Source organism: Prosopis cineraria, unplaced genomic scaffold (genome assembly GCF_029017545.1).
Source record: "Prosopis cineraria cultivar Desert tree isolate PC_DT_omini unplaced genomic scaffold, ASM2901754v1 PC2, whole genome shotgun sequence".
NCBI lineage: Eukaryota > Viridiplantae > Streptophyta > Magnoliopsida > Fabales > Fabaceae > Prosopis > Prosopis cineraria.
In genome coordinates this window covers 25,212,539-25,284,627 of record NW_026555333.1, presented here as the reverse complement: position 1 = coordinate 25,284,627, position 72,089 = coordinate 25,212,539, and the positions used below count along the sequence as shown (strand labels likewise).

Here is a 72,089-nt window from a genome sequence, read left to right as displayed (position 1 = left end):
CGAGCAAGGATTAGTATATTTGCTACATCACAAATAGTAATGCCTAATTTTAGTTTGAGTGGTGTAAATAAACTTATATGGATGATATTATATGTTGCCAACTAGGAATGCATATCATTTTGATCGGTTACACTTGTTTCATACTATGTTATTTTGTATTTTAGTTCAATATTATACATTATGTGAATATGTGGCAATTTTTATAGTGATCGGCTAAAATACTAGTACAAGTACAAGAAATGTTTTATCTATGTGGTGACAATGTATATGTAGTGTATTATGTGGCAATAGAGGCCAAATAGTGTATGTGGTATTAATTTGGTATTTTGGCCATATTAGGTGAAATGGCCATTAAGTGGCCAAATTTTGTGTTTGATATATTTTTGTGTATTTGAATGCCCAATCAAGTGTATTTTGGTCCATTTGAACTTAGTTCAAGCCTCACAATGGGTTAATGGTATAAGTTATGAGTTTTAAGTACTTAGATGATTAAAAATTGCTTTAAAAATTGACTTTTACATCCAAGTTTCTAAAATTCTCATACAGTGTCAGATCGTAATGAAACTTATACCATTAATTAGCTTATTGAATAAGCTTTGCATGGGCCCTCAAATCACCCCAAGACATCAGATGTGAAAATGGCACGCATTTGAAGTTCGTCTAGAAAAGCTATCATGACAACATTGTTGTTATGGATACGTGCGCCACAGCACATTTCACACAAGCCGCGGCGTATGATACAGTAAGAAAACTTGTCTTTTTATGCCACATGCCGCGGTGCATGGACCAAAATACTTAAAAATGACATTTTTAGCCCTATTTTAACGTGTTTTGCTTCCCAAAACTTTTCCATGCTTTCAATACCTTTATAAATCATTAAGTTTGAGCTCAAACTATAAATTTAAAGGGTTTTTATGGGATCCCAGATATTTGACAATTATTTCTAAAAGATTATTAGTTTTAACCCTTATATCTATAATGTGAGCTTATGAGCAATCCTTGCTCCTAATTATGTTTGTTTGTTGTGATTGTGTGGTGAATTTTGATAATGTCAATGCGGACATTACATGAGTCCTTTTCAAGCGAGCATGCTTATGAAGTTACTGAAAAAATTATAAGTATAGCAATTGTCATCTTTATATTTATTTTAAACATGACATATTACTAATTGTTTGTTATTTATATGCTAAAGAATGAACTTAAATAGAAAGAATATGGTGGTTCATTCATCCTAGAAGGAAGGAATGATACCCTGATCATTGCTACAGGGAAAGCAGAGCATCCTGGATGTGTTAGGGGATTTGGATCATGGATGAGTATACGAGATGTGTTTGGATCACCTCATCATTTTCATTCTTCAAGACTCATGACTAAGGAGGAGATCAATGCGATATTAGCCACTATGAAAGTGGAGACAAGGGTTGAAGCTGAGGCTACCTTAAAGCCAAGTTGCAAAAGATGAAGGAGGAAATGATGATAATGATGAGCTCAAACAAGAAGTCAAGTGCCTTGTAGAGCCACTCTCCTACTAGTCATCTGAGCACTAAAGGGAATAACATCATTTTGCTTCCTTCAGAAGATGACCTAGGCCCAAAGCTTGAGTTTTGCTTGTTTTATGTGGAGGACTGAGAGAAACGTTTAATAGCACATGGTTGCATCCACTAAGGGTCAAAATGTCACTTCCAAGAAGTTCAAAAAGATATTGTCAAGATCACCATTGAAGAGGTCGGAATTGGAAATTTTCTTGCCCTATTTCTCATCGATAAGATCAAGACAGTATAAGATGCCAAGGCACTTTTAGCTTGTGGTCTAAGAGATTTGTTGGGAAGCTTCAAGATCTGGTAAGGAAATTTATTGATTGTAATGAGTTCTTTATATTTAAGCATATTTTACTAACTTTTTTTATTTAACTTTTGACCTGGTTGTTTGAGTTAAGTCCGTGCGACCAATTTGTCCTAATAGCATATGGTGGATCATTTCCCACTAGAGTTTTTAAAGTTATTTCTTTGTTGGTATAAAAAATTATGAAATATTTATTGAGAATGAGGATCTAGCTCAGATTCTCATTGATGGTGACCTAACCATAATGAACATTCAAATTGAAATGATGTAAGTATCTTCTTATAAGTGTAAATTTAAAAGAAAGTAAACAATTCAGCTCTTGGAACTACCTTATTTGCATTATCGTAGGTTTTTTATCAATTGTTGGCTTACTCAGACAAAGGCAAAAGATACAGATTTCTTTGCCCCTATTTCATTAATAACAAGGAGACCACCAAGAGGCAAAGGAGCAATGCATGAATTAAAAGCTCAATGAAGGCAATAAGTAGTGTTATTTTTTCATATTTTTCAACCTATAAGTAAAATTGTTTGAATTTGTTCAAAATGGTGTTGAATATTTGTTGAAGTCACTTTATTTTTTTTGCAATACAATTGGCAATTGATAGTTTTTCCAATAAAGAGAAATCATAACCTCTTTTTTATGCTCTTTGAATTGTAAACTCAATCTAGTAATGAAGAAATCCCACGAGCAATAACTGTGTTTCCATAATACATTATTCTCCATGTTTAAGTTATTAGCTATGTGATATTGATGATAGAGTTATGAGGATTGGCTACCAAGTTGAGTTGCACAAGGTCCTACATGATGTCAAGGATCATACATGGATAACACCAAAAGTAAGTACATGTTCTTATTCTATGTAATTTTGATGATAGAGCTTCCTTTGAATATAATTTTAACAATTTTGTGTTATTTTATAGAGCCATCATAAACCTCCTTCTAGTTTGTATGGTTTTATGTGTTGAGATATGTATATAATGCCATCATGACCGACTTCATTGAAGAAATAAATCTAATTTTAAAAGTATTATCTATTTTTTTTACTTGAAATTGCTGAGTTAATTTAATATATACTAATTCATATATTTATATGTGTTTGTGTGTGTGTGTGTAAATTAATATATATTATCAACATATTTAAATAATAATATATTAAATATATTAAAAAATATATTAAGTTAAATATATATTTAATTAAATAATATATATATATATATATATTAAATTTTGCGTATTGAAAAGGAAAAGATATTACAGCTCAACTAGCAAAAGATGTGGATAAAAAGATAAAGGTCTTGGATTCAAGACGAGATAATGTCACATGCAAATAGAATTAAAATAAATTGTTGATGTGGTGATGATGTGGCGGGTGGTGGGGGTGATGTGCACTTGAAGCATGGCATAGGGAAGTGACATGATAGTGTTTGGACCTGCAAAAAATTTTTATTTATAAAATACATTAGTGATGAATATTTATTAATTAGTGAAAGATATTTTCCTTTACTAAATTAGTGATGCCATATTTGTGACGGAAATTAGTGATGGACATTCCATCACTAAAGCTAAAATTAGTGACGGATTTTGCTTATTGGTGATAAATTTGTCTGTCACTAATTTCATTTTTTTTTTAGTAGTGTTTCTTTGTCTTTAATCTTTTTTAGATGATCAATGATCTATCTCCATTTTCTCAATCAAAAGTTAAATAAATTGGACAATATTGGGGATTGTTCATGTTAGACATCCACAACAATAATCCATCAAAAGGGTGAGTTTAGCATAAGTGTAATTGAATTGCAGGAAAGATTAAACTAATTTGGATATTAAATGCTAAATGAAATTGTAAATATTTTATAATTTATTTGATTTCAATTTGATTGAATTAGATTGTATTCTGACTAGTTGGATGTATAAATTTTAAGTTGCAGGTATTAAATTGCAACTTTTCATGGCTGAGGTAAACGCAAAGAAGAATATATTTTTTAGAATACAATTTCTAAACTTGTTATGGCCATAGCGATATAATATGTATAACTGCCATGACTAGTTTAGAAATGAATTTTTTTAAGAAAAAAATTAATAAATTCTTTTCTAAACTTTTATCTAAACCAATTTAATGATCAATTTAGAATAAGTATACCTCACATGTCTAAACTAGTTTTAACTGGTTTAGATAATCATTTTTAATTGATTTAAATATGTGCACGCGCATTTTTGCACTAGTGATGTAAGCCTCTAAGCCACAATTAGATGAAAGAAACTAAGTGCAGTAACAAATGAAATAGAAGCAAAAAGAAATTTACATTGTAATTAAGAATATTCAAGACTAAAGATTTTTATTGAAGAGCATGACAAGTTTTTTATTATAGCAAATTTTATAAAGAGGGCAAGATCCAGAAGAAATTGATATATTGCCGTTGATAATCCATGAATGCACTTATAGAAGTACTTATGAGTAAAAACGCTCCTAAAAATAGAAATGAAACATATCAAAATGTTTATATAAGAAAGCACTTCGAAGGTTAAATATATCTATGCGCTTATGTTGTCCTTCTTTTTTGAAAAAACTGTGGCACTTGAAATATTATGAATTGCTAATGAGCACCGGGTGCTTATCAGCTTGATGAGATATAGATTGTAAATCTTGACAGTCTGAATTTAAAATTTTTAATTTTAATTTTATATTTATTAAAATATACATATAAATATAAATTTTTTTAATAAATTTGTTTTATTATTAATATAAACAGTTTGGATTTAATTTAAATGGTCTAATTTTAATGTTAAATTTTTCATAATTGTTATAAATGAACTATCCAAATTTACTTTAAATGATTCGAATTTAAAATTTTAACTTGTAATTTTTATCATAATTATTTCTTAAAAATGCTCATCAGAAGATTATCTTTATTTTAATTAGTAAAGTACCCATGCATCACACTGGTTTTATACTATAGTTTTTATAAGTAGATTTGAAATAATAGCTTGTAGAAGATATTTTATCAATATATATATCATCATATATATAGGGAAGCTGTATAATTATAATCATTAATATTTTATATATATATATATATATATATATTAAAGTAAATCAAATGGTAAAAACTAAATGTATATCGTGTAAATAGATGCAATGGGAGGTAAATTAACAAAATGTCATATATTTGAATTAAATTACTGAAGACATCTTTATAAACAATATTAAAAGTTACATCTCTATAGTGACTATCCTCATCAAAAACTAATATTTTAAACTCTCCATACTTTGAACACGAAAAATAACAACATATAATTGACCATTAGTGAAAAATAGGATGAGTTATGTACAAACTAATATGTCACAGGATCAAATCCCATCTCTTATTAATGGGCATTGCAAAGACTAACATAATGATAAACTGTTTTTTTCTCATAATAAATGACAACTTTAAATCAGATAGACACATAACAATACTTGGTATATATACATTCATCTTTATAGTTGATCCAGACATTTATTGGGCTTTAATAACATGTTTTCTAGCTTGTGTAACTACAAGATGTGTACCATTGTACAACCCATAAACTTATGAATGTTTTGGTTTACATTAAAATTGAGACACCCACTTTAAACCTTATTTCATAATTCAGGAGGCTTGACATTGTAATTTGATTTAGAAAACATATAGAGCACAAGTCATTAAGTAAATTCATATCTCCAACATGTTTAATAACACTATCAAAGCTCATGTGTACAACTTTCTCTCAGAAAGCAAGGATAACATGCACTTTTTTACTTCTTCAATTACAACTTACATAAGAACTAATATAGCCTTATCTCTGAAATATAAAGAATTATATATATTGGTAAGGAAATTTAAAAAAGTTGAATTAACAATAAATTTTACGATTATCTTAACCATGTTGTAACAAATTGGCTAGGATCTTAACATCCACAAATCCTTTATTAGCTCCAGTAGCAGTTTCATCACTAATTGAGATTATCCAATCAACAAAATTCTAAAGAGCACTAGTAGATACTCCATTATTTGTTTCTAGAATTCTCATGTCTATTGTTAATGTCAAAAGTTGACAAATATCCAAAACAAAAAGTAAATGGTTACAAAAACAATATCTTCTCTTGACCCACCTAGAATAACAGGAAGGCAAAATTTACTTAAAGTCTCCACCAAACATGGCAACTTTTTCTTCAAAAGAAAGATCACCAGCTAATAAGCTACTTAACTTTAGAATATCCTTTAGGCATCTATCAAGAGCTTCAAGACAAAACTTGTGTGCCATTAAAGCCTCATCTCATATGATCAATGATATGTGAACTAATAATTCAACTAAGTTGCTCTCATGTTTCATGCTATGTATAGTGTCTTTAATCATAGAAAGAGGAATGTAAAATTTGAGTGAGTTGTATGTCCTCCTATTAAGCTATCCCGCTTGATGCTATATTGAGAATTAGTTTATCTCTAAATCTTAATAAAGCAAAAAGTGTCCTCCAAACATATGTCTTCCCAACACCATCATATACATACATGAAAAAAAGCATCTCCTTTATCAAGTTCAATGGCGTCATGATAAATCTTCTTTTTTTCGAAAGTTAGTCTCTAAAGCAATCTTATCAATTCATCATATAATGGAACCATATCACAATTTAGTTCATTTCTTATTAATTTATTTTCATTTGCATCCAAACTTGACATGTCACGTAAAAGTATGAGCTCATAATCTCTAGGGTTTTTCCCATTAAATTGTAGTATTTTCTTGATTTCAATTATAGATGGTAATATGAGTCAACCTGTGGGTCGAACTTTGCCAAAGAGTGGTAGGTTGGGTTGCATAATCTGAAGCTCGATTAGATGTTGACTAATTTTGGCTCGCACTATTTAACTCATGCCCACCAACCTGTAAGCTAATCCGCTTATAATTTTTTATTTTTAAAATTTTTTATTGTTTAATTATTCAATCCTTCCTCTTCCAATCTTTATCATTTTATTCCAACACCTAATTAAAGTAATATTCCTTATTTAATTAGTATAATATATAGCTAGAATGAAATGGTGGCCAATATCATTTATTTTAATTAGAGTAAAATACAATCTTCTCCTTCTATTTTGCTAAAATTACACAAACTTTTGTTTTGATTTTAAAACCTACACTTTAGTCTAATTTTTAGCCCCACTAGAAATATTCAATTAAAGATTTTAAAATACTTTAATTTTTAATTTTAATTCTATTAAAAACATAAAAGTTTTACTTTTCCTTGTAATTTATTTGTATATTCTCCCCCCTCCTCAAGTTAAGGAACTTTAAATAATTAAATGTGAAAATTTTAAAATAATTAATTTAGAAATTTTGTGACCAAACTAATAAAATTTTAAAAAAATAAGCATAAATTATACTGACTAATTTATTCTCATTATGCATTACTTCCTTGTTTCATTAAGATTTTTGTATATACATGTTTAAAATATTATTTTAGACAACTTGTGTACTTATATTTTAAAAAATATTTAAATAAATGAGTTTTCAAAACCAAAAATTTTAAAATATGATTAAAATGTTTAAAAATTATGTGCATTGAACTTTTTTAGATATGTTGAATAATTGCTAGATAGAATCTACATTTAAATAGACTATTTTGACTCAATATATAATTTAACAGTCAACTAACAATTGGGTGAATGGAAATAAAAATTTTAAAATAGAAAATAAGTTTTTGTTTTAAAACTATTAATTCTAGGGAAAGTTTGTGTATGTTTAAAAAAATAAAAAGGATGTATATTTAATTAAAGTAAATTAAAAGAGAAATCAATGTATTCTACTTTTTTAATTATTATAATATATACATGGATGAAAATTCAAATTAAAATTGGAAATATTTTCTAATCATCATATAATGAAGTTTTAATTTATCTAGCTTAAAATTCAAAATTTAATCTTAAATACTTTTTTATTAAGAATTTAAAGTCTTTTTATTATTAACTTTATTATATTGGCAATCCAAAATATTTGAATATATTGACCAATATTATTAACTTATCCTACTCAAATTATAGCATTGCCAAAATTTTAAATACTCCTCAAAGTTATGATTAATTTGGGAGAATTATTTTATCAAAGATATGTTTTAGACATAATTTTTTGTACATTCAATTGGTTGATATGTTTTGCACTTTTAACTTATTTTGATAACATATTTAAGTTTCAAATCTCAATATTTAATAATTAAATAAAATGATTAGTTAATTAAAAATATCATTAAATTAATTAATACTATTTTTAATAAGCAAATATAAATAACATTATTTAATTGAAAAATATGAGTATTTTTAGATTTCAAACTTTACACCAGAAACAATCAATATCTTAGCCTTACGAGAATATTAAATTTTATGAAAATTCATCAAATTTCAATATTTCACAATAATTTGAGTTTTAAAGATTTAAATATAGATGAAGATGGATTAAAAATTATATTTTTAAAAGATATACTATAACCATCATCTTTTTGTTTTGTATACATAAATACTTGAAAATTGGGTTCAAACATATTCACAAATTAACAATCAAATTTGATTTTTAAAATACAAAATTAATAAAAGAATATCAAAATAAAATCTTACGTTTATATAAATGAGTCATGCAAAAAAGACTCGAGAATTTTATAAAATTAATTAAAGGGTTAAATGATAAATTTTTCATTAAACTATAGGTTCAAAAATATCTTATACTTTAAATTTATTTTTCATGGAATGTCCTCATTCAATTTTGAAAAACAATATAATATTGCACTAACAGTTAACTGATGATAACTTTGATTGTTTGTTGACTAAAAATTACCAAAAAGAACCTTTAAAATTATAGAAAAGAGACAAAGAAAATTTTCTAGGTCCTTTTGTGTATTTTTGGTCCATGTCTATATTTTGAATTTTTTACAATAATTTCTTATTCAACAAAAATTCAAAATTAATTTTTATTAACGTTTAGAGTAATATTGTCCTTTAACCTTTAATGAAAAGTGTGCAAAAAAAATAGCGGGCAATACCACTTACTTGAAATTGGTATAATATCTAAATGGGAGGGAAATTTGATTTGAATTTGATAATTTTTATCTAAATTATAGATCTTCATTATTATATTAGTTGAAATTTTGAAATTCAAGTAAAAATTTTTGAGATCTATGAAATTATGTTAAATATTGTCAACCATATATTTTTTTTGAGCTTAGATAGATCTAAAAAAAGAATACATTAATTTAGAGTACTCGAAAAGGGACATGTGTCACAATTTAAAATATTCACAAAATAACATATGACATTCAAATAACTAAATATTAAAATAATTATTGCTTAGTTAATTTAATAACTTTCTCACAACCTCTCACTAAAATATTTTATACATAAGATCAATTTAAATAATTGAAACAACTTTCGAAATTTGAATTATATTTAGTATAAATAATTATTATGAGTAACTTTAAATTTAAAAATTTAAAATTGAATCCATCTTTAAAATTCAAGTCAATACATCTTCAAATTAAATAAATTAAAATTTGATTATATAAAATAAGATGTTAATCCATCAATGTAAATATTTTAAATCATATTTTAAAGTAAATTTAGATATATATATATATATATATGTTTTATATATATATATATAGTGACCACCCTTCTAGTTTATTCATAAATTATAAATATTTAAAAATTTAGTCCAAACCCATTTACAAACTAACAACAAAGCCTAACTTCCTAAACATAAAATCGTGTAAGATATGCACATAAAGCTATTAATATGAGTTGATTTAACTCTTATAAGCTTGGCTTTTAAGGATTTAAGCTTCTAAATTAACTTTTCTTGAAATAAGCATTTCTTTTTAAGTTTGACCTTTATTGATAGGATTTAGGGCTAAGCTCAAAAGTTCGTATAGTTTTTATATTTTTAAAAAATTAAAAATTTTAATTATACTAATATATATTACAAAATACCTTAATTAAAAATCTAAAAGACAATAATAAAATTTGAAGTATAATCAAAATAACACAAACCCTAGAATATAATATAAGCTGTATAAATTCTAACTTTTCATCATCCAAAATGTAAATATAATATTAAAATACTTTGATAGAAATGTATTTATAACTAAACATGGTTTGAAATTAAGTAGTTGTAATTTAACATGTATTCAAAATTTAACTGAAAATATTTTTTATTTTGATATGAACCATAGAATTACATCCAAAAACTGTTATTAGTGACTTAAAAAAACAATATAATATTGCATACATAAAATAAAAATATATAAATTAAAAAATCTCTTTATATATATAATAAAAATAAATAAATTCAATTATTAAAAATATATGGTAATATGATATTTTTTCAAAAAATTTATTTTTTTAAAAAAGTCATGTTTAAAAATAAAATAAAACAAATTAAATTGAAAATAATTTTGAAAAGCATGGTTAAAATAATTAAATTTAAAAATACTATACTGTAATATCTAAAACAACAAATTTAAATCATATACATAAAAAAAATTAAAAAAATCTTAATTGATTAGAATTAGTATTTATATTTAAGTTGATTAGAAATATATAATATACTTTTATTTTATAAAAAATCCAAATTTATATAATTTATGTATCCATTTATATTTATTAAAATAAATATATTTATACATTTTATTATTTTATTTTTCAAACCACACCAATCAAAATATAACTAAAATTCAATTTTATTATTGTATGAAAATCAAAAAATTTAATTACTTCATTTTAAATTGTCCAATTTGAAATTCAAATAGTTAAATATAGTTAAAATAAAATAAAAAATATTTAAAAATAATATGTCATCCCAAACATAACTTTATACTTTGAACCTATCAAATAAATTAGTTTGAAAGGATAAATATTTCTGTCAGAATTCTTAATTTTATTTGATAAGCAAGTCACACATATTAAATAAATAATTTATTATTTTTAAAAACTTGACATATTAAATAAAATTTCTGTTACTTTACTTTCTAATTATCTTAAACTAATTCCATATCTTATATTAAATAATCGAGAACTTATTATATAAAACAAGATTATTTAATATATATATATATATACAATCTTTATATATAAAGTAATATTAGACAGTCCATAATTAAAGTTTTTGAATTGATAATAAAGAATTAAGATAGCATATTATTTTAAATGTGCTAAATAGAGTTTTCAAAGAACAAATTTAGAAATTTTAAATACATACCAATTAAATAATTATCATTTGTTGCATCTCTATCTATAAGTTCTAGAATATTAACAAATTAAATTCAAAATAATAGATAGATGAAATCCATCTAAGAATACAACTTCACATAAAGAATATGAAGCAAAACTTGTAAGGATGATCTATTATCTGATATGATCCAAAGCACTGGGAGACAAGTAACATATCTCCAAAAGATCTCAAAAAAACTTCTAAATGATTGCAGAGATCTGACCACCTTGTAATAATATTGTCCTATAGATAGGATAAGGATTATATATTGGATGAAATTGATGGGATCCAAATTATAAAAAACAAATAAAAAAACATATATACTTACTCAAACATCTTGGAAGATTGATTCAACATCATTGAATTTTTTATATATATTTCTACCTGATAGTCTCTAAACATGAATCACCCTAACCACAATGTGCCAATTCTTTTTTGTTGTATTAATAATATGAATTGCATGCATCTTAAATGTATAAGCCATTGATAGTATGAATAATAGTCAAAAGGAGAATAAATGAAATGTAATTAGAGAAGTGAGATAGACATGAAGGTGTGAAATGTGCTATTGACCTAATCTATTAATTTATAATTGAATAAGGATGAATTGGAGGGAAAATTAAGGGTTTATTTATAAAAAATCAAAATGATATATATTAAATATTTATTTTTGTAAGTATAGATATTTAATGCATTTGAATTTTAACAAACTTTATGAGGGCCTTTTCAACATATTAGTATTATTTAAAATTTAGCATCTCAATATTCTTCATAAATAACAAATGGTAGTTCTAAATACTTTATTATTATATAAATTAATATCTATATTATGAAATTTATAATATGTGAAATTTAACCTTACGAGATCCAAATTATTAAATAGATTAATATCTATACTTTATCATATTTAAAATTCTCTAAAATCATGAGGATAGGTGTAAATATTCAGACACATATTCTTTTTCTAAATATTTAAATAGATAAATATTAGTTTAAATTTGAATTTCAATATATTTGTATATATATACTCAATCATATGAACATAGATTCTCGACATATATTTATTGTGGATGAAAACTTTAAATAAATATATATTAACTTGAATTCAAATATGATGAGATTTGACTTTCAAATAGAAAAAAATAATTTTTATATACATCTAAAAATTAATAAGTCATCCCACACCTAACTCCAAACCTAAATAACATATTTTATATACATTAAAAAATAATAATTAGCTCAAATCTAACTCCAAACCTAACTTTGAAGCACAAAATTACAGAAAAAATATCCTGAAAAATAGAATTGCAACAAACTTAAAAATGAACACGTGACATTCTCTCGTAGTCTTTAACCTTAATTTTGTATATATAATGATGTTGTGTTTATCAAGATAAAATTTTAAAAAATTATAAAATTAGTTATGGCTATCTAGAATACATACCCTTAAAATAGTATTTGGAAACCTAATGTTGTTTTGTAATTTTTGTTTCTGAACATTTAAAACGTCGCAATTTACCTCCCTCTAATTATAAAAATACTGGCCATCAAGTCAAATGAGAGTAAAATGGAAATCCCACACTACAAAAAAGTAACGAATATTACCTTGCAATTAAAAGAAGAAAGTATGTTGCGATATTTTTAAATTTTGAGGGATAAAATAGTACCCAAAAAAATTAAAGGGTTTCAAATACTTTTAAACCATATCTAGAGGAAAAAAAATTTTACCCAAAATTGTTCGATTAAACTTCAAGTCAAAAAAATAATATATTAATTTAAAAAATTAACGTGGTTCGTGTTTTTATTTATGTTATGTCTTCTGGAATAATGGGATAAGGACCAGACAAAAATGATGTGACATTGCAATTCAACTTCATTGGAACTGGAACTGGTCAAATCCTCGTAAGATGCTTTTTTTTTCCCCCTTTCTGAAAGGATAATGAAAGTTAAATTCTAAAATTTTAAATTAATGACTTTTAGATCCTGATATGTTTTTTAAAAAATAAATTAAAAATATCGAATTAAATAATTACAAAATCATGAATTTTAATTATACATAAATATTTAAATATTAAATATAAATTTTATATTATAATAATAATTTTTATTTATAACTATTTGAATTGATATTTATAATTTATTTAAAAAAATTATCAAAAATATAATTGTTATTAATTTATCCTTTTAAAACCTAATTATCATATTTTTAAATTTTTTTAAATCAGTTTCACAAATTGAAATTTGATTTGAATGATATAATTTAAAAGCAAGTTTAGATATATAATAATTGAAAAGGCATAAATTTTATGATACACACACATATTTGTATCTCATTTAATTTTTTTAAGAAAAAAATCTTCAAATTATAATTTAAAAATAAAAATTCCATATATAATTAAGTAAGATTTTAAGTTTCTAAAAATTTAAAATAAAATGATAAATTATAAAATATTAAATTATAAAAAGCTAAACTGAAATGTAAAACATTAAATTCTAAGAAGATAAAACATGCAAGGCAATGAAATTTTTTAAGGAATTTTGGAGAATGACAGGTTTTATGATCATATATATATATATATATAAAGGTTAATATACAATTTAAATTTTAAACTATAGGTTCAGAGGTGATCTAAACCTTAAACTTTTAAAAGATACATTCTAAATTTTAAATAATTAAAGTTGGGATAATTTTGCCTCTATTACTAAATTTTAACAAACATTCGTTAAAATTGGGCTGAATGTATAATTTTACTCAAATAATTATAGGAGAGAGGGAGAAAAATTTGGTGAAAATCACATATTAAATTTTAATTTTAAAAAAAAAACTAACGAGCGCTTGTTGAAACTTAACGATGGAATGAAATTATCTCAATTTTAATTATTTAGATTTTGAAATATTACTGTAAATTATTCTTAAACTTATAGTTTAAAATTTAAATTACATATTAATTCATTATATAAAATCCAATAATAGCGTCATTTTCAAGTTTCCGTTAACCAGTGAACGTGCGTATAGCAAACGTTCCTTCCAACCAATGGCATAATGCGGCTAAGTATTGGCATATATCTGCCAAGTAAAATGGTCCATGGATGAGACAAATTAAGCCCAATGAGTTCTCAAATCTCACTACGGGACTAGGATACTAAATGGAAACTATATTTTCATAACAAATTATTCAAATGTGCTTTATTTTTTGGTCAAAAAATAATCTTTTATTTATTTTTAAAATATTGAATATTCTAGTCACGGTTACCATAGGCCCACCACTACTCGCCGTCAGACCGTTTGGCAAGACATTATTGCCTATGAAAATATATTTTTTTCAATATATAAATTTTTATTTTGCTACATAAAATATTAAAAATACTTAAAAATCAATTTTAATATAAGATGAGTGGCTCAGATGAGCCAAAAGTTGTTATGCCTAAACTACTTGTTAAAATTAACTTGTTATGCCTAAACTACTTCCTTCTTATGACATAAAATTAACTTGTTAAAATCCAAACCTTACTTGTTAAAGCATTTACTCAACTTGTTACTTTCATTACTACCAAAAAAAAAAACATTTTCACATTATTATTAGAGGATATAATAAGAAGAGATTTAAAGGTGACTTATCCATATCACTTAATGTAGTGATGTGAATAAAAGAAAACATGTCACTTTTTCAATACAGGTGATGTGGTTTCAAGACAAATCATGTCACCTGTAATAAAAAAGTGACATGACATGATTTCTTGATCTATCAAATCTTTCAATGGTAAAAAGTGATGTGGTATGTGACATTTTTTTAATCTATAGTTTGCATTTTTTTTATAATCAAAATAGAACTTGCAAATTATCACAACAACAACAATTCATATATAAAACTAAAGTCCAACAAATAGCAACACTAGCACGATAAAAAATACCAAGGTTAGTAATATGAAACACCAAAACCATTATCATCCATTCAAGTATTTAATATTTATGGCCAAAGTCCAACAACCATAATACACTAGAGTTTATATCCTTTTAATTAACTTTTCTATAAATTTAGCTAAAATCATAACTTAATGAACAAACTATAAATTTACTAATGATGTAAATAGTTCTTAAAAGATAACTTGTCAAATTATTTCAAATCTCACTTATGTCTTCACTGGTGTAAGGGTACTCATTGTCAAAAAAACTGTAAATTTTGATTAGATTTTCATTTAAGTAGCCAAATTCCAAATCCTTGAAAAACTAATATTATTGAGATTAAATAACAACTTACCAGGTGTAAATTTTCATTAGATCCAAATTTAATAATCTCTTACATATAACACATAATATAATATCTGCACTCTGTACTCCCTAGCTATAGGTGGCATTAGAAATTAAAAATTAAATAATAAGCATAAACAAAAACACATATGAAGTGATTGTGAATGATAAGCTTTAAATTCAAATTATTTACCTTTGAAAAGATCCAAGTCAGTGGGAGAAGTTTTTTAGTTATATTTTTTGGTGGGCGGCACTTTTCTCATCATATATTATATTTTCAGTGCTTTATTATGAAATTTAAATAAAAAATAAGGTATTAAAGCAATGAAAATATATGAAAAAATAATGTTTATAAAAATAATCTTACTAAAATTTAAGCATAAAATTATTTAGCTTACTTGAGCTTGAACAAGCATGTTACTACTAGAAAGAAAATTCGGTAGAATTGCACCTTTAAAAATAAAACCTCTTCAAATTTCAACAACTCAATTAAGCACTTTAACTAGTCCAAATAATCAAATATCAAAATTTAAACATAAAATTATATAGCTTATTTAAGCTTGAACAAACATGTTAATATTAGGGGGGAAAATTCAGTAGAGTTTCCCCTTAAAAATAAAACCTCTCCAAATTTCAACAATTAAATTAAGCACTTTTACTAGCCCAATCTATCAAATATCAAATTTAAACATAAATGAAAATAATATACTAACATAAACTATCCGTGCCCTTCAATTTATCAAGGATGAACTATGCTGCAGGTCAAGAGAATTACTACAAGATTTTTTAAAAGAATGATGATGTTTACTATTCCAACTGCTAAGATTAGTTTTCTACGGTTTTCCTAAAAAAAAAAAAAACACAAATCCTGAAATTTGAGTTTACATCTTCAAATATTTCTATATAAATTTCTAGTTTTATTACAAGTATTATCGAACAAGCTAAGTTTGAAGGAGAAAAACGGGGGGAAAAATCTACAGGGCGATGAAATCAAACGCAAAATGATTTATTTGAGGCCTCAATGTTTGTGTTATGCACTTATGCTCAACCAAAAACATCAATGACTTTGAAGGGACAAGAAAACTCTGGACAAAAATTATTTTGTTCTGCGTTTTTGTGCTTGTTTCAGAGCTTCTAATTTTAGTTTTTGGGCTATCCAAGAATAATATATCAGACATCAAAACACCAAAAATTCCTAAGTCAACAGTAATGGAAGAGGAACTTACAAGTTAGAAGGAACCAAACAGCAACAAGGGAGGTCACCAACAAAGGTGAACTTGGAGACGAGAGGCAAGTGTGACGCTAAGAGATGGAGAGGCATATCTGAAGGGGGCATGTGGTTCTAAGAGCGATCGACGGGGAAAGGAGAGGTAGTCTCAGCTTTGGGTTTGGAAACGGTGGTGCAACGAGGAGAGAAGGGGTGGCTACAAGTTTGAGGAGGTTCGACTGGGGAGAGAAGGTTTGAAGTTTCAGAGGTTGAAAGGGAAAGTTAAAATTTCATTTAAGAGGGAGGAGAATCCACATCATTTGCCTTGGATTGATATGGATTCTAAATTTTCTAACAAAGCCACATCGCCTTCTTCTGAAAGAGTGACATGGTCTCATTTAAAAATTATAAAAAATTAAATTTAATTTTTTTAAAAAATAATATTTATCCACGTCGTGTGCCTGGCATGTGACATGGATAAACAAAACCACGTCATGTAGTTGCTACACCACACCACGTGGTTTATTTAAAATTAAAAAAAAAAGATAATATAACTTTTAATCTTTTACATTGTGATAAAGCAACTTTTGTTTAGTTACGTTTTGAGATTCTATCAATTTGCTCTCTTAACTTTAATTTCTGTCATTTTAATCCTTAATATTTGTTTTAGTTATCAAGTTACTCTTCTAAGTTTTGTAAGAAAAAATGATTTTAAAAAAAATCATGTAAAAATTAAATTGCTAATGTGAAAATATACACACAGATTAAATAACATACATTAGTCAGCTTCAGCAAGTCATAATTACTTATCTATTATTTATTTTAAATATGCCCTAATAAAAGTGTATAATGTTAAATTATAAAATATAAAATAATAAAATAAATAAAAAATAAGAAATTAGGACTTGACAAATTTGGCTGATGTGTTTTATTTAATCAACATGCATATTCCCACATCAGCAATTTAATTTTCACATAAGTTTTTTCAAAGTTATTTTGTTTTACAAAACTTAAAGGAGTAATTTGATAACAAAAGCAGATGTTAAGAATTAAAATGATATAAATTAAAGTTGAAAAACTAGATCAATAATACTCTCAAATGTAAGGGACTAAAAGTTACTTTATTCCTTTTGCATTTGTATGAGTTATCAATTTAATCCCTTAATTTTAATTTTTATTATTTCAGTCCTTAACATTTGCACCTGTTATCAAGTTAGTCCTCAAAGTTTTTTAAAATAAATTAGCCCTCTTAAATGTAAATTAAGTTGGTGATGTGGAATATGCACTTAATTAGATAAATTAAAACACATAAGTAAATTTTCATTTTCTATTTGCTAATGTATATTTTTTTTCGTTATTTCCTATTTTCTAAATTGTAATTTATACTTTATAATTTTTAATTAGGGCAATTAAAAACGTTCCAAAGGGGTAGAATAATTTTGCACGATGCTATGGTGAAAAACCCATGAAGGACACTTGCACACGGTGGCACAACTCTACATTATCTAGGATCAACGACGACGTACAGCAACCTAATTAGATGTGGGACGATGACAATGAACACTGAATATTGGCAAGGCGAGACGGTGGCGAGAGCTTTTCGTGCAAACACTCTTCTTCCTTCTTTTACTTCAAGTCCTAAAAGTATCTGTTTAAATTTCAATCAAATATAATAAATTATAAAAATAATTAATTAAATAATAAATTTTAATTATAATTAATTATATTATAACGTAATCTAGTTAAATATTATGTTTTTAAAATTAATATTAATAGAATTAAAAGTTTTTAAATAATTTATTTAGAATCAATTTTAGCTGTATAAATTATCATAAAAGATATTACCTTTCAAAATTAAATTATTGATAAATTTGTATATAATATTATTAAAGTTGTTATATTTTATTTAAGAAGTAAAATATATTATTTAAATTATATATCTAATTAATTAAAAAATTTAAGTTACATTAATAATAACATTTAAATTTATGTAAATAAGTAACTCAATGGCGTATACCTTAGTTAAAATAAATTTAATAAAAGAGAAAGATTCAATTATTAAATACCAAATATCAATTTACAAATTGATCTCTAATAACATCATGGATATAAGCCATATCTAATGAAAATCTTAAGCATTACTTTGAAATTTTGGCAACATAAAAAATATAGTAATGTAACAAATAATGCAAAATATATCTCTCTCTGAACTTTTGTAATAATCTTTATAATGACCCTCAATTTTAAATTAAATTAAATTAATTTTTCTTTACCAATTAATATTTTATTTGAATTAATTTTATAATAAATGCTAAGTGGAGGGTGGTGGTTGATAAAAACTTTTGTTAGTAACTTTTTTAAGAATCTAAAATTTGAATTTTATTAAAAAAAAGAGAGAAGAGAAGAGAAGAGAGTTTGGTTTTATTTTTATTAAATTTTGTACCTTTCTTATAATTTTTTCTTGGATTTTTCTTTGTAATTTTTTCCAATGTTGTTGTAAATTTAAACGCAGAAGCTGACTCTCCCAGCTTTGGCCAAAAATCAATTTTTTGAAAAAAAATTGATTTTTTGAAAAAATTGGTGTTTGGATAATTGACACCAAAATCGATTTTTTCAGGGAAAAAATCGATTAAATTGGCTTTCCAAACCCACTGGAAGACGATGGGCATAGAGATTAGCGACGCAGCGTTTGGTTTTGTAATTTTTAAAACACTGAGGATGTTGCTTTTTTTATTGCCTTATCCAAGGTAACATTCTTGCTCTACACAATATTAATCTACATGACTGCTATATCATCATTTCGTTAGCCATGTCAGTGAAATGTAACAGTGTTAGTTTCTCACATAACATCTTGGATAATTATAAAAATACTAAAGATCGAAATTTTAGAAATTAAACTTAAGGAATTAAATTAATAACTCATACAAATATAAAAAAAATTAAAAGTTATATTATCTATAAAATAATAATTAATTTTTTCAATAAAGCCATGTCGCGTCCTGATGAATCAACGTGGCTTCACATGAATAATAAGAAAAAACAACTAATTTTTTTTTAACGAAGCCATGTCGCATGCTTGGCACAAGACTTGGCTAACCTAAACCACATCGTTTTATTATTAAACAACGTGGATTTGTTAGTTTCTACGTCACTCTTTGGTAACATGACATGGATGGCCTTCTTGTGTCACCACTTGATTACAAAATTGCTATTGTAATGACTTTTTACCATACGTTGTTAAAAACTGATGTGAATTGGGATAGTAAAACTTATATTTTATAGTAGTGTTTATTTATCTCGATATCTTTGTACTTAGATGCAAAATGTGAGGTTTGAAAATGCACAAGAGAATTTGTTATGTAGTATCAAATGAACTTGTTAAAACCTAAAATGAGCCTTAAATGAATTTCTTATATAAATATAAAAGGGACTTGTTAAAACTCTATTATAAAAAAATATCATTTAACTTGTCATTTTAATAATACATACTTGTTAATTCACTAACCAGACTTGTTAATAATATATTTTACATATTCAATAAATCTTGTTGACCTTGTTACCATATGAAGTGAACTTTGTTAAAACCATAATCGAACTTGTTAATTCATTAATAAGTATTCTCTCAATTAAAAATGTAAAGTATTTTTAATTAAATTTCACCCTTAAAAAATTGGTTAATTGTCTTCAAACTAATACTTTTTTTATATTTACTCTTATTTAATAGGACGTTTAATTTCACTTAAAAATAAATATAAATTAATTTATTTATTAAGGACATTTTTAAAAAAATCAATTAATAATACCTTAAAATACTAAAAATATCTTATATTTTTTAATATCTAATATCTTAAAAAATACTTTATATATTTTAACAGAGATAGTACTTATTAATTCATTAATGAAATTTGTTAACTTGTTCTTTTAAATGTTCAATTTTGTTGACTTGTTACTTTATGAAGTGGACTTGTCAAAACCCTAATTTAACTTGTTATTTCACCAATATATGCTTTATTAATTTACTAACAAAGCTTTTTAACAATAACTCCTGCATATGCTTAAGTTACAAATAAACATCACAAAACTAAGGAGAAAAACTAAACATAGTGTTGGGTTATAAGGTCATCCACCCTTAGCAGATCGGGTCTAATGATAAAAACACATATTAAGAAATGGGGGCCTTATCAGAAAATTGAGAAATTTTGAGTTTTTGTATGCAATATATTTGAGCTCTTAAATGTATTTTTCTCTTAGTGCTTGAAAATTAGTGGGAACAATTAATATGACAATTGCCTCATTCTCCTTCATGTGTGATGGACATTTGAGATGGGAGAACTAGTTTTTATTGATATAGTATGTGAGACACTCAGAGAAAAATTATTTTTCTTAAGTACTCTTCTCTCTCTTCACTTTCTGTCGATATATTTGCTGTGAACAAAAAATCAAGTTCATGTAACTCCGTTCACACAAAGAGCCATTATCTACTGCAATTCAAGGTACGCTTTTGAACTTCATAAAACTATACATAGAAAAGGAAAAAAAAATCCTCCTAAACTTGAAGGGTTATATGTTGAAACGAGGCAAATAGCACAAGTAGATCATCAATCACCACATCCTCATTTTCCTTACTTGAGAATACATTCTTAGAGTAATTTCTTTTGAAGCAATAGATCTTCAAGCTTGAACTGAATGGTCCATAATTTGAGCGTAAATTACAAACCCACCATATGGCAGTACAGAGACATAGAGGAAGAAAAAGATGTGAATTGTGATTCTGCTTCCTAACCATATAAACCCATGCAAGAATTGATAATGAAGGAAGATCCCAATCTAGCAAAGAACAAATCCAGGAGATTTGGATTTTTGTAATCCTAATAATCCATCCTAAATAACCATCATCGATAGAGGTAAAAGACTCAGGCTGAGGACTTGTCCCAAAGTGAGAACTAACTTTCCATGAGAAAACATTTTCTAACACAAAACATTGATTGTTGAAAAATCTAATGAAATTGGCAGAGCATTGACGAATTCTCTGGTGGATAAGCTAACTCTCCTACATATTAATTCTTTTTAACATCAAAAGTACACATTAGAAAATTAACAAGTTAGATATTAAAAATTAGTGATTGAAAATATCAAATGAAGCACTTCCACAATACTTTAACTTACCTCAATACTTCAGAGAAATAGAAACTTCCATAGCCCACAAAAATTCGGATCTCCTGCTGCCATGTCACCAAACGCCATAAACAATCATTTTTCATTGATTAAATTGAAGAGAAAGGGTAGAAATCTCAATCCCTTATCCTATATTGATGTTTGATAGCCTTAAACCTCTTGTTTTCACCCCAAATATCTTAGAGGATCGCCCTACTTTGCTGCCATCAGACCTCAATCTCAAAACCCCCTAACTTTTGTAGTTTTGTTCGATTTTATTTTGAACTTAAAAACGTCAGTTGTGAATCATATGTCCGACACCAGATTAACCATGTTGAACTTGTGTCCGGCGATGGACGCCTTGTGTTTGCTTATTGGTCAATGAAGGTTAGAATCGAAAATGAGAGTCATTTTTATAAGAATTTGAATTTGAAAAAAATAATAATTTTTTAAGAAAATTGGGTTTGAAAAAAAGGTCTCAAACTCAAGCAACTCTTTTAAGCTATTTTTTGTTCAACCTTTAGAAAATAAAATATTTTTAATTTTAAAATTAAATTTAAACTTTAAAATATATATTTACACTTTAAAATTAGAACTTTTTATTTTTTATTTTTGAACATTATCATTTGTATTTTTTAAAAATATAAAATATTATAATTGTTTGAAAAAAAAGCAAAAAATAATAAAAATGAGTTTATAGACCTAACCCTAAACTCTTTAAATAAAGTCAAAAATAATTAATTTTGAAGTAACTGAATTTGTGGGCTTGAGTTTTTAAGGATGGAGCCCAAAGCCCAGACTTATGTTCGGTGTTAAATACTCTTTTTATTAAAAAAATATAAGATATTTTTAATCAAATCTCACTCCTCAATAAAGTAATTACTTAATTTTCAACTAACCCTATTTTTTTTTATTTATCCCTATTAAATATCCTACAATAAATGTAAAGTCATTAATCAATAAGTACACTTTTGAAAAAAGATAATAATTATACTTCAAAAGATTAAAAATACCTTATATTTTTTAACATTTAACTCTTTAAAAAATATTTTATATTTTTAACCTGAGAGTGTATGTTTTATACTATCCACATCCGGTGCTGGAGTACAGCAACAGAGGCAATAACAGTCCTCTCTGTCGATGTCTACGATCGAATGTATTTGGCAATCTTGTCTGTGAACAGACATGGCCAAAGGCCTTGACAAATTTGCTCACTGCTTTTGGCTGCACGTGGTTCATCATCCAAGGTATCCCTCCACCTTTTTCCCTTATTCTCTTAAGAGACTGGGTTCCCGCCAATCTGACATGTATTTCAATGTGGCATTTTTGGAAATGGAGAAATAACTCCACCTTTGACTCAAACCTTCATAAACCGCACGACCCTGTGGCTTCCTCCACCAGGAGACTGGATTACAATTAATATCGATGGTGCTTTCTCTCAGGTTAACTCAAGAAAAAGGGGAAATGACAGATAGGCATAAAGATCAATTAATTTAAATTAAGTTTAAAATTTAAAATTTAACTCTCAATTTTATAATTTTATTGAAATGAATTTATAATTTATTTTTAAAAATTTTAACATAGTTGAAGAATAAATAAATTTATTTTTATTTTAAAATTTGAAATACGAGTTGCAAATTAATCATGATGAAATTATAAAATTGAGAATCAAACTTATAAATTCATAAATTTTAAAATTTAAAAATTAAATTATATTAATTGATCATTTTTTAAAAAAAAAATTAACGTTCTCCCAAGAGGAAATTTGGGGGTGCTCTGGGAGACCATTTGGGACACTTTGGATTGCTGGATTTTCTTTTAATGTGGGTCAATGGACTCCACCGGAAGCTAAAGCTTGGGCTTTTTTGAGAAGCCAGCAACTTGAATGGGGTATGGGCTTTTGAAGAGTAACAAACGGGGAAGTCAAGACTACATATATCACTATCACAAAATATAAGTGTATCTACATTTTTTGACAATGTTCCTTCCTTTTTGAAGGACTTTCTCTTAATAATTGTATGGGATTTCAATATATTTTAGCTAATTAATATATCGGCTCTCCCCCCCCCTAAAAAAAAAACAAATTTGAAATGTGCTTGAAAGTCTATTTAACCAACATAATAGATACTTGCTTTTAGCTTTGATCAACTAGACATCTACTTTGCTAGTTGACAAGACTAGACATCGTTTTATCTTAAAGCCCAAGCCACCAACTCAATTAATTCTTTGGTTAAAAAGTAAAAATACCCATTTAATTTTTCTCCAGGGATATACAATATCTTTAAGTAAAAGATAGTATAAGAGTACTCATAATGTTAATAAAGTGGGTACAAAATTATGCAAATTATTAAATTTGACTAATATTTATTGACATTGATTGTTAAAAAAAAAAAAGTAAATATAAGATGCAAAAATATTTATAAATTATTTTATCTATGAGCTTCTAGTGTTTTTAAATTAATAATGGTGCACGGGTACCTGTTAATTTTATAAAATAGGTTGTATAGCTAACCTCGACCTAACAACTTAGATTTTTGGACTTATTTGAGCTATCTCAAATATCCAAATTATAAAAATTTATTTTATTTTTTATATTTTTTAGTCTATTTCAATTTTTATATTAAAAAAATTAAGAATCTTCAATTTTAATTTTATTTTATTAATAATAAAATGAACTTAGGTATTTAAGCTAACCATATTTAGGTTTGGGCTTGATCCAAATTTTTTCAAGCTTATTCAAATGGCTTGAATAAGCTTAAAGCAAAAATAATTTTCTAAACTCCTAAGCCCAATATTAAGATTTTTTGTACTTATTTAAACTAACACATTGAGCTTAACCCAAATTATTAAATATAAAATTTTTCAATTCATTAAAATAACTTAATGCTGATTGTGCAAAGTTCTAAAAATAGAATTCAATAGGTTGGAAAAAATTGGTCTATTTTATAAAATTAAGGAAAACCTAAACATCATTGTTGATTTTAAGATATCAAAAGCTCCAAAAGAAAAGGTTTATAGTTATTTTTGCATCTTATGTTTGCTTTCTTTTTTTTTTCCACAGTCAATATTAATAGACATTAGTCAAATTTAATAGTTTGAACACTTTTCTACCCAATTCATCAATATTATGAGCACTTTTGCACCATCCTTCATTTTAAGATACTAGATATTCTTGGAAAAAAATTTATGAATATTTTTGTTTTTTTAACTCTAGATGTTTAGCAATTTTTTTCCTTGGAAGACAGTATTTTGATCTAAGTTCTAATGTTTCTTTTACGGGAAAATATCATTTTTTTAATGATTTGATTTTTATCATAAAAATAATTTAATTTCTATTAATTATAATTATTTTGTTATAAATATTTTCCCAAAATTTTTAATTTTACATATTCTATAAATTTTTAATTATACATATTATTCAAAAAAATTAATTTTGTCAAATTGACTTTTAAAAAGTTTATCAAAATATAAATTTTATTATAATAATTAATTTTTACTAAATAAAATTTTGATAAATAAACTTTTAGCAAACCAAAAAAATTGAATAAGACCCTAAGGGCCTATTCAATTACTTGTTTTTAAAATATTTTTTTGTAAAAAAATAAGAAAAGAAGAAAAAACCTGTTTAAAAATGTGTTTTTTGTTATTTTATCTGAGAAAAGAAAAGTTAAAAGCTGTTATGAAGAGCTAAAAGATTTTAGACGTTTTGTTACTTTTATTAAGCAAAATTAGAAAAAAATGCATAAAATATAATGCTTTTGTTAATGACAATTATGTTAATAAAATAAATTATTCTTTCATCCTTTATTTCACTAATTTAGATATGTTTCTTAAAATAATGATCCAAACAGATTCTTTTCCTTATTGATTCTAAAACTTATTCTAGAAAACTATTCTTCAAAATTGTTTTGACATCATAAAAAAAAAAACAAGCCTTTAGTTTCTCATTCCTTGAATATGTACTGTAGTTACTGCCAAAAAAAAAAAAACAAAGAAAGAAAGAATGTGTACCGTAGTCACGTTGGGCTAAATATAAGTAGTTCTGTTTTGGATGATGGCAGAAATGGGTTGTGACTTGTGAGAGGTGGGCATTATTGAAAGACTCAGCCTCTATTGGCGCTTGGGTTTGAAAAATACGAACATATTACAGTAATGAAATCTAAATTATTCAGATTTAAAATATTATTATGTATTTTCATTTTATATTTATTAAAATAAAAATTATAAAATAATTTTAATAAATATTTTTTTAATATGATCTTGATTTAATTTGAAAATTTTAATTTAATATTAAAATTTTTATAATCAATGTATATTGACTATTTAAATTGTACAAGATATATCTAGATAATCAATATATATCAATTATAAAAATTTTAATTCAATATTAAATTAAACCCTTCAAATTAAATTTAAATTATATTAATAAATTTTTATTTTAAATAAATATAAAATATAATAATATTTTAAATTTAAATCATTTAAATTAAAATTTAAATCATTCATATTTTACTACAAAGAGGAGTTCACGCTAACTCTCCTTTCAGTAATATCATCAAAATTGCTGGGCTTTTTCTCGGGGATTGACGTATCTCTCTATTTACTTTATGTGAAAGGAAGCTAGTCAATATGCTCATCTGCTTGTGGAGTTATGGCATAAAATTCATAGTGATCCATATTTTTTTTTTAGCAGGTATAAGAAATATATTCTACCTGACCAAAAAAAAAATCTCTCTCCTAAGTACTACGAGGAAAGCAATGATTTGTTTTTTAAAAAATTATATTTAAGTTTCACATAAAAAAATTAATTATTACAAAGTTTATTGATAATTGAACTAAAAAAATTGACAACTAATTGAGTTATCTATCTCCTTAATTCAATTGTCATTAAATCTTTAATTTTTTTATGTAAGACTTCAATATAATTTTTTTTTTTAATCAACTGGTACTCATTGTAGGGAGCTTGTGGATGATGAATGGAAAAAAAAGAAAAAAAAAAAAAAAACAACCAATTGTAATGAGTTGCTGTAGACTCGTTTTTAGAGTGGAAATGGACATGTGGACTTGGCTCTTTTGGGCTTAAGCCCATTAGGCCGGTTATCCCACGTTCGATTATTTTCCGAAGCATCACCCTACTCATTTCATAAGCCCATTTTCATTATTTTTATTTTTTAAATTAAAATTTTTAATTATAATATTTCATATTCTTTTTTAAAATAAAAATTATAATATCTAAATATTAAAAATAAATAATAAAAAAACTAATTTTAAAGTATAAATATATATTCTAATGTTTAAAAGAAGAATAACAAAAAGGTCTCAAAAGAATTAATTAATTAATTTAAGTTAGGTTTCAAATGTTAAATTTTAAAAATTTATAACTTAATCTCTCAATTTTATAACTACATTGTGATAAATTTGTAACTTATTTTTTAAACTTTAACATGGTTAAAGAATAAAAATATTTATTTTTCTATTAAAATTTGAAATACAAGTTATGAATTTATCATAATGGAGTTTTAAAATTGAAAGATTAAGTTGTAAATTTATGAAATTTGAAATTTTGGACCTAAATTAAATTAATTGATCATTTTAAGATTTCTTTATCATTCTCCCAAGTTTAAATTCAATTTAAAACTTAAAAATATTTTATTTTTTAGGGGTAAAATAAAATGGGCTACTTGAGTTCCTTTTTCACAACCGTCAAGTTTTAAAACTTGATTTTTAAAAAAAATATTAATATTTTTAGTCAAAAATACAAGATATTTTTTAAGTAATTAAATGTTAAAAAATATAAAATATTTTTACCTGTTTTTTAAAAGTGCTCTTGTTAAATAAATTATTTTATATTTATTTTAAACTGAAATATTTTATTAAATTAAAATAAATATAAAAAAAATAAGATTAGTTAAAAGATAATTAATTATTTTATTGAAAATAAAATTTAATTAAAAATATTTTATATTTATTTTTAAACGAAAGTATTTTTGAAGCCCAAACCTGCCTTGTTTGGACTCCAATCTTGTGTGTGGAAAAAGTTTCAGTTCAGTTTCAGATTCAGAAAGGCCACGATGCGAGGATGGAATTGACTTTTCCTTTAGAAATCGAACTAGTGGGATTTGACCTTGCAGCCCATGGTTAAGGGAAAACAAAAGATCAGCGGAAGTTAGATGTGACCAAGTTTACACGTGGCAAACTTTTATTGGTTGAACTAACGTGGCTGCAGCTTTCCAAGCGGGAGCATGATGTGCTGGCGAGTACCGGAGTCTGTTCCTCCGTTTTCCACTTCTCGTCTAACGACGACTTCATTTCTTTTTCGCTCCTTCGTTTCGACATGTTCTCTGTTTGGAAGCAAAGAACAATAGATGATGACGAAGAAGAATTCTTTCGCTTCGCATTATCGACGGTTCGTGTTTTGCATTCTTTGTGTCTCTTTAGTTCTGCTGCCTCCGAGGGTTTCTTCAAGCTCGCCACCCACTCCACGCTCTGATCATGTATGTAGAAGTTATTGTTTCTGTCTTCTTTTCTGGCCCTTTTTGCAATTGGAAATTAAACCCATTTGTGGTCTTTGTTTACTGTTCAGACCATTACTGAACTTACTTAAGTGTTATTTGAGCGTTGGAGCATCCTCAAATTAGACCCATTTAGTTTATGAGGTGGAACATTGCTTATGATTAAGTTATCTCCATATTAATAGAGGATTTTCTGCTTTGAGAATTTAATGCATATAATTTTTAACTGGTTTCATCTTATAAGCTAGTTAAATGATTTCATGTGCTTTTCTTGATTTACTTCGGCTGGTTTCATTTTGCTCATTATTCTATCAGGCTTCTGTATTTCCTGAGTTTCTTCACCTATCAAAATAAACCTTAAAATTGCTTTTGTTTTTGTTTTTGGTTTATTACAGGGTAGTACAGATTCAACCGGTGGAAGGTGAGTGGTTTTTCTGTTTCTTGGACAGAAATTTTTGGATTAACATAGGGAAGTTTAAGCGTCCATTTCTGACTTCATCCCTACTGTCCTACATATCTATGTATGGGATTTTGAAATGAAGGCAAAATGATAAATAATTTATATGAGGTGTTGCTGACAAGCCTGCATCATTTGTTTCATATCTGTACAACAACAACAACAACAACAACAAGCCTTTATCCCACTAGGTGGGGTCGGCTACATGGATTGCAAGACGCCATTGTGCTCTATCATTTATTAAGCTTTTAGAAATATTGTTAATTAAGAGATCACGTTCAACAACTTCCAAGAGTGTTCTCTTAGGCCTTCCTCTACCTCTCTTAATCGGACTCAAAGTTATATGTTCCACTCTTCTCACTGGTGCCTCCCTTGGTCTTCTTTGTACATGCCCAAACCATCTCAACCGATTTTCTACCATTTTTTCCTCAATAGGTGCCACCCTCACTTTTTCACGTATGTGCTCATTTCGAATTTTATCTTTACGTGTATGTCCGCACATCCATCGTAACATTCTCATCTCTGCTACTCCAACTTTATGCTCTTGCTGTCCCGTTAGAGCCCAGCATTCATTACTATATAACATTGCCGGTCTGATAGCAGTACGATAAAACTTTCCTTTAAGTTTATTAGGCACCTTACGGTCACAAATAACTCCTTTAGCTTTTCTCCAATTAAACCACCCAGCTTGAATTCTATGTGAAATATCTCCACTGATTTCGCCATCATTTTGAATAATGGCTCCCAAATATCTAAACTTTTCCACTTGAGGTATAATTTGATCTCCCAATTTCACTTCCAAATTATTTTCGAATAGTCATTTACTAAATTTATAATATAAATATTCCGTCTTACTTCTACTCATACGAAAACCTTTCGACTCCAATGTCCTCCTCCATAACTCAAGTTTGCAATTAACCTCTTCTCTTGTCTCTGCTATAAGAACTATATCATCCGCGAAGAGCATACATTTGTTTCATATCTGTAGAATAGATAATTTCTTTATTTGCTCCCTTTTCTCTTTATTTTTTGTCAATGTTTGTGCATTTCTTTTTTTCTTATTTCCAGGCATTGGTGCCATGCCTAATATTTAGTGTCAATGTTAAGAACTTTGAGGCAGGAGCAGGATGGCAATCATGAAATACATTGCTCTAGGGAAAGAAGTAGAGCAGCTTGGAAGATCGTTCAGGAGGTATTGGGATATTTTGAAATCTTTGACTTACTTAATGGTATCATGTAAACTACTAGTATCATTATGATACTAATAAGGACTGTTGCTTGATGCATGATTTTCGTTCCAGTATTTGATGCCATTTGTGGAGAAGGAAAAATATCAAATCACAAAAAGATGCAGGCTTCACCCTGATAATGATCTATATAGAGATCAGGAGCAACATAAATTTCATATAGATATCAATGAATGGCAGTGTGGATATTGCAAAAAAAGTTTCTATGAAGAGAAAAATCTTGATCTGCATTTTGACAACAGACACTCCAATTTACTTGACCTGGTAAGTTGCATCTAGTTTATTACATTCTGTCTTACTGTATCTGTTGTGAAATAATTTTTTGAGTTAGAGAATTGTTCTTCTCTTCCACCAAAAGATACAAATTAGATTTAAACACAATTAGAAATCAAGCCATCAGAAATAATGGATCCAAAGTTATTGTTGTAGTCATTCATGAGGAATATGGGGATGTAAAACTGCCAGGCATCAGTAATACTTTTGCCTTTGGTCAAGCTGGGCAAGAAGCTTGTCTGGTTGTCTAAAGCCCAGTTGGACTTCAAGCTTGGGCTATAGTCTGAGCTCTAACTGATATAATGATTGAAGTAATAAAACGTACATTCTGTAATAAGTTTTAGCGGTTTTTGCTAAGCATTGCCCTAGTGTCAAGTAAACTTTTCTTCCAAATATAGTGGAGAAAAAGATATATCAGATGAAAATATGAAAGATTGTGAGTTGCTTCAAAAGGCAGATAGTTCATTGAGTGAGCAAACTACCAATCTTTGCTTTTTTTCTGACCATTATTGTTCAACCTCTTAAGCACAAATAATTCAATTTGTGAGCCAAATGCATTAAATTATGTGTTCTCAGCAGAATAATTACTTTACATCCCTGTTCTATTTTGATAGACACGTACATCAAAAGTAGGAAAAGAAGCTGTTAGCTGTTATGACTACATTGTTTTTCCAAGACCCTTTTGCTACCCCCAGGCCACATTCCTGACGTCAGGAAGGAATGGAATAAGGCCTTGCCCGCTCCTCCTACCTACTACCCTAAAGAAAAAAGATGGTCCCATTTTCCCCTTTCTAAATGCTTTTATCAATAACTAATCCTTTCAAAGTGGTGCATCGAATGCTGAAATGGGATGCTTTTTTTTTTTTTTAGAGTCAACGAAAGTGTTTAGCAGATGTATGTGGAGCACTGCACTGTGACCAAATAATGAATTCTGGGTCAAAAAAGTCGAAGTGCAATCCTGCTGCTGCTGCAAGGAATAAACATCTATGTGAGGTGTGCTCTTTGTTGATCCTTTCCTTGCTTTAACCAATTCTCTGTTGCTAATTTGTCTATTCTGTACAGAGCTTAGCTGATAATTGCTTTCCAGTTAGCGAGGGCCCTGCTGCAAGCCGACTTCATGGTATTACAATCTTTTCTACATTGTAATTAGAGCATATGTGTTCTTTCTGCTTTCTCATATTGATAATTTCTCAGAATTCTTCTTGCGTCAATTCTGTGATGCACATACCTGCGCTGGAAGTGAAAAACCTTTCTCTAGAGGCCGTAGGGTAAGTTAATTGACACTTGTGATTAAACTATCATTTCATCTGTGTATTTTTATGCGTGAGGATTACTGTATGACATTGTACTGTATGTATTTACTAGTGTCAGCTATATTGAATTTCCAGAAACCATTACTTGTGGTTTAAAAAAATTATTAGTAAACATTGACAAATTGTTTGATAACGCTATATTGTCAAAACCTCCACTATTTATTTATGGCCTTCTTTTCATGGTCACCAAGAATGAGTTCAGGGTACGTATGCACTCTGAATGAGTAAAAATTGGAGGAAAAAAAAACTGGAAAGTAATGTGTCTAATACAAATTTTTGGTGGAAGTGCCGTTGCAGCAAGCATGAAGCAACTGTTTCAATTACTTGCGCTTGGCTGCTAGTGTGTGCCTAGTCACCAAAAGTAGTTTCTTTTGCTGAAATAAATAGTGAAGTTTCTATTAATTGCTGATTTGCTGCCTTTATTTGTACAGAAGAAGATGAATGCGTTATACCTTGTTGTCTCCATTTTAGTAGTTATGGCGCTCATACTTTTCTATCTCTACATTTTCTTATATCAGAGGTATGTCTTTTGAGACTTATCAGTTACCATATGTCAGGTAGCTTGTGAATAACAGGATTGAATAATTTCTGGATTTTGTGTTGCAGAGGGATGAAAAGGGGCACACAAGTGCTGCGACGCATCTCACAGACCAACCGAAAGAAAAAGCCCTCTTAATCGGGAGCTCCTTCCCTAATTGAACATTTCAACTTGCCTTCCGAACAGATAGAGAGGGAACTAATGGGCAGCTATTGAAAATTTGTTACACCCCATCGATGGCTATTTTATGTATGGAAATTTGAGAAAGATCCAAATTCATATAAAGTCTCTCTCTTTAGCTGATTGTAAACCAAATTCTGACTAAACTTGGAGACTTCACACAAAAAAGGGTGCTTCATGGCTGAATCCAACCTCTTTAATTTTTTGCTTTCAATTTTGTTCTGCATGGGCAAGAGCAAGATGAAACCTTTACACTGTAGTCTCTAATCTTGTTTATTAACTTGATCAGGATTGTTTGTAAATATGTCCATGACCTGCACTTGTATTTTCCATCTGCAAGGATTTGCTCAAATCTCTCTAAATGCCTGTTCAGTTGTACCTGTAATTTCCCCATTTTTAATGAATAGAGTCATTTTGTCTCTACTTTCCAAGTTCGATGGCATGACACGAATTGGATAGTGAAAAGAAAAGGGGAGAAACGATATCAGGCTCTGAACAAGATTGAAATGTGAAGCACAACTTTACTATATCTTGCTTTTCCTGTACAACTCTGCCAATTACCTACCCGCAAGTGTTGTTTATGGGAATTGTAACGTAGATGACACCATTTCGGGTCAGCGCCTTCGTCTTCTCAGAGTCGTGTTTCCCCCCTTTCTTTTAACAAAGTTCTCATGCTCATGTTTTCAAACAAGGCTATTCCTAGCTCTTGGGAGGCCGTTCATTACTTTCCAGAGCTCCAATCCTCACTGCCATGGTGCCATTGATGTTGTCTACTGATTAAATACATAAAAGTGTTTGTTTATCCATTTTGCAGTCTCCAAACACACGTTTGCTCATTTGCCTCCCACTCGCTTTTTTATTTGCGTTGAGCAAACAGAAAAACAAACACGTAAATAATTGCTTGTATTGATCATTGATTATAGTAGAGTTAACAAGAAATAAGTAAATTAAACTAAGTTTTTTTTTTTTTTTACTCCTTTCTTTAAGAATAATCAATAACACCATTTAGCAATCTCTTCCAACAATTATAAGGAATCCTCAAAATCTTCTCTATTGCATCCTTCATGATTCTTTTTCTAACCTAATGATGAATCTTGCAATCCCTTAATCTTCGGCGGCCATTTATGCTCCCTTGCCCTCTCCAAGCTTGGTCCACCTGCCATGACCAGAAAAAGCCCAGTTCTTTGTCATTGAAAATAGTGGAGAGAATTTATAACTGGAAAATGTTCGGACTCTTCAAAATGAAATTGGGGCATAGAAAAGCAAATTTGATAGATATCAGGCCATTTTGTTTTTTAATCAAAAGGGCGGTGGTTTTTGCCAGTTGCAGCCTGATACAGAGTGCAGCAAAGAATATTTGTGATTTATAGGACATTTCTGAATTCAGAAAGCTTTAGATTATCCATCTGGTCATTGGTGGCCTTCTTTGAAGAACAATCTCGGTCTGCCTACTGTTACTTACATCCATCTCCCCACACCGCCCCAAAAATAAATTTTAGGGGAAATTCTGTCAGTTGCTTATGCTTAAATACATGACAGCTTTTCATACTGATATTATACAAGACTTGATATTAATCAACCCCTCTCTATCGTATTATACAAACACTACAAAACAATTATTGACGACAAATATTAAAAAATGAAATAAACATGTGAGTTAAATTTTTTTTCACCGAAAAAAATCCCCCATAAAGAAAGCCAATATTCTATTCTGGATCATAGCCCTAAACTTCCCAAACCCTAGCCTCCGGCAGCTTAATTCCATTCTAACATCACATATCTAATTATATGCTGATCCAAATCCTAGAAACAATTGACAACGTACCGATTTGGAGAAAAGCACCAACTTTGACCAGAGGATAAAAAACAAACGCCACAAAGGGGAAAAAGAAAGAAAAATAGAAGCACGAATCTTGACCTCACTCGATCTAATCTCTTAACTAGATTGTAAAAGATGAATAAGCCCGAAAAAGGGCGATCTGTCTCAATCTTTCTGGGCATAGTACTTCAGTCATTCTGCAAATCATCAGAATGCCTCAATCATTCGAAACAGAGTATAGCAGACATACCACGCCAGCCAAACTGCAGAGCATCGGGATGTCTCAAACTTTCGGTGCTTATGAGGAATTAAACGAAACTTGCTTGCCTGTATATAATGAAAAAAAGATTGGAACTTGTCAGACAACCAAGTGACCATCCCACACAGTTGAACTGCCTGGGAACGATCCTCTGCGGCCCGGCTGAACCCAACACTGGGCAGCCCAGACCAATAATCACGCTCTAGTCACCTGGTCATAAGTCATCAACCAAGCTGTGGTTCTTGTCTCCTTGAGTTAGAACAGATCCTGTTCAAGTAAGGTCGTGCCCGGTTGCGTTGGTTTCGTACCTTTTATAGTCCAATTTGGATTGTGTTGTATACGATGTGGGACTTAGTTACCTTTAGTCGCAAAAATGCCCATAAGCTTATCTTCATGACCCCTGCAAACTTGAGGGCACTTATGGTATTTGGCTCTACAAAACTGCTGTCACGTGCTTTTTATTTGAGAATTTGTGCTTCTAGTCTGCAATAGTGTAGCCATCGTCAATAGAACAAATATTGAAAAGAAACGAAACACTTTACTCAGGGATCAAAGCTATAATAATAATACATTATAGAAAGGTGTTCGACTTTGGATTCAACAATCTTGCGAGAACAGAAACATACGACTAAATTACACATTAAATCAAATTCTAATAAACGTCCCAGTTAACTAACATTATGCAGAAAAGAATGTTATGGTAACCAGAGCTCTAAAACAAAATCAGTAAGTGAACACATAGCCAGTAAACCCTTTCAATACATTACATTATTAATTATTATTTTTAACATAATCACATTTCAATATTTCCAAATGGATGTATCGGAAGTCATTTAGTTTAAAAGAAAAATACAAGAAGATTTCATTTGGACTAATCTGATACAAAATCTTTCACATCCATAATAAATGAATTTATATGTATTGATGAATAGTTTTTCTCTAATATTAATATTTTTTTTGGGTATGGGTATGATGATTGGACGTATGCTGCATGTGATTCATTTAGAGAGACTTTAATTAAGAGGGGGATGGGGAAAAAACAGAGCTAATAAATATAACGATGAGATGTTAACCCCCACGTACAATCTTTTTTTTTTTTTTTTTCCTTTGTTTCATCCTGCCTCTCCTTATATACATGTTTATGTTTATAAGAGATCCAATTTAAGATGACTAAACTCCTCACCTGTAGTGGCTTAATTTCATTCTAGTACACTGTGAGTGCGTGTCCACTGATCAAAATCCTAGCAACAATTAAGGCAATAGTATTTAGATTTTTGAACTACAATACAAACACTGATAACAAGAACCAACACCGCGAAACAAAGCAGAAGATATTTCAGAAGGAGGATCTTTACCGACTTGGTGTATTCTCTTCAAAAGATTTAGATGACATCCAAGACAAATGCCTAAAAGTAGGCGATTCTTCCAAATATATGAATGAATATAGTGCTTCAGCCATCCTGCAAAACATAGCACACATGGGAGGAAAAGTTTGCTTCCAAGCTCTGAATGTTTGAAAAAAGAATAACAATTTAAACATAAAGGATGCGAAGAAGGGCGATCCTACCAAACATATGAACATGGTGCTTCCAGCCGTCCTGCAAAATAAAGCATACTTCTTGTTTTTTTTTTCCCGGGGGGGGGGGGGGAGGGAGTAAAAATTTAACCATAAAAGATACTGAGTAGAAATTTTTGCTAAATAAAAAGAATACTGGAGCTTGTCAGACAACCAAGTGACCATCCCACACAGTTGAACTGCCTGGGAACGATCCTCTGCAGCCAGGTTGAACATCAGTCTGGGCAACCAGACCAGTAATCACGCTCTGATCACGTGGTCATGAGTCATCAACCAAGCTGTGGTTCTTGTCTCCTTGAAACTCAAGGACACAGAGGTACGAACCTATAGAACAGATCCTGTTCAAGTAAGGTCGTGCCCATCTGTGCTGGTTTCCTATCTTTTATACTCTAATTTTTATTGTGTTGTATTCGATGCGGGACTTAGTTCCCTCAGTCAAATATGCCTCATAAGCTTATCTTCATGAACCTAATAAACTTGATGGCCCTTTAGCCATAGAAAGGTGATGTGTCACGTGATTTCTGCCTCAGAATTTGTGCTTCTTGCCTGTATTGTAGTTTTTACAGTATACTTATAAATAAAATATGCATTGCACATACAAAAACTGATCCAATTATCTTATGCTTCAAGGCATGATAATCTGGCTGTAGATCATATTGGACTCAAGTTTACGTTTATCCTGAATTCTAATGAAAGATAATTACAATCAAATAAACATGCAACCACAAAAAAAAAAAAACGGAACTAATTAATTTCTAGTGATTTTATTTATATAGTTTCAACTCCAACCATGTAGATTCACTTATCATGCAGAGACCAAAAGCACATTATTACGCTATCAGCTTTACTTTGCACAAAGTTTCAAATATAGGTGAAGTTTATTTAAAGAATAGTTTGTTATCTTGATTCATAATGTGTTTACATTTTTATTTCTCTTGATCCGTTATGTCTTTGAGCCTACAAATTTTAAACATCATCGTTCTCATACTTTTAACCAGCAACTTTTTGAGCATTATGCAAAAGGAGATCCGCATAGGGGACCAAGAACAACTAGCTTATTTAGCCAACATTATGTGAAGTTGTGCACAGAGACCCCTCCCGTGAGATTCTATCTTTGTGAAAATCACAGCTCATCCTTTATAAGTTCCCATCAATGTGACACACTCTTTCAACATTTACTAACTTAGGCATTGGAGTGTTGTCAAGAAACCTGCTTCGATTAATTCGTAAAACAATAAAAATATGAAATGTATAACAGGTAGCACTACTCACAAACCATAAATAAACAATGCAAGTCACTTCTCAAACTTCATATGATATATAGGGACCCACCTAAGCAATAAGTAATTGAAATAAAAAAAGATTGCACAACAGTTCACTTATGGATCACTTGTCAAAGAGTTGCTAATGAGATAATTCATTGCCTATCAGAAATTTTAATTCGCAAACGGAACAGTTGATTTAAGCCAAGCATTCAATAGGGTCCAAGAGAAACAAATTAAATAATATAGAATCTATTTTAAAAAAAAAAAAAGACTAAGCTATTTAAATGGTTTTATAAAATATTTTTGCTTCTCAACAGCTGCCAAAAAAAATTCACAGCTTCTTATTCATGCATGGCAAAGCAGAAGTTTGAACTTAACATAGGAGCGCAAACAAGCTTTAACCAATTTTCAAATAATTCATGCGGATCAAATTTCACAGACAACATAAAGATAGTGTGTGAAAACACTGCATTTGAAGCATTTGAAGCAAAACAGAACAATACAGGCAGAACACTGCATTTAAAGATAGTGTCTGACGACATAAGAAGCACCGGTATGGATACGGGTATTGGATGAGATACAACATGATGCGATGGCTATGGAAATTTTTAATATCTTAGGACACGGGTAAGAGAATATATATATATATATATATATATAATATTTTAACATTTAATGATATAGGTATAGATATCTTGATTTTTAAACAAGTATATTTAAAGTAATATAAGGATAGTTATAACAATTAACCAAAAAATTTTCTAATTTTTTAGGTAATACAGAAAAATACTGTCGGAAAAAAATCATAATACAAATGTTAGAATATGTTATATGTATCCTGAAGTATCGCACGCATTACTTTTTTGAAGTGTGATCTTTTACCAGCTGAAAATATACCCACCAAATCTCACTACTTTTCTAGACTTGATATTAGACATGAATACAGATGCAGCACATACATACCTTCCCAAATAGTGAATTTTGAACAACGACAATGTCCTGGTAATGGCAGATCGAACCACTCCTGTTTAACGCACCTGTATCAAATAGACTTGAATCTCGATTCTCCAGCGACACTACGCCATTCTCATCTTAGATGCTGGTCGTTCCGGTGTTCGCATCCAACAAGCCACCTACACATAACCAATGTCAAGGCCCATACATCATGGTAAGCAAATTATTTAGGGATCGGTAATAAATTTGACGTGGCTTGTGTCGAAGTCAAACAATGAATGAATTCAAACGTGCCAAGATGAAAAGGATCTTACAATTTTCAGATGCACTTAAAAGTACCAAGTAAATGAACTTAAAATTTGCAGCTAAGGGAATCATAACAGAGAACGAGAAAAGAAACGGAAGTCTTTTATAACAGTCACAGGCTGCGAAATCCCCAAATCTAAACTGAAAATGGGAGAGGAGATCAAAGAATGCCCAAACCGATGCAACGCCGTGAGAAAGTTCGGTGATATGAAGAATATGCAGTCTAGTGAAACAAATGAGCACAATAAACAAAATGCTTCCTACAAATCGTCATGTGAAACACTCGAAAACATAAATTAGTGATCAAAATAACAATTTAAGAAGCAAGAACCCAAAGTATAGCATCTTACCAAATGCGAAGCAGAAGCTTTTCTTAATGGCTTGAAACTTCAGGAATGAAGTGAAAACCACTGCTTCAGCAATCAAAACGACGGAAAGCTTGTCAGACAAGCAAGTGATCGTTCCACACCTTGTTGCTTACTGACATCGTCACACCGGGATACGAGCCATTTCACCCAATGGCAACGAGAACGACGAGTTGCTTGCTCCTCTTGTGAACGAAATAAATTAACTTATTAACTAATTAAATTTATTTAATAAATTCAATCTAAAATATAAATATTTTTTAATTGATTTTAATTTTAAAATATAAATAATTTAATATATACATATAATTTTTTTATTTTACTTTTTATATTTATTAACCTAAATATTTATATAAATATATTTTTTACTTATTATCAAATGCATTAGAAATTAAAATTAAAGGTAAAAGAAAAAAATAATAAATATTTTTATGAGAATTAAAACTTTATTGATATACTAATTTTTTTTAAAAAAATGTCTGTATTCTGAACAAAAAATTATTTTTATATATTGAAGTTTTTGTCTATAGAATACTTCTCCCATCTTAATTTATAAAATAATTTTAAAGGTGATTCACTCTTACAATACAAGATAATTTAAAAAAAAATAAAATTTTATTAAATATTTTTTTAACATTACTCTTTTATTTTTATTATATTATTTTTTAAAAATTATTAAATGAAAAATATTTTATATTGAAAAGAAATTTATTAATATATATAATTTTATTTAAAATCAGTCTTAAACATATGCAAAAAAAAAAAAAAATTCATTTTGGACTTACCCTGTTTGAATTGATGGATTTATTTGGCACCATATTAATCCACATGAGCCAAATCACAAAAGTTTACAAAGCCTTGTCATCATCAAAATAAACATTGTTGCATTTTTATGACTCTAACTAGGAACTCATGTTTTAATCACATCTCATAGTTCCAAATCTTTTTTTTTTAATAATTATCTGCGGTGTGTAAAAAAATCAGAGGAAAATTTTTTGAAATATTCCCTCCATTAAATATAAGAGATTTTTTGAAGAGTTAAATGTTTAAAAATATAAGACATTTTTAATCTATTGAGGTGTAAGCATTGCCTTTTTTTAAAAGTGTTCCTATTGATAAATGACTTTATATTTATTGTAGGGTGTTTAATAGGGATAAATATAAAAAATTAAGGTGAGTTTAAAAGTAGGTAACTACTTTATTTGGGGGTAAAATTTAGTTAAAAATGCCTTACATTTTTAAACAAAAAGAGTATACAAATGACAATAAAATCTTATAAAATACCATGATTTTTCTAAGTTCTTAAAGACCTTTTTGATATTAATGATTTTGTGTGAAATAATTAAAATACCCTCAATTTAAAATTAAAAAAATAACAGCTTTGGTCCCCCAAAAATAAATATAATTAACTATTTCAGTTTAAGCAACTACTAATTTTTTTTATAATGACTAAAATGGAACAAGTAATTATAATTTTCAAGTACCATTTTTTATTTACTAAAATCCAAACATTATAAATATCTCCAACTGCTTTAGTTTTAGTAATAGTTACTTTTCTTTTAGTAATGATTAAAATGGAATAAATCATTATAATTTTTTCTAGTGCAAATTTTTTATTTGTTAAAGTCTAAGTATTGTAAATATCTATAATTATTTTAATCTAAACAATAGCTATTTTTTCTGGCATTGAGCAAAACAGAACAACCAATTACAACTTTCCAATGCAAATTTTTGTTTCACTAAAATTCAAATATTATAAATATACGTGACTATTTTAGTTTAAACAATATTTATTTTTCTTCAAGCAATGATTAAAACAGAGCAATCAATTATTAATTTAATTTAAATTGTGAGTATTTTAATCATTTCACTAAAAATTATTAGTGTTAGAAATGCCTATAGAGATATAAGAAGAATTCTGACATTTTGCAAGATTTCTTATTATTTACATATTTTAAAAAGATTTTTTTATCATTTTCTTTTTTTATATTATGTTAGCATGAACGTATAGCAGGGACTTCAAGATATGGATATATAGCGGTTAAAATTGAAATTTCAATTTATTCATTCATTTTTTTCTTTCTCCTTTTATATTAAATTCTGAAATCATTCTTCCTCTATATTGTCCCAAAATTCTATCAGACCACTTAAACTCGAGGTTTTAAGTTTGATTCAATATGAATGTCAAAAAACATCTTTAAAAAATTACTTTCAATTAAACTCAACGATACTTAAAATTGATCTATTTAGATATCAAAACAAAAAAAATCCAAAAAATCCCATTAACTTTGAGTTTTCAAAAGTTTATATAAAACTAGATTTTAACCTCGTTCACATTCAATCATACGAGGCTAATATGAACATAAACCTGATAAATTCTAAGGTTATGCCAAAAAAGTTATTTTAATCATTTGAACTTATTAAGGTACATTTGATGATACTCTCTACAATCGTCTTGGCTTTTGAAGTTGCTATATTTCACATGTGAATTAGGAAAGCTTGAAAACATTGATTTTTAATTTAAATAGGATATAACTCAGTATTAATTTGCTTATTAGTTAATTGTTCACGTTTAGGGAAAGAATCAACCAAATGGTCACAAAATACTAGATGTATTAGAGATATTGGGTCTCAATTAAAAATAGGTCCTTGAACTTCCTTACCTTATTTCACTCAAATGCGAAAATATAAGCTGAGATAAAACAGATCAAGTCTGATTGATGGGTGCACATGAGCTTGAAATTACAATGATTATTTGGCAAAACAACACTAAACTATAAACTAAAATGATTGATAATGATAAAAGCACGGAGTTTATTATGATTTTTTGCTGATCTTCCTCTTGTTGTTGTTCTCGTATTTACAGTGTGTGTAGGCTATTGTTAGTGGTTTGTAACTGCCAACTCATATTTCCAAAATATCCGTGGATGACCATTGCAATCTTGTGAGATTTGGGGCCCGTTGAAATTGTTGTTTCATGCCAGGCAAAGGTTTATGGTGATCATGAGTCTAAGGGATTCAAAGATCATGCCTCTCTAGTCATACCATTTGGTCATGATGTAGACCGACCTTTTCTTTATCGGATCACTTGTTGGGCCTAACACTTCATTTCCTTTGCCTAATTCTTATCATAGCTATTACGTTCTTCTGAATAAGCATCGTTTCAATTGTAACCCAAGCACTAATATTTTGCTATGTTTTATATAAATAATATTATATATTTTTTCTTCAAAAATTCTTTTGAATTGGGTTAATTCTTTTATTCTATCACTCGGTGTCCTTAAAAACTTGGAAATATTACTACCTCCTGTCCAAAATAATCCAAACCATTGTTGTGTGAGACTGTTATTATAATGGCATCCTCATAGGTATCTTAAAAATATTTTTGACATATTTATTTAACACAGTTACATATCCCAATACATGAACTCGATCAATACTCTAAGATAAGCTAATTCAATTCTTTCGATTAGCTGAACTAAGTGCCCTTCAATTAAATCAAATTCATCATTTTTGTCAAAGAATAAGTGGGCTAAATAAGGTGGAGGAGGATCTACAAATGCTAACTTAATTTTTCCTTGGGAGCAGCATAGTGAAAACACATGATTTGTGTGACATGATGCATTACTGACCGTACATTAAACCATCTTCTTGCTCCACAATTTTGACAAATGATCAAAGTGTATACTCTCTCCATCACTATATATAAAGAATTTTTTAAAAACTTATTTTATCCCTAAATATAAAGGGTGATAATGATATTTTTGAGTAATTAGACAATTTTACCTTTGTCTTGAAAAATGAAATAAATTATTAATTGTATGTTTTCTCTACCATTATCAACATATTAATTGTGATATTGTTAAGGGTAAAATTGAAAAATCATTGTGTTTTTATGTGAGTTCAACTAAATAATAAACCTTTATTGATATATGAGATTCAGTTAAAAATACTTTCTATATAGGGATGGAAGAAGTGTGTGTGTGTGTATAGGGATGGAAGGAGTGTGTGTGTGTATGAGAAAAAAGAAAATTATAACATTTACATAAAGTTCAATAGAAGATTTGTTGACTTATTCCACATGTGTACCTATATGATCATAATGTTACATTTAATTGATCAGCATATCACACACACACATATTCAAATTAAATCATTCATGTAAGTGTTAGAGAAATCCTACTTAATAGGCTTTATTTTTTTATTTCTCTTAAATAAACTCATGTTATTTTGGCCAAATGGATTGTTTTTATACTTTGAGTTCACTGCATCAAATTCAATTTTTTCAACGCCTTTCTAAATCTAAAGCGGTCTATAATACCTTCTTAAAAGGCCATTGTACTTCAAAAAATTATCGAATCCAAACCTTTTTGACTCAGATGTTTCACTAAAAGTAAGTTTGAATAATAAAAAAAATTAAAAAAGGAAAATGGAAATGAAGTTAAAAAAAGAAAAAGAATTAGGGTAAAAAATATTTTTGGTATCACAAAAATCTTTCTATAAAAACAGTGCCACAAGACGTGGCATGAGTGGTAGTAGCTGGGGCGAGAATGTCAATGTAGTGTTGGCCACGATAGAGATAACATTTGCTCCAATGAGTGAGTCAATGCATAGTCAATGTCTCATATTATTACATTTTCTCGTATTTTCTTTTTTCATTTGCCCATTACAATGGGATTATTTGTCATTCTTCTTAAAATAAATGTTAACATCTCCTTAACTATAATTATCAATCAAGATTGAATCATAATAGTTAATAGTTAATTAACATCCACTGAAATGTTAATTAAGTATTAAGTTATATATATTAGATTAAAATACCTTCTTTAAATATGGATATTGTCTAAACATCACACAAGTTAACCAAAAAAAATTGTTACACACACAAATATTTTTTGTATCCATATTTAAAATTTTTAGTTATATAAAGTTATTTATTTAGTAATCCAAAAATTAATAAAATAGAGATTAAATATAATAAGAGATAAATAATTCAATATAATTTATTTCCATATTTAATTATTTAAAGTTCTTTAAAGGGAAAAGAAAGTATCCAATTATATTATAAGGGTAAATTGATAATTTTTGAAATATAATATTATTAATTTAATAAAAAAATTAGACATACAATATAAATTAATTTAGATTTAGATTATTCTACAATCTTTGTAATTAATTTTTATCTGTAATCTTATTTAGAAACTTTTTTGCAAATTCGACAACTCTATTGATTGACATTATCTTTCCTTGATATATCTCCATGCTTAGGAATCTTATTTTGGTTTGGAATAATTTCATTTTTTTTAGCTAAAACAACTAAACCATTGGCTTTGGTTACTTCATAAAATTAATTAAGACGTTTAAAATGTTCTTCAATTGAATTGAAAAACACTAAAACATCATTAATATAAACTCTAAGGATTGAATACATCATTCATTATTTATCGAAATTTTGAAGGTGCATTTTTCAATCTAAAGAGCATTACATTCCACCTTATAATGACTAAAAGGAACTGTAAATGTTGTTTTATATCTATCTTTTTTAGCTATTTGTATCTGATAGTAGCCTAATTTCATGTCAAACTTTGAAGATATTAACACATTAGATAATTTTCCTATTAAATCCTTTTTATTAGGAATAAGATATTTTATCCATATTAAAAGTTTGTTTAACATTGAATATATCATTCATTATAGTTCGTAACTAATCTTAGAGCACCTCTTTCTATTTCTGCACTGTTTTGAATATAAAAAGCTGAACAACTCCATGGAGATTTGCTCGGCCTTATTAATTTTTTCTCAAGTAATTGTTGAATTTTTGTTTTACAATATTCTAACAATTCTTGATTTATCTATATAGGTCTAGCTTTTGTGTGTATATGATTTTCATTAAAGTTTTCTTCACAGGATAATTCCACAATATGTCTTTTCCTATTCCCAAAGGCATTTGGTTGTTTTGCATAGATGTTTTTTTTTTTTGAATTTTTTCTTTATTTCATTTATTCTGTTTTTTACTTTTAAGTTTTCTATATGTTCTTTAATTATTTTATGATGTATTTCTTTATTTAGAAAATTTATTTGTTTTTTTTCTATGTATAGCATTTATTCTAAAAACAGAGTCTTGCTTTAATATTTTTATTTCTCTAACTATTTAAGATTTTATCCATTCAAAAATTATTTTCTTTCCTACTATCTTTGTTATTATTCCTCTGTGGTCTACTTTAAAAGGTGATACTTGTTCTAAAAAAGGTGTGCCTAATATGGCAGGTTCACTTAAGGTTTTGGCTAGTATGAGAATATTTTTAAAACATAAGCCTTGATTATATATGATTATTAGTTAATTTATATTGTATGTCTAATTTAGAATTATTAGTTGTTCCTGTTCTTTCACAAGTTTTTTCATAATACTTTGTTGGAATTAATCCTTTATGTATATAGTTCATATTTTCACCTTAGTTATGGAAATAACAAGCCAAGGCTCCTGGAAAAAAGGAGTTTACATATATGTAGTTCAATGCAGAATTATGTTTAAAATATTGAAGACACATCAAAATTTTAAAGCCATAAAAGAAACTCCTAAAAAAGAATCTATGTTAATAGAAATATAAGATCCCTTTAAAACTTTAGTAATAGTTCCAAAAAGAATAAAACAAAGTAAAATACAGTTGCCCACCAGTTGAACTTTTCCAAAACTAGTGAAACCAACTTCATTAGAATAAGGAAAACTAAAAAAAATATTAAGGACTTCTGAAGGAGATATAACTTATAAAATATTGAGTAGGTCAACTTCCTATAGAATATGAGAACAAACTCTTGTAGTAATTCCAAGAGCATCTATAGAAATTCCAGTATAGGATACAAATTAACATAGTAGTTTTTAATCTAAAGATTCCACATCCAATGTATCAGGCGAAAACATAGAGTAAAAAAAGAAAACTATGATAAAAATATAGAAGTAGAAACATAGTCAAAAATTAATAAAGAATTTCAACCATCAACAAATTATCAATCCATAAGAAATTCGTTAATGGTAATAAGGAGAGAAGATTTTGAATTACATAAATATATATTAAGAGAAGAATTTATATTACCAAAAAATAAAAATTAAATAAACTGATTTTTTTAAATATTTTCCCGAAGAAGAAAGAGAAAAAGTTAGAGAAACCTATTATGAAGAATTAAGACAATTAAGGGAACATATTTCTTTCTTTAAATTATCAAAAATATATACTTTTAATAATGAGACATTTAACCCTTTTACAAAAAAATAATCATTCATCGATAAATGTTAACACAGCTAGAACTAGAAATTAGAGATGTAAAAATAATACATCTGTCACAACAACACATTCCCCATTAGAAGAATGAGTAGGAGAAAATGAAGTAATAGCATCACCGTTAAAATTGGTGAATCCTAAAGAAAATAAAGAATTATGAAAAACTGTACATCAAAATAATTATACAAATATAATTTTACATACAATAGGACAATAATTAAATAGAATAAAAAATAAATTAGAAAGCAAAGAAAGTAATAAAGCACCTTTAATAGAAAAAATAGATCATATGAAACCAATATTTAAATATGAAGCTATATCTACAGAACAAGCATAAACAATTAATTTAGGAAAATGAGATATAAGAGATACAAATAAAACAAAAAAATTATTATCAGAAATAAACAAGAAATTAGAAATGTTAAATATAAATAAAGATGGAATAAATGTTATGTAGAAGGATGTTTCAATAAAAAATTTACAAGTAAACAAAATAAAAAGAAATGATTTTAGAAAAAGCCAAAATATAAAAAAACTATTATTAAAGACTTACAATGTCAGATTTACATTTTGAAGAAAGACACACTATGGCCTCCTCTCATTATGATAGAACATTAATATATGAAGGGAACATAGATGGATATAATAAATATAAAATAATGAATTTAGCTCAAGAAATAACTATGGCAGTATCAGCATACAAAATAAAAAATGAAAGCGATAATAAAAAATATACATAAATAATTATAATAGATAATTATAATATATTTAATCAGTATTAATAATTATATTACATAAATAATAATTTAAATATAATTTAATTAATTAATTTTTATAATTAATTAGTTTCATACGATTAGATAATTAACATAATATAATTTATTTTCGTTTAAAGCAATGAAAAAATACCAAGTTTCTTTTATCAAAAGGTGGTAACTTCTCAAGAGCATACATGTGAAAAATCAGTTGTTTATATAACTCGTGAATAAAATAAAGATAAATAGAATGGGAAGGGAAATAAATTGTAATTATTATAAAAATTTTAAAAAGTACATCAATTTAGTTGTTGCCAATTATAACTTTTTCAAGATACATTAGTATTAAAGTGTGCGTCTAGCTTTTCAATGCCTAAAAACACCACCTCTCTTTTGTTTGCTAAGAAAATTTTATATTTATAAAAAATATAATTTTTTAAATTATATTATTATAATTAAATATCTAATAAAATGCTAATTAATAATTGAATAAATAATATCATAATAATTATCTAATCTTATAGAATTAATGAATAACAAACATTAATTGATAATATAATTTAAATAATAATAATTATTCAATTTATTAATTTAGTATTTAATTAATAAAAAATTAGTGATGTGACATTTTTTGAAGCTAAAAACGCCACCTCTCTTTTTTTATTTATTAAGTAATCATACATATTAATTACACATACTAATTAATTAAATTATAATATAATAATTTTTTTAATATGATAAAATTAAAATACAAACAGAGAGAGAGGGGTGGTGTTTCCATGATCTAGAAACGCCACCTCTCTTAATTTAGCCAAGATGATAAGATTTGTTAATTATTAATAAAATTTTAGTAAATTGTAATAAGATAATTTTTTAATCTTATAAAATAAATTTATTTAATGATAATATAAATTAATTATACATTAAATAATTTATAATTAAATAAACATATAACCTTATTTGTTAAAGAAAAAGTACAAAGTGATTACAAGGATGGATGACTGAGGAAAAGAGAAGGGAGGGAAAGAATTATTACAATGAAAGGGAGGAGAAAGAGAGATACATTTACAAGGAGAGTATTGGAAAAATTGACAAACCAAAAGGAGAATGAAATGAAATCAAATGCTTTATTGTGCCACATGTCAAAATACTATGAAATTTATACTTTTTGCCTGATAAGAATAAACATGGGTATAATGGTATATAGAATATATAGTCTCTTAAAACACCACCTCTCTTATTTAATTATTAAAATAATAATATATTATATATTAATTGAATAAATATTTGATAATTTATTAAATTACTATTGTCAAGCATATATATTGCTTTTTAATAATTAAAATAGTACAGGTGACATTTCCAATTTAAAAATTATTAGTAATTAATATATATACACATTATTTGCTAATAATTATTATTAGTAAATAATATACAGGATCTACTAATACAAATTTAAATACTTATTTTGTTATATTTTATTTAATTATTTTTAGTTTTTAATACATAATTATGTTTTAATTATTAATTAATTTTAATTTTTAAATAATATATATACTTATATATTATTTTTTAATAATTACAAAAATATAGGTGGCATTTCCATTGTATGGAAACGTCACCTTTCTGTTTATTAATTAAATTATTGTTTTTAATTTAGTTTATTATAATTAATTATTAATATTTTTAATATATATTTTAATTTGAAAATAATACAGTATTTTATGTTAAATATTATTTTATTTATGAATTAATATATCTAGCTATATTTATTAATTATAATAAATAATTAGCCTTAAAAATATTTAATAAATTTTTATAATATAAATAATTCATAATAATGTAACTTATGGATAGATTTTAATAAAAGTGTCTATTTATATATTTAGGTATTTTTATTAAATATACTAAATAATTAAAATATATTCAACCAGTATTAATTATTACATTACATAAATAATAATTTAAATATAATTTAATTAATTAATTTTTGTAATTAATTAGTTTCATAGGATTAGATAATTAACATAATATAATTTATTTTCGTTTAAAGCAATGAAAAAATAGTAAGTTTCTTTTATCAAATGGTGGTAACTTCTCAAGTTTTGGTTTAAGTATATGTGTGAAAAATCAATAGTTTACATAACTCATAAATAAAATAAAGAAAAATAGAATGGGGAGGAAAATAAAGTGTCCTTCCTCTATTAAAAAATGTAAAATATTTTTTAAAGAGTTGGATGTTAAAAAATATAAGAAATTTTTAATTTTTTGAGGTGTAATAATTGCCTTTTTTTTCAAAAGTACTCATATTAATAGTGACTTTATATTTATTATAAGGTATTTAATAGAGATAAATATAAAAATATAATGTTAGTTTGCAAGTAGGTAACTATTTTATTAAAAAGTAAGATTTAATTAAAAATATCTTACATTTTTAAATGGAAGGAGTAGTTATTATAAAAATTTAAAAAAGTACATTAATTCATTTGTTTCCAACTGTGACTTTTCCAAGGTATATTAATGTTAAAGTTTATGTCTCGATTTTCAATACTTGAAAAAGCCACCTTTCTTCTTTATATTAAAAAAATTATATTTATTAAATTATATTAAAATAATTAAATATATAATAAAATGATAATTAATAATTAAATAAACAACATCATACTCTCCTCGTCAAAAAATATAAGGTATTTCTAACTGAATTTCACCTCTCAATAAAGTAGTTACTTATTTTCAAACTAACATTATCTTTTCATATTTATTTTTTTAAACATCCTACAACAAATATAAAGTCATTCATCAATAAGAACTCTTTTTTTAAAAAAATAATAATTACACTTCGAAAAGACTAAAAATACCTTATATTTTTTAACATCCAACTCTTTAAAAAATGCCTTATATTTTTTAACGGAGGGAGTAATAATTATCTAATCTTTACAATTAATTAATTAAAAACATTAATTAATAATAAAATTTAAATAATAATAATAACTCTTTAATTTATTAATGTAATATTTAATTAATAAAAATTAGTGATGGGACATTTCTTGAAGCTGCCACCTCTCTATAATTTTTTATTAAATAATCATATATATTAATCACACATACTAATTAATTAAATTGTAACATAATAATTTTTCAATATGATAAAATTAAAATGCAAAGAGAGAGAGAGAGAGAGAGAGAGAGAGAGAGAGGTGGCGTTTCCATGATCTAGAAGCACCACCTCTCTTAATTTAGCTTCTGTTATGATATTTATTAATTATTATTATTAATGATTAATAAAAGTTTGGTAAATTGTAATAAAATAATTTTTATTAAAAATTCATATGTTTTTAATAATATATATTAAACTAAAATATTATATAAAAAATTAATTATAAAGATTATTAAAATTTTATTTGATGATGCTCTATGATGAGCACCCCTACCACCCCTGCCCTAGAACCTTGTGGAGGAAAATGAATAATCTGGGATGCAAACCTTTCATTTAGAAATATTAAATATTATTTGATCACAAATTATGTTATCTCTGTGATGTTTGTAATCAAGATTCAAGGCCTGAATTTGTCTTCTTCCCTCCAGATTCAATAGATCTACCTCTTCAAATGAAGATTGCTAATGGGTGGAACCTGCTTTGTTCTAAGAAAAAGCATAAACACAAATCAGACATTCGTATTCTTTTCTTTTTGAAGAAACAATACATAACAGTTTTTTCTTGGATGGAAGACAAACCTCTGAATCAGATCTCACCGGATGAGAGTTTTGCAGATAATTGTCTTAGGCGAGTCCTTTTCTGGATTTGCAAATTCATGTATGACAATGGAATAGCCGACCAGAGCATCCAAATATCATGTTGGTCGAATTTTTCTTCAGATTCAGGAGATCAGAGTTTTTCTCTTCGTTGTTATTTGAAGACATCTTCTCCCTCTTTAATCACTTTATTTCCATTAAGTTGTTCTGCTTTCAGCTGAACATGATTAAGGAAAACATGTGGATCCCTCCACGTGTGTCTTTTCCTTAATACTTATGTATATTTTCTTTTAATCTTTTTTAATAAAATTGACTCTTCATAAAAAAAAATTTGTTTATTTTACTAAAATAAAAAAGACAATGATAAACAAATCTAACCGAAATTGACAAATGATAAAAGAATATAATGAAATGAGATAATTATTTTAAAGTATTTAGAGACTTATCTTAATTTATTTTTTTTTAAATTACATTTTTGATGTAACACCCTAAATTTTAATACTTATTTTTCACAAACTAATAGTTTGATAAACTATTTTAATAATTTTAAACTCTTACCATGGTAGAAAAATAATTATAAAAATATTTCATAAATAGTCTGTCATAATAAAAAAGGTATATCATGGTACAAAGATTCAAATATAATAAATTTACTTTACCATAATAATTAAGAAAAGCAATCATGAAATATTTTAAGTGTACACCACTATTATAATTTTAAAGCCATGGTTGATAGAGTGACATTTCACAAATTATACTTTTGCTATGGATACTCGACTTGGGCCCCAAATTATACTTTTTTCAAATATTGGTTACAACTAAAAACTAACATATAGGGGTATACTTAATTGAATTTTTACTTCACAAATACCTAAAATCATGAGTGATAGACAGAATTCTCTTGACATCTAAAGTACAACAATAAATAGAGTCTACATGCTCAATATATATATATATATATATATCTTCTTTCTAAGTTGACATAATATACATCATTAATGAAAATAAAGAGGCTGAATTAGAAAACAGTCTCTCATACATCAAATAATGCCTTAGATACTTCTTTAGTCGGATTCGCTCCTAAAAAATTAATAACCACAGGGAATGAGATTTAAAAGTCTCAATAACTAAATATTAATATGTAATAATGTACATGAGACAGTTAATTATGCGATTGCTAAGTGGGTAAATAAAATAACAATCTAAACAATTATTCAATTAACATAACTACACCTTATATCCCTCCTTGTACCATGTTTGGATGCTAAGTCACTTGATCAAAGGTGAGTTGTACCAAGCTACAAGCTACACATTGATTTCAATGAAGGCTTACCACATGTTAACTCAACTAAACAAAAACTCCTACCAAATATTTTTTTTAATATATTTTGACTAGTCATGCATTTATGGTAGCAGAATAAAAATCATTTGGCACATTTTTATATTAACCAGACAATTTATTTCATATTTTCAGTAGTGCCAATATTCACAAAATATTTATAATATAAATCCAACCCATTTGGCAATTATTTTCAAACAAAAATATACATATATATTATTTCTCAACAAAAATTAATATTTTTCAAATAACAAAACAAACACACAATTAATCACACAGACAGACACCACCATATATTAATAATGGTTACTTTATATTTTAAACAACACATTTGCTTGTACCACAACTCTTTCACCACTCTCTTAGATAACATAATCTACACAGCCATTTCATAATATATATATATATATATATAATATTAATTTTATAATACTAAATATTATTTTTTATTAAATTAATAAATAATTTAAATTTAAATAGTTAGAAAGTTTGGGCCTAATTTTTATATTAATTCAAAATTAGTGCCTCATTTAATTTTTTAAATTCTTTTTTGCAATTCTCATACCTCAATAGACTATATCTAGGTCTTAAATCAATCATAATATCAAACTTTTATCAATTTATTTTCTAAAAATTTGTCCAAAAATAAACTAAAAATTTAAAAATTACCCTCAAGCCTCCATTTACCATTTCATCGCCTCAAAAATATTTATTTATACTCAAATAAATATTTAATAATTAGAAGCATATCTCAACATCTCATATCTAACATAAACTCAATCATATAGGTTTAGAGTTTAACTCAAAAATTCTCAAATTTAAGTTCCAACCTCAAAGAAATATTATATAGTATTTATTATATCTCTAGCAATCTCAACATTTATTTTTGAATCATCATAACTTAATATTAACTATCCTATAGAAAAATTATAATTAAATTTTTTCTATAAATCAAAATAATATTACTATTAGATATTTCTAAATGAATGAAAAATATTCATGAAGAGATCTTGAAATATGAAAGTTACTTTGCACATCTAAATAATCTAAAACATTAAAATCTTACCTGAATAAAATGAACAACACTGTGCACGAGTTGAAATGGAAAGAAAAAATAGAGGAAGAAACTTTTGTGGAAAAGTGAAAAAAGAAAGAGTGTTATAATAGAATATAGATCTCACAATCATTTATTACTTATTTTTATTTTTTTTTTCAAACTACGGGAGCAATTTCATCCTAAGAGAAAAATTTTAACTAAGGGGGAAAAAATTTCCAACCACTTACGGTGGTTTGACTTTCTCTTTTTATATATATTTGTATATATTAATTATATCATAATTAAAATAAACATTTTTTGTATGATTTTAAATTTTAATGCTTAAATATGTGATTAACTTTAAATAACTTTGAATATAAATTTATTTATTCTAAACTTCAAGAAAATATGAATTTTTAATTTTTAAATCCTTAACAAAAATCTAAATTTCACACTTTACTTATTATATAAAGATCAGAATATTACATTTGACTCTCTAAAAAATAATAAAAAGTGTAGTTGTTAAAATATAAATTAAAAAATATTAATAATAAATATAAACTAAAAATATAAATAATAAATTTAAAGTTTTTAATATAGAAAAAGTAGTTATTATTTGATGATTAAACTGTATTTATAACTTTTGTCTTTATAGTTCATTGCTTGACGGTCACTTGGGCACATGTTCAAATGCTACTAGACCAAAAAATATGAAGTTATGACCATGTGCTATCAATACATAAATTGAAGTTGTTAGTCAGTCGTTAATTTAAATATGAAACGTCCTTATTATATATTGAAACTCAAAATTAGGAATTATATTTCCCATATTAACTACTCTACTTTTATTTTTTAGATTTCATTTACATCCACCCAAAATGTTAATTAACTATTAAGTCATACATGTTAGACTAAAATACCTTTTTTAAATATGGATGTTGTCTAAACGTCACTCAAGTTACCCAAAAAAAATTATTGCACACACATATTTTTTGTATGCACATTTAAAATTTTTAATTATGTAAACTTATTTATTTAGTAATCCAAAAATTAATAAAATAGAGATTAAATATAATAAGAGATAAATAATTCAATATAATTTATTTCCTTACATAATTATTTAAAGTTCTTTAAAGGGAAAAGAGAGTATGCAATTATCTTATAAGGGTAAATTAATAATTTTAATTTTTAACATAATTACAAATAAAAATTAAACAGTTAGAATATTTTAACGAAATATTTTTAATAATGCTAAAAATTGAATTATTAAAACATTTATTTTAAAATAGAAGTTATTAATAACTAAGTTAATATAAAATGATCACTAACTTATTAATCGCTAAGTTATAAACAAAAGATGACCATCTGTATTATTAATATATAAATTAAAGTTATTAATCACTAAGTTGAAGCTGTTAATTAAATATGAAACATACTTATTATATACCGCATAGCAAAATTAACAATTATATGTCCTATATTGATAACTCTACTTTCGTTATTAATAACTTCAATTTACATTTTAACAACTACGCGTTATATTATTTTGTTGAGAGTCAAAAAAATAATCTAATAAAAATATTGGTGTCACATAAGTCCGTAGGGATATCAAAGTAATCATTACATTTTCTGGTATTTTCTTTTATCATTTGCCCATCATAATGAGATTTATTTGTCATTCTTCCTAAAATAAATGTTAACATCTCCTTAATTTGGAATCATGATTATCAATCAAGATTGTCCTTTAATTTTTTAACATAAATTTGTACAGAAAAAAGAATATGCTTTAAAATTGCTTTAATATTAAATATTCAATCATTATTAATATCTTTATATTAAATGAATTGATTAAATTCAATGAAATTAACTAAAGTTTCACTTCTTCCCAATAAGAGAAGTATATTAATTAAAATAAGAGTAAAATATACTGACCCAAATATATTTTACTTTAGTTATAAACATCTATATTTTATTTTTAAAATTGTATAAATATCTTCTAAAATTAATAGAGCTACAAAACCCAAATCTCTCTTCTACGTCTAAGATTTTATTTCCATGCACCCAAACGCTAATTATATTTTAAGTTATATACATTAGATTAAAATACCCTCTTTAAATATGATGTTGTCTAAACATCACTCAAGTTACCCGAAAAAATATTACGTACATACATATGTTTGTATCTATATTTACAATTTTTAGTTATGTAAACTTTTTTATTTAGTAATTTAAAAAATTAAGTACACAAGATGGAAAAAATAATATTTCAAATATGTATGCCAAAAATTAATAAAAATATAATAAGAGGTAAATAATTCAATATAATTTATTACCATATTCAATTATTTAAAGTTATTTTAATGAGAAAGAGAGTTGATTTTAAAGGTAAATTAATAATTTTAATTTTTTAATATCATTACAAATAAAAAATAAAAATTTTAGAATATTTAACGAAATATTTTTAATAATGCTAAAAATTGAATTAAAAATATATTTTAAAATAGAAGAAAGGTGTTTATACTTTTAACAAAATGAAAGAGAGTTGATTATATTTTATTTAAAAAACAACCACAAAAAGTGGGGGAAAAGGCTTCTACTCTTTTTTTCTTGTTTGGCTTTTACTCTTCCCCTCAAAGAATTCTCAAGGTGACTGGTTCCATTTTCTTATTTCCAATTAGGACGGAAATGTACTCAAATCCAGGCAGGACTAAGCTTCTCTCTTGGTGGAGGACTATCCTTGGGAATCTGCCTCTCATTTAAGGCAGAAAAAAATCTGGACGATCCATATTTAATTTAAACAATTTAAATTTAATAATTTTATTTTTATTTTTTATTTATATTTTTAAATTAAAAATGTATAAAAAATTTTAAAATTTTTTTAATAAATAGACTAATCAATCTGAATGTTCATATTTAATATAAATGCTTTAAATTTAATATAAAAAATTTAAATTAACTTTTTAAATATATTCTGAACAGTGTATATATAGTAGAGTCGGCTTCTCTCTTTTGAGAGAAGCCTCCTCTGCTTTTCCTTTGAGGCAAAGAAAAATCTAGACTGCCCGGGAAAATTAATCTTAAATTATTTTAATAAATTTATTGTTCTATTTAGAATATATTTACACTGTCCAAAATATATCTAAAAAATTAATTTAAATTTTTTATATTAAATCTAAAGTATCTATATTAAATATAAACTTTCAAATTGATTAGTATATTTATTAAAAAATTTTTAAAATTTTTATACATTTTTTAATTTAAAAATATAAATAAAAAATAAAAATAAAATTATTAAATTTAAATCCTTCAAATTAAATCTAAACAGTCCAAATTTTTCTGTCTTAAAAGAGAGGCAGAGGAGGCTGGAGAGAAGCCGAGTCTCTATCCTTGCCCTTCCTACCCTCACAATCCCAGCTCCTTAGTGGGTCCCACCCCTACATTGTAAGGATAGAAAAGGCCAATAAGAGAGAACCCAGGCTCGATCCAGGCGTGTACAAAGTTCTATTCTATTTTATCAATACACTTTTGTTATTTATATTGTTATAATTAATATTTAAAAATTAATAAATTTTAAATTAGAATAAATTGTTATTTAAATTTTAAGTAGATTTATTTTCGTAGGAGATAATTTAATATTTGACAGGAAAAACAAAATAGAAGTATGAACATAAAAAAATAATTTATTTCAGTGTACTCCTAATTTGTTGTTTTATATAAATTAAAATCTAGATAATAATTTTTTTTATTTAAAAACTTATTGACTCATACGTTACTAGGAAAAATGAAACATGTATTATAATAACTATATACTGTAACTTGTGTGATAGTAATATTTATAAATCACAAATATAGCTAAAGTAAAAATAAATAAAAATTATGTATATATAAAATAATGATTTTAATTAAGCAAATAGCATAATTGATATTATAGTATTATTGATCAATTATATGTATGCACACAACAAAAAAGACAACGGTTAAAAGAAGTTTAGAAGGTTTGCAATGGAACATAAATTCCTTAACGTCATATAATTAACTCCAAAGTATATAACTGATTTGCTACCTCATGCATGTTGACAATGTGAACAACTTATTTTATTTTCATAAAAATTATTTTATAATTTGCTATCATGTAGGTTGTATTCCCACATAAATTAAAATTTAAATAACAATTTCTATTTTAAAATTTGTTATTTAAAAATAAAATTTAAATTTATGTGTTATTTGGACATAAATATACTTATACTTATATTTGTTATTTCTATGCTTCCATAACAAATTGTACTATGATGATTTAAAGTGGTTTTTGAAGAGCCTTAATTACTTGTTTTCAAACTTAAGTTATTTTAGGATCCTATTTGCTTAAATTTTTTTAAAAATTTATTTTTAAAATTTTCAAATAATTAAGATTGATTCTATCTTTTTTTGGTGCTTTTCTTAGACTAGTTGATTGGCATTATCACAGTTATGGTTAAATGTACTCCCTCCATCTCTATATAAAAAATATTTTTTAAAAGCTTATTTTGTTTTTAAATATAATGGGTGACAATAATATTTTTGAGTAACTAGATAATTTTACCCTTGTCTTAGAAAATGAAATAGATTATTAATTGCATGTTTTTCCTACCACTATCATGATATTAATTATGATATTATTAAGGATAAAATTAAAAAATTATTGTATTTTTATGTGGATATAAATAAATAACAAATCTTTATTGGTAGACGGGATTAAGTTAAAAATACCTTATAAATAGGGACGGAAAAAATAAGTTAATATCTTGGACATTACAGCCTTGTTCATGCTCACGTACAGCTATTTATAGGCAAGGATTAGACACAACATTGTTGGCACCATTAATCCACCGGTAAAATAAACGTTAAACACCATTAAGGTTCGCGTTTCTAAGTGTTGAGAAGACACCAAGTAGCATTTAATAAAATATGATAATCACAATTCGAAATAAAGATAAATGTTTTCCAATAAGCATGCTTAAAGGAAATAAATTCAATGTTTAAAAAATATCCAATGATTAAGATTCTAGAAATCAAGAACTTGTTGGGAAGCTCTTTTTAAATAAATATATTTTATTTTTGAAAAAAATATCTTCACAAAAAGTGCTCGACACCATATTTACGTACATTATGTGTAGGGGGATTGCTAGTTTTTAACTGAGTTGGCTAGCATTAATCCACTTTCATGTGCGCAAGTCTTCTTCCTCTTTCTCTTCTCTTAGCCCATCTACTAGCCTATTTTTGTTCTTTTGTGCTTATACTCTTGGAATTCTTTTCATATGAGCAATGTATGACTTAATCTTTTGACACACCCATACAATAACAACAACATACATCCATTGTAGAAGGAACAATGCATACAAAGCACCTTACAAAAGGTAAGATTTTCACTCAACAGAGCAACATTGCAGTTCCAAATAACACAACCACTCTTCTTGTTTTTTTTTTTTTTGGTCATAAACTGCTTTCTTTTTCCTTGCTATGAAAAACAAAATCTCCTTTCTCAGATGCACTTTGAACAACTTGAAAATTATTTCCCATTTCTTTTGCTCTTCATTTCCCATCCCTATTGGCATGTTATCAAAAGAGAACGGTTTTGATTTATATTTTACAAAACTATTATTACAATATTCAATTATATAAATTATTAAAAAATGTTAAATAAATATTTACAAAACTCTTACTTAGACCCAAAACTATCGTAAAGAATGAGAAATTTACTCAATAAAATATTAAATGTGAGCAGTATAAATTTCATGCAATGATAGGTATGAGAAGTAGTGGAGAGGATACAAAAATATTAGAGAGAATCCATGACCATTGAAGAGTAAAGGCATACCTATATTTATCATTCTGGATGACATCCTGGCAAGAAATATTAACAACTATAAACCCAAGTTTTTACATAAGGCAAATTAGCAAATTAACTAAAATTTCGGATCAATTTCTTCGATCTTCACATTACCAATTGATACAAGACTTTCCACATAATTGTAGATCGTATGTCCAGCACCATACCTGCGGATAGAAATCTTCTTAAATTCATTAGTAATGGCATGGGACAAATAAAGAACAACTTTCGCTTCACCATTAATCTCGTCTTCATCAGATTCGAATGGAGGTTGAGGTTCACAGACAATTTGATTCACCCAAACAATCATTGGATATACGCATGACAAGCCTACAAAGTCATTGCTATAATATTTGTCAATCCATCTCCATCTTTCTCCAGATTCATCACTTGCAGACTCAGTCAACACCCACATTTCAACCCAATCAAATGATCTTGTACTTTTGTTGCAAAGTACAGCAAGTTTATTCTCATACACAGTAAGAATCTCTTCTCGACAAAACCCTATATCCGGCATTGGTATCAATGTAAACACTTCATTTGCTATGTCAAATGAAACTATCGAACCATAATCATCAAATTCATATATATCTTCGTCATCATCTTCATCTACATTGAACCCAAACCAAAACATAGATCCATTAGCTGTAACAGTTTCAGTACTCACAGATACACCTTCCAAGACTCCAAATTCTATTTCTTTCCATGACTTTGTGCTTAATGAATACACTTCCACTTGATTCACTTTAAAAGGTGCCCCGTCCCTTCGCGAATAAATTATCACGATCTTGTAATCATCAACAATTGGACTGTACCCGAATCCTATATCGCAGACACCTTGGAAATCACTCATAGTTATGGGCACATGTCTGGCCTCTCTTGTTGCTGGATTCCACAATAGAATGGACCGGTAAGAACTATCATCATCTATTAAGAGAAGACAAAGCAAGCCATTGCTGGACCCAAATATGTGAACATCTGAGAAGTAATCAATCAAAGGTGCATTATGAACTTCAAGTAGTTGCATGTTGCGATCCAGCAAACTCAATTGGTAATTAGAGGATTTGGATTGATGCCATTGGAAGAGAAGTGAAGGGTTTTGATGACCAGAATGATGGAGATGATCTGCTATGAATGATGGTGTCTTGAGAAGATTTCTCCAATGTTTGCATACACATTGAAATCGGATTAGGGATTTCACTGGAAGTCTTTTGAGAATGTTAATCATGATATCATCTGGAAGAAAGGCATTGTTGTGATCTCCTTCCATTATCAGCGGCTTTATAGTTCGCTCCATTCAGGAAGGTATCAAATCAAAGAAGACAGTGCTTGGAGTTTAAGTACCTCGCACCTTTTCAATTTTCAGCTGCATCACACACATGAAGAGTCTGCATTTTTAGTACATGCTTTTTACTACAGCAGATCTGATATGCAAATTTTATGAACAACACTTGAAAAGAAACAAAGGAAATGATCAAACAAAATAAATAAATAAATAAATAAATAAACCAGCAAATTTTACAATCACCCAAAAAAAAATCATGTGCAAATTTGACAAAAATTGAAGCACTAAAAATGGAAATCAACAGAAAACATGAAAACAAATTGCGAAATCATGAAAATAATTATACTGTAAGAATATCTATTCTGATAATCAGTTTATTCCTCGTCAGAAAATAATTATTTTAGTGCCAATGAATCACAAATTAGAAAGGTTTTCACAAAGAAAAGCAGTCCCAGCAAGCTCAGAGAAATCTAATTCAGAGCAGTGAAGTAAGAATAGAAAAGGTGACAAACTCTAAACTCCGATAATTTAAACAAGCTACTATCACATCGAGCTGCTTTCACCAAAATCAAGCAACCCAGCAAACTAAATTGGAACCAAAAGCACAAACATTAATGATGACTTTATTCTTTTACCAATCAGTTGCATTGATTTCTCTTCAGATTCATTCTGTTCAAATTTACATAAAAGCGAGCGAGCGAGCGAGAGAGATTAAAAAAAGATACTATATATGCATTAAACATTGTTTATTTTTCCAATTCCTAGCTAGTAGTTCCTATATTTTAAAAATTTGACCGATTACTAATAAATATAGTTAAACTAAAAATAAATAAAAATTATGTATATATGAAATAATGATTTTAATTAAAAAATATCATAATTGATTAAAGGAATATTTATCAAGTATATGCATACACAGGACAAGAGAAGTTTAGAAGGTTTGCAATGGAAAATAACTTCATTAATATCATATAATTAACTCCGAAGTGTATAATTGATTTGCTACCCCATGCATCTGGACAATGTGAACAACTTATTTTTTTTCATACAAATTATTTTTTAATTTGCTATCATGTGGATATAACAGATATAAAGAATAATTTGTTTTTTAAGGTGTTATTTCAACATAAATTATAATTTAAATAACAATTTCTACTTTGAAATTTGTGATTTTAAAATAAAATTTAAAGTTATGTGTTATCTGGACATAAACAAAAATTGGGACGAGCATTGAACCGGCAAATATAATCAAGATTAAATTCATATATTTTTAATAATATATATTAAATTAAATATTATATAAAAACAAAAATTAATTATAAAGATTATTAACCTTTTATTCGATGATGCTCTACGATAAGCACCCTTGCACCGGGTCTGTATTCCGTGCTCATCACCCTTATGAGTGATCCTGGCCCTTTATTTTGTTCCAAAATGATCTCTGCCCTTAATTTTAAATTAATTTTTAAATATTTTAAATATTATATTTGTCAAACTAAAAATTATAAAAAATTATTGTTAAATCATAAATATCTAAAATATATGTAGATAGTCAATTTGTAAAAATTATAAAAAATTTAATATTAAATTAAATCATCTAAATTATATTTGGATTATCTAGAGTATATTTGTATAGTCAATTTATAAAAGATATAAAAAATTTATATTAAATTAAATCATCTAAATTAAATTCAAACAAATGAGATTGATTATCAACAGATTTATTAAAAATTTAATCTTTTTTATGCATTTTTATTTTGATTAATATAAAATAAAAATAAAAATTTAAATTTGGATTGTTTAGATCCTGTCAAGAGTAATGTGCATGATAGTGCTTATCATGTAATGAGCATTGAGAGCAATCTAGATTTAATATTAAAAATTTTTATAATTTTTATTTTGACAAATATAATATTTAAAATATTTAAAAATTAATATAAAATCAAGGATAGAGATCATTTTGAAACAAAATGAAGGGCTAGGATCACTCACAAGAGTGATGAGCGCGCCATGCTCATCAGTATGATGAGCACAGAATGCAGATCCCCCTTACACCTTTGTCCAGAAACCTTTGTGGAGGAAAATGAATAGTGGACAGGGGATGCGAACTCCATCTAAAAATATTGAATATCTTGTTTATTTCATTAAAATAAAGAGAAAATGACAAATATATCTTACAGAAATAGACAAATAATAAAGAATAACATGAAATGAAATAATTATTTTGAAGTCTTTGAAAACTTATCTTACATAATTTTTTTTGTGTAAAATTATATTTTTGACTCTCTACAAAATAATAAAAAGTGTAGTTGTAAAAAATATAAACTAAAAATATTAATAATAAATGTAGATTTTTTAATATAAAAAATGTAGTTATTATTTTATGGCTAAACCGAATTCATGACTTTTGTCTTTGTGGCTCATTACCTGACGGGGAAAGACTTGGGCACATGTTCAAATGCTAATAGACCTAAAAAAAATTGAAGTTATTATTAATACATGAATGGAAGTTATTAATCACTAAGTTGAAGTTATTAGTTAAATATGAAGCACACTTATTTTATATCGCATAGCAAAATTAACAATTACATTTCCTATGTTAATAACTCTACATTTGGTATTAACAACTTCAATTTACATTTTAACATCTACGTGTTGTATTATTTTGTTGAGAGTTGGAAAAATAATTTTATAAAAATATTTATGTCACGTAACTTTACAGGAACTTCAAAGTAACTATTACATTTTTTAGTATTTTCTTTTATCATTTTCCCATTACAACATGATTTATTTGTCATTCTTCCTAAAAATAAATCTTAATATCTCCTTAATTTTGAATCATAATTATCAATCAAGGTTGTGCTTTAATTTTTTTAACATAAATTTTGTACAGAAAAAAGAAGATGCTTTAAAAATGCCGTAATATTAAATATTCAAGCATTCTTAATATCTTTATATTAAATGAATTGATTAAACTCAATGAAATTAACTAAGGAAAAATTTCAGATGGGGATCCTTAACCCAACATAATAAAAAAGAAGACCCAATTTTTTTTTTTTGAAATTTTACTAAACGACTTGTACGGAATTTTTTTTGAATTTGTGACAAAAATAATAAAATTGCTCTCATTTAACTGAACAATATAAATAATTTATTCGTTTTCATATTGTATGTTGTTTATTTACTTATGGAATATAGTTCATTTCTTTATTTCACTTATTTATAGCCCTACTTTCACTTGATTTCATTCTAAAAGTTATAAATAAGTAAAGTAGGACAATAAATAACATATCATAAGTAAATGAATAACATGCATTATAGAAACAAAAAAGTCATTTTATTATGAAATCAATATTTAAAATAAAATCAAGTAAAATTAGGGCTATAAACAAGTGACGTTAAATAATTAACAATATTCTGTAAGTAAATAAATAACACTTAATATGAAAACGAATAATTCATTTACGTTGTAAATTCAAATGAGAGTAGCTTTGTCATTTCTATCACAAATTAAAAATAAATTCCATAAAGATCCAATAGTAAAATTTCAAAAATTCTAAGGTCCTCATTTTCATTATGATGAATCAAGGGTCCCCATCTAAAATTTTTCCATTACCTGAAGTTTCACTTCTTCCCAATAAGAGAAGTATATATTAATTAAAACAAGAGTAAAATAAACTGACCCAAATATATTTTTCTTTAATTATAAACATCTATATTTTTATTTTTACTCCATTCGTTAACCGAATCTCATTTTTTAATAAAGTAATTATTTATTTTTAAACTAATTTTATCTTTTTATATTTATCCCTATTAAACACCCTATAATAAATATAAAATTACTATTAATAGGGACACTTTTGAAAAAAAAAATAATGATTATACCTCAAAAGACTAAAAATGTTTTATATTTTTGAACGGAGGGAGTAAACTTAAATAAATATCTTCTAAAATTATTATGGCTACAAAACACAAATCTCTCTTCTACATTTAAGATTTTATTTCTATGCATCCAACATCTATATTTTTATTTTAAAAACTTATATGAATATCTTCTAAAATTAATATATCTACAAAACACAAATCTCTCTTCTACATTTAAGATTTTATTTCTATGCATCCAAATGTTAATTAACTATTAAGTCATATATATTAGATTAAAATACCCTCTTTAAATATGGATGTTGTCTAAACATCACTCAGCTTACCCAAAAATTTTATTAATTACATACGTATATACATATTTGTATCCATATTTAAATTTTTAAGTCATGTAAACTTATTTATTCAGTAATTTAAAAAATTAAGTAAACACGATGGATAAAATAATATTTCAAATATTTATGCCAAAAATTAATAAAATAGAGATTAAATATAATAAGCGGTAAATAATTCAATGTAATTTATTACCATAATTAATTATTTTAAAGTTCATGAGAAAGAGAGTATGCAACTATATTATAAGGATAAAATAATAATTTTAATTTTTTAAAATAATTACAAAAAATAAGATTTTTTATAATATTTAATGAAATATTTTTAATAATGCTAAAAATTGAATTAAAATCTATATTTTAAAATAGAAGACATATGTTTATAATTTTAACTAAATCAAAGAGAGTTCATTATATTTTATTTGAAAAATATTTATTCCATTCAAAAATATAAGACATTTTTTTAAGGAGTTGAATATTAAAAAACGTAAGGCATTTTTAATTTTTTGATGTATAATTATTACCTTTTATTAAAAGTGCCTCCTATTGATAATAATTTTATATTTATCGTAGAGTGTTTAATAAAGATAAATATACAAAATTAAAATTAATTAAAAAATAAATAATTATTTTATTAAAAGGTAAGACTCAATTATCAGGGAGTAATTATAAAAGTTTTATTTCCAATTCCAACGCAAGTCTACTCGAATCCAGGTTGGGCCAAGCTTCTCTCCTGGGGGAGAATAGTCCTTGCCCCTCTTGCCCTCATAATCCTAGCCACCCAATGGGTCCCACCCCCACATTGTAAGGGTAGGACTAGGAGAGGCCAGTACGTTTTCTAGGCGTGTACAAGTTCTATACTATTTTATACACTTTTGTTACTTAGACTGTTGTAATTAATATTTAAAAATTAATGAATTTTAAATTAGAATATATTGTCATTTAACTTTTAATTAGATTTATTGATGTAGGAGATAATTTATTGTTTGACTGGAAAAATAAAATAAAAATATGAAAATAAAAAATAATTTATTTCAGTGTACTACTAATTTGTTATTTTATGTAAATTAAAATCTAGATAATAATTTATTTTATTTAAAAATTTGTTGACTCATGCACTCCGAGGAAAAATGAAACATGTATTATAATAACTATATACTGTAATTTATGTGATAATAATATTTATAAATCACAAATATAGCTATAAAGTAAAAATAAATAAAAATTATTTATGTATGAAATATGATTTTAATTAAACAAATAGCATAGTTGATATTATAATATTATTTATCAATTATGTGGATGCACACAACAAGAATGACAACGATTAAAAGAAGTTTAGAAGGTTTTTCCATGGAAGGTAAATTCACCTCATTTATTTTCATACAAATTATTTTATATTTTTCTATCATGTGCAAGGTTTTATTCCCACGTAAATTAAGATTTAAAGAACAATTTCTATTTTAAAATTTGTTATTTTAAAATAAAATTTAAACTTATGTGTTATTTGGACATAAATATATTTATATAATGAAATGCATCAGATTTATTATGGAACTATGGTTGATTAAACCATTGTATAGAAACCCAGATCAATCCAAGAAACTGATGAATTGATCATTTGGCCAGTTCGAGCAAGTCATTAAACCGGGAAATGGCTAACCTAGTTTAAACCGGTGATGAACAAGTCACACAGGTTAATTTTTTTTCATATCTAGAGGTTGAAACAACAGCGTTTTGGGATTTGTTTTAAAAAAAAATTAAATAAATCTTTTACTACCAAGCTCGAACTTCAGCCATTTGTCGAAGAGTAAAAGAGGGAAGCATATAAAAAATAAGAACAAGAAAAAGAAGAATGAAGAGGGAGAAAAGAAGAAAATATTACTAACTAGTCACTAGAGCATTGCAACACACCAAAATACAGACACTAGCTCAAGAAAGGAAGGGAAAATGGAAGAAGGCAAATGAAACAATAAAGGAAGACAAAATACTCATGCTTGGAGAAGAAAATGTAAAAATGGAAGAGGGATGAAATTGAAAACTGAAGAGGGTAGAAACAAGAATGATGCTCATTTGAGTGTTGAAGAGTGAGGCATTAGGTTTTAATATTATTTTTTATATTTTTATTTTGATAAATTTAATTTTTAAAATATTTAAAAATCAATTTGAAATGAATGACATGAATCATTTCGAAATAAAATGAAAGGCTAAGATTTAATGAGCACTTCCCTATGATGAGCACTGATCTACGAATGGGGACGCATCATGTTTTAAAAATGAAAGAGAAAAAGTGGACAAAGGCACATAGTAGACATAGAGAAACGTGAAGTTAGAGAAAAGATATTTTTAATCCTTTCTACAAAAACTTTATATTATATAATACATTTACACTGTAAATATAAATAGATATAAGGCTATATTTTTGTCACTTAAATTTTAATATAATTTGAATTGAATTTTGTTTTTTATACGATTTTTTATTGTTCTTAAAACATATTTTATTTAAGTTAATATATTAAAAAGGATTAATGAGTAAATAGGATCTTAAATTATTGCTCGAAAATTGCTCTAGATTCTAAACTCTTAAAATATATAAAATAAATTTTAAACTTTTAAATTCATAGTAAAATAAACCCTGACAGTTAACTTTTTTAATATCGTTACTGTTCACGCAGGTATTGTAATAGTCAATGTTAAATTGGTAGGAAAATAAATCCTAAATAGTACTTCCGTGAAGAGTAACGGTGTTAAAAATTTAATGTTCAAGGTTTATTGTGCTATAAATTTAAAAGTTTAGAGTTTAGAATGTTTTTCGAGCAAGAATTTAGGGTCCTATTTGCTCATTAATTCTATTAAAAAAATCAAAATTTATTAATTTCCTTAAGAACAGTTTGACTCTGGTCAAACTAGTAGTTCTTAAATTAATGTCTCAATTGATTCATCAATAATTAGTTTAGTTTTTAATACCTTGAATTAAACAATGCCTCAGTGATTACAAATATTTGATGTTGAAAATAGATTTAAAAAATTGAAACAAAAATATAATCAAAAATAAAATAATTAATACAAAGATCTTAAAACAAATAATTCTAGAAATAAAATGAAATTAAGACCAAATCCAAAAACCCAAGGGAAGAAAAAGCTAGAAACAAAAATTCCATAAATAAAATCAATGAAAATAAACTTTGTGAAAAAGGGGAAAACAAATAAAAGAAGAAAAAATAGTCACAATTGCAGTAAACGAGGTTAGATTAAAACAAACATGGAAATCAAAATCAAAATTGAATTATAAATGAAGGGAAATAAAAGCCAGAAACAATACAATATTTTAAGAAATAAATTAACATGTATTTCCAAAAATAAAAATGGCATACATCATATCCCAACAAAAATCAAAAGCCAATCATCCTACAAATGTTAATTATTATAAATATAGAAAGAATCAATTATCAATAAATTAATTAAGAAAATCAAAAAGAAGATTATGGAAAGAAAATTAAAAGGGAAAAATAAGGAAGAACAATCCTAACATCATTAGGTGTTGTATTACTTGTAGATCTGAGGTGACAATAGGGTTCCACAAGCAGATCTGAGATGGTGACATATGTTTGATGAGCAAATTTGAGGCCACAATGACGAGATGCGATGATCAAAGTGAAAGAGAAAGAGAAAAGGCAAGAATTGATGACGACAACATAGATCGATGGGAATAGATGCCTTTGAGAGATATTGAGAGGTCGATGGAGCTTTAGCAAAGAGGTTGATGGTATAAATTATATTCTTAGAGATGGCGAGGTATAAAGGAACAAAAGGAAAAATTTGAGAGAGATGGCGATGGAGACAGATCAAGAAGGTGGGAGATAAGAGTGAGAGAGATCTGTGATATTCTGACAGATAGAGAGATGAGAGTGAGAGAGACAAAGTCACGTGTGCGTGTTTTAGAGATAGTGAGGAGTAAAAGACTGAAAGTTGTGTTTGTTTGTTAAAATTATAAGCCATTAGATGGAAATAATCGACGGCTAAAGAACCATGATCCGTGCGATATTTTAAAACCTCTGTTATATCTTAGGAATATATTGAGTAATTCAACTAACATTAAATTTTGAAAAATAATTACTAAAAAGTCTCCCATTAAAAATTTAATTGCCTAGATATACTTGACATTTATATAAGGATGTTGGTCCTTGAGGGGGATAATGTCTAGTTGCAAAATGACTAAGTTGCCCTTCTGTAAAACTTAAAAACAACATGTCAAAGAAGTAGAAGCAAGATACATGTGACGGAGATTGAATGCTTTAACAAAGGCAAAGTTCGGTGATGCTACCAACAAGTAATAATTGGAATAGGTGTTGGTCATTAGTTACTCGATTGTCTCCTTTAGAGATGCAACTCCTTCCCAATAAGAGGTGAAGTTTGTGTTGTAATTTTCAAGTGGAACTTATTAGCAACACATGTAGCGAGAAATTTGAATTTGGTTGTCATCTGCCCTTTTAAATGATTTCTTCAGCAATACTCCTTTATTATGTTGTACTAGAATTGGCAACATGTAATACTCTTTATTACTAATACCATATACTTAACCACTAATAATTAAACCCTTTATCATGGCAATTAAAACACAAATAATCATTATTAAAAGTTATTATGGTTGAATAACCATTGTTAAGAAAATCACAGAAATGGCTAAGTGTAAGACTTTTCAAGAATTGGGATCCCAAACCATTTTGAAATCAAAACCAAGTTTAAGGGTCAACAAACCTCTAGAAAATCAAAGTAGAAAGTAGTTGTGAAGCATGAAAACCATTCGAGCTTGAAAAAGAAGATAGAATAGGGTTAAAGTAGTTATTTTCACTCAATAAGGGTACTTAGTCATGACCAGAGAGTCATAAGCCATGGCCAACGCATATAGAAGCAACTAAGCTGTGGCTAGCACTTATTAAACTGCAACCAACACCCCTCAGGTTGCATAAGTTGCACCCAAGCTATCATGACAACAAATGTCATGAAAGCCCTTAGATCTAAACTTTTGGCGCCTACAAGTTTTGACTTGGACTTGCGATTAAGGTGATTCAAGTGTTCACATATCAACAATTTTATAATCAAACTAATGGTTTTAGTTTTAATTCAATTCAATATCAAATGGAGAATTTAGAGACTTAGGGCACAATTTCACCTTTAAAACCATCAACCAAGTGTCCCAATCTCAACCTACAAGCCATTAGCTCATATAAAGGGTTTAAACCATACTCAATAAGTCTTAATATACTTGTTCAAACACTCACATGTACAAACCAACTCATAAATCTTTAATTGGCCATCCAACATCCAAAATTAAGGGTGGAAGCATATGGAAATTCTCATTTCATACTATTATAAAAATCAAGCATTTTAAGCAAGTATGGCATTCGAAAACACATTTGCACAACCATATTGGCCCACTCAAAAGTCAAATTAGGGACTTGAACCCTAATATGACAAAGACAACTTGAAAATACCTAATTCAATGTTTAAGGCTTACAAAACAAGTGTAAACAAATTAACTTAGTTTATCAAAAAATGATCCTTATGACTACTAGTTGGAAAATACATTCAAATTACACATAAACATAAAACTAGAGGCATTATAATTAAATTCAAGTGTCTCTAATCTTAGTGGCTATTGCTTTGCTCCTTGCTAGATTCTTTCCTGAAAAACTTTAAACTACAAAAGTAAGATAAACATTTTAATAACTAGGGAATATAAAATCAAATACATACTAGTATGGCAACATAAGAGCATATAAAGTTGACATAGTTTCTAAAACAACAATCTTAAGGTTCTCAAGCATGCAAATTACAACATATCACACATGATTAATACACCAACCTTATTACTTTCCTTATTTCCTTTGACAAAATCTATGGGCTACTTTTACATATACAATTAGTCCATATGACTGGATTAGCCTAAGCTGAATTTTAGGGGCGTCATAATGCCCAACCCACACTATTTTCCTTATGAATTAGTGATATTGAGCAATTTAGTATAATTTGCCAACCATAAAGTCCACTCACAGTGGAGGCTTACCATGTGAATTTAAATTCACTACTCTCCTTATAATGAACTCTTACTCAATCATGATCATGTTAAGATTCACTTGTTCAACATATGCAATTTTGTATTTTTACATGCTTATCAAATCAATAAAATATTCAACATGCTTAAAAATCACATTTACTAACTTGAACTCATTTCAATTCACAACTCAGTATTTTCACCCACTTCACATAATTTTCAAAACACAACATATCATATTTTCATATCAAAATACATGCTATTCATTTTATAAAAACTCAAAAACAGCAAACAACCAATATATACAAAATTTTAAGTTCTCGATTTCCTCTACTCTTAGTTTTACCAGACACAAGAATGCCCATGTATACCAAATGGTGCCTCCAACAAGCACAAAATGCTCCAAAGAAAGTTAATTTACAATCCAATACCATTAAAACATCCTTAATAGCTAATAATTACTAATTACTACTACAATATCACCCTTATAACCATAACACTTATCCCAAAACCACCATGGTATTATAGAATTAACCCAAATTGAATGCTATTTGACCAATAACAAAATTAATTGTAGTTAACAAGAATTTACTATAATAGAAAGGAAATGATTATAACAAAGCTCTATTATGGATAAATAATTCCTGTCATAGAAGAAAAGAGCCAAAACTAAGATTAAAACTCATTAAAAGGCCAAATAGTTAAATTTATCTTTTAAAAACATAAAAGAGATAAAGATAGGATCCCAAGTTTTATTACTTAAAAACCCTTCAAAACCTAGTAACATTAATGTAAATTAGAGTATAAACATATACGAAAATATAAAATACTATATGATACTTAAAACATTTTAAAAAATAGGTTGAAAAAAATGAAAAACCTAAAGATTGAGGCAGCCTTGCACTATGGCACATTGCACATAATCGTATAGCATGATGCTGTTATATGACAAATTTAAGGGTTCAACTTTAGGTGACCCCAAATCCTCACCAACATCCAATCGAGGCAATTTAGGTGTCCATAGAAAGCTATTTTCATAAACTAGCTAATAGCACTTTTTAATCCCAAAATATTTCATATTAACAAGTTGGACCCCCAAATGAATTAAACCACATTTTCATTCTTATACAATAAATAGGATGTCCAAAATCCAATCCAAATGCCAAAAGCACAACCTAAAACCTAGAGCACACTTAATAGACTCAGAATAACCTGTACAACACACTGCACCATTCAAAACACACAAAAAACTAAATTTTAACTCTCAACCCCTTGATATAAAAAACAATAGGGGAGGCATTTCACATAAATTCTAGACATAAACCTTCAGTCATCATGCATATATAATCATACTTGTACCAATATTTTGGTCTTGCCTAGATAACTCTACTTTCATCATAAATCATAGGGCAAAAAATAAGAATAGCCCAATTAACATGCAATTGGTTCAAATATATGTATAAATCAAAAGATGAGCTCCTAGTTGGCAATATCAAATTTACATTACATATATAACTCAAAATATGGAGGCTTATAGTAGGAAATTGAGTTCCTAAACCTCTAATGCTTTTCCTTTATCTTAACTGGAGTTAGTGCCTAAGAAATATTAAAAAGATAGGTGAGTACAATAACTTAGTAACCAAGGTATTATAATCTATGCACATGCAAGTTAATTAATTATAAAAAAAATGCAAAGTGGGCAATTAAATATAAATACACACTCACTCCTGT

At 26.9% G+C, this 72,089-nt stretch overlaps 2 protein-coding genes, 1 long non-coding RNA gene and 2 other non-coding genes across 13 annotated transcripts; 1 reads left to right on the top strand and 4 right to left on the bottom strand.

Annotated features, from left to right (window-relative positions):
- Positions 1 to 27,963: 27,963 nt before the first annotated feature.
- LOC129303077 (uncharacterized) lies at positions 27,964 to 32,665 on the top strand. 2 transcript variants are annotated; one of them, XM_054942094.1, is made up of 9 exons: positions 27,964 to 28,208; positions 28,622 to 28,647; positions 29,791 to 29,875; positions 29,985 to 30,194; positions 31,074 to 31,196; positions 31,266 to 31,323; positions 31,398 to 31,471; positions 31,948 to 32,036; positions 32,123 to 32,665. In XM_054942094.1, the coding sequence occupies exons 1-9, from the start codon at positions 28,080 to 28,082 to the stop codon at positions 32,190 to 32,192; spliced, it is 864 nt and encodes a 287-aa protein (XP_054798069.1). In that variant the 5' UTR covers positions 27,964 to 28,079; the 3' UTR covers positions 32,193 to 32,665. The 2 variants fall into 2 exon arrangements, with proteins under 2 accessions (XP_054798069.1, XP_054798070.1); XM_054942095.1 differs by having other exon boundaries at positions 28,094 to 28,208; positions 29,752 to 29,875.
- A 453-nt stretch (positions 32,666 to 33,118) lies between these two features.
- Positions 33,119 to 38,947, bottom strand: LOC129303079 (uncharacterized). Of its 8 annotated transcripts, XR_008591404.1 has the most exons (8): positions 38,764 to 38,947; positions 38,117 to 38,286; positions 35,880 to 35,910; positions 35,668 to 35,772; positions 35,496 to 35,553; positions 34,672 to 34,795; positions 34,060 to 34,579; positions 33,119 to 33,390 (listed from the first exon to the last, which is right to left on the bottom strand). It is a non-coding gene; the product is annotated as an uncharacterized LOC129303079 (long non-coding RNA). The 8 variants fall into 8 exon arrangements; XR_008591403.1 differs by having other exon boundaries at positions 35,880 to 38,286; XR_008591406.1 differs by having other exon boundaries at positions 35,672 to 35,772; positions 35,880 to 38,286.
- Positions 34,406 to 34,595, bottom strand: LOC129304265 (small nucleolar RNA U3). Its single transcript, XR_008591638.1, has one exon. It is a non-coding gene; the product is annotated as a small nucleolar RNA U3 (small nucleolar RNA).
- Positions 36,028 to 36,244, bottom strand: LOC129304315 (small nucleolar RNA U3). The gene has a single exon (XR_008591680.1). It is a non-coding gene; the product is annotated as a small nucleolar RNA U3 (small nucleolar RNA).
- Positions 38,948 to 58,880: 19,933 nt separating the features above from the next.
- On the bottom strand, positions 58,881 to 60,101 carry LOC129302674 (F-box/kelch-repeat protein At3g23880-like). Its single transcript, XM_054941578.1, has one exon. It carries the CDS (start codon positions 60,099 to 60,101, stop codon positions 58,881 to 58,883), a length of 1,221 nt encoding a protein of 406 aa, XP_054797553.1.
- Positions 60,102 to 72,089: the final 11,988 nt, after the last annotated feature.

Excerpts from the sequence above, each read along its gene's own strand:
- LOC129303077 (XM_054942094.1), top strand. The coding sequence starts at position 28,080 with ATGATGACGAAGAAGAATTCTTTCGCTTCGCATTATCGACGGTTCGTG. Across the intron at positions 30,195-31,073 it reads ACTCCAATTTACTTGACCTG|AGTCAACGAAAGTGTTTAGC; the intron begins GTAAGTTGCATC and ends TTTTTTTTTTAG. Across the intron at positions 32,037-32,122 it reads TACATTTTCTTATATCAGAG|AGGGATGAAAAGGGGCACAC; the intron begins GTATGTCTTTTG and ends TTTGTGTTGCAG.
- LOC129302674 (XM_054941578.1), bottom strand. The coding sequence starts at position 60,101 with ATGGAGCGAACTATAAAGCCGCTGATAATGGAAGGAGATCACAACAAT.